Here is a 72089-nt window from a genome sequence, read left to right on the forward strand (position 1 = left end):
CCGTCTTGTTAAGCTACTGCGACCTCCACCGCTCTTACAAGGGGCATTTAAACCCTCTTGTTAAGTTACTGAAACCTGCACATCTCTTCCAAGGGGCATTTAAACCGTCTTTTTAAGCTACTGTGACCTGCGCGTCTCTTTCAAGGGGCATTTAAACTGACTTGTTAAGCTACTGCGACCTTCACCGCTCTTCCAGGGGGCATTTAAACCGTCTTTTTAAGCTACTGCGACCTGCATGTCTCTTCCAAGTGGCATTTAAACCATCTTTTTAAGCTACTGCGACCTGCACGTCTCTTCCAAGGGGCATTTAAACCGTCTTGTTAAGCTACTGCGACCTGCACATCTCTTCCTAGGGGCATTTAAACCATCTTGTTAAGCTACTGCGACCTCCACCGCTCTTACAAGGGGCATTTAAACCATCTTGTTAAGCTACTGCGACCTGCACATCTCTTCCAAGGGGCATTTAAACCGTCTTGTTAAGCTACTGTGACCTGCGCGTCTCTTTCAAGGGGCATTTAAACTGACTTGTTAAGCTACTGCGACCTTCACCGCTCTTCCAAGGGGCATTTAAACCATCTTTTTAAGCTACTGCGACCTGCACGTCTCTTCCAAGGGGCATTTAAACCGTCTTGTTAAGCTACTGCGACCTGCACATCTCTTCCTAGGGGCATTTAAACCGTCTTGTTAAGCTGCTGCGATCTGCATGTCTCTTCCAAGGGGCATTTAAACCGTCTTGTTAAGCTACTGCGACCTCCACCGCTCTTACAAGGGGCATTTAAACCATCTTGTTAAGCTACTGCGACCTGCACGTCTCTTCCAAGGGGCATTTAAACCCTCTTGTTAAGCTACTGCAACCTGCATGTCTCTTCCAAGGGGCATTTAAACCATCTTGTTAAGCTGCTGCGACCTGCATGTCTCAACCAAGGGCCATTTAAACCGTCTTCTTAAGCGACTGCGACCTCCACCGCTCTTCCAAGGGGCGTTTAAACCGTCTTTTTAAGCTACTGCGACCTGCATGTCTCTTCCAAGTGGCATTTAAACCATCTTTTTAAGCTACTGCGACCTGCACGTCTCTTCCAAGGGGCATTTAAACCGTCTTGTTAAGCTGCTGCGACCTGCATGTCTCAACCAAGGGCCATTTAAACCGTCTTCTTAAGCTACTGCGACCTCCTCCGCTCTTCCAAGGGGCATTTAAACCATCTTGTTAAGCTACTGCGACCTGCATGTCTCTTCCAAGGGGCATTTAAACCGTCTTGTTAAGCTACTGCTACTGCCACCGCTCTTCCAAGGGACATTTTAACCGTGTTGTTAAGCTACTGCGACCTGCACGTCTCTTTCAGCGGGCATTTAAACCGTCTTGTTAAGCTACTGCGCCTTGCACGTCTTTTCCAAGGGGCATTTAAACCGTCTTGTTAAGCTACTGCGACCTTTACCGCTCTTCCAAGGGGCATTTAAACCGTCTTGTTAAGCTACTGCGACCTGCACGTCTCTTCCAAGGGGCATTGAAACCATCTTGTTAAGCTACTGCTACCACCACCGCTCTTCCAAGGGGCATTTTAACCGTCTTGTTAAGCTACTGCGACCTGCACATCTCTTCCTAGGGGCATTTAAACCGTCTTGTTAAGCTGCTGCGATCTGCATGTCTCTTCCAAGGGGCATTTAAACCGTCTTGTTAATGTACTGCGACCTCCACCGCTCTTACAAGGGGCATTTAAACCCTCTTGTTAAGTTACTGAAACCTGCACATCTCTTCCAAGGGGCATTTAAACCGTCTTGTTAAGCTACTGTGACCTGCGCGTCTCTTTCAAGGGGCATTTAAACTGACTTGTTAAGCTACTGCGACCTTCACCGCTCTTCCAAGGGGCATTTAAACCGTCTTTTTAAGCTACTGCGACATGCATGTCTCTTCCAAGTGGCATTTAAACCATCTTTTTAAGCTACTGCGACCTGCACGTCTCTTCCAAGGGGCATTTAAACCGTCTTGTTAAGCTGCTGCGACCTGCATGTCTCAATCAAGGGCCATTTAAACCGTCTTCTTAAGCTACTGCGACCTCCACCGCTCTTCCAAAGTGCATTTAAACCATCTTCTTAAGCTACTGCGACCTGCACGTCTCTTCCAAGGGGCATTTAAACCGTCTTGTTAAGCTACTGCGACCTGCACGCCTCTTTCATCGGGCAATTAAACTGTCTTGTTAAGCTACTGCGACCTGCATGTCTCTTCCAAGGGGCATTTAAATCGTCTTGTTATGCTACTGCGACCTGCACGTTTCTTACAAGGGGCATTTAAACCGTCTTGTTAAGCTACTGCTACCGCCATCGCTCTTCCAAGGGGCATTTTAACCGTCTTGTTAAGCTACTGCGACCTGCACGTCTCTTTCAACGGGCATTTAAACTGTCTTGTTAAGCTACTGTAACCTCCACCTCTTTTCCAAGGGACATTTAAACCGTCATGTTAAGCTACTGCGCCTTGCACGTCTTTTTCAAGGGGCATTTAAACCGTCTTGTTAAGCTACTGCGACCTTTACCGCTCTTCCAAGGGGCATTTAAACCGTCTTGTTAAGCTACTGCGACCTGCACGTCTCTTCCAAGGGGCATTTAAACAATCTTGTTAAGCTACTGCTACCGCCACCGCTCTTCCAAGGGGCATTTAAACCATCTTGCTAAGCTACTGCAACCTGCACGTCTCTTCCAAGGGGCATTTAAACCCTCTTGTTAAGCTACTGCAACCTGCATGTCTCTTCCAAGGGGCATTTAAACCGTCTTGTTAAACTATTGCGAACTCCACGTCTCTTCCAAGGTGCATTTAAGCCGTCTTGTTAAGTTACTGAAACCTGCACATCTCTTCCAAGGGGCATTTAAACCTTCTTGTTAAGCTACTGCGACCTGCACGTCTCTTCCAAGGGGCATTTAAACAGTCTTGTTAAGCTACTGCGACCTCCACCGCTCTTTCAAGGGGCATTTAAACCGTCTTGTTAAGCTACTGCGACCTGCATGTCTCTTCCAAGGGGCATTTAAACTGTGTTGTTAACCTACTGCTACCTCCACCGCACTTCCAAGGGGCACTTTAACCGTTTTGTTAAGCTACTGCGACCTGCACGTCTCTTTCAGCGGGCATTTAAACTGTCTTGTTAAGCTACTGCGACCGCCACCGCTCTTCCAAGGGGCATTTAAACCGTCTTGTTAAGCTACTGCGACCTGCATGTCTCTTCCAAGGGGCATTTAAACCGTCTTGAAAGCTACTGCGACCTGCACGTCTCTTCCAAGGGGCAATTATTCCGTCTTGTTAAGCTACTGCGACTTGCACGTCTTTTCCAAGGGGCATTTAAACCGTTTTGTTAAGCTACTGCGACGTACACGTCTTTTCCAAGGGGCATTTTAACCATCTTGTTAAGCTACTGTGACCTGCGCGTCTCTTTCAAGGGGCATTTAAACTGACTTGTTAAGCTACTGCGACCTTCACCGCTCTTCCAAGGGGCATTTAAACCGTCTTTTTAAGTTACTGCGACCTGCATGTCTCTTCCAAGTGGCATTTAAACCATCTTTTTAAGCTACTGCGACCTGCACGTCTCTTCCAAGGGGCATTTAAACCGTCTTGTTAAGCTGCTGCGACCTGCATGTCTCAATCAAGGGCTATTTAAACCGTCTTCTTAAGCTACTGCGACCTCCACCGCTCTTCCAAGGGGCATTTAAACCGTCTTGTTAAGCTACTGCCACCTGCACGTCTCTTCCAAGGGGCATTTAAACCATCTTGTTAAGCTACTGCTACTGCCACCGCTCTTCCAAGGGACATTTTAACCGTGTTGTTAAGCTACTGCGACCTGCACGTCTCTTTCAGAGGGCATTTAAACCGTCTTGTTAAGCTATTGCGCCTTGCACGTCTTTTCCAAGGGGCATTTAAACCGTCTTGTTAAGCTACTGCGACCTTTACCGCTCTTTCAAAGGGCATTTAAACCATCTTGTTAAGCTACTGCGACCTGTATGTCTCTTCCAAGGGGCATTTAAACCGTCTTGTTAAGCTACTGCGACCTGCACGTCTCTTCCAAGGGGCATTTAAACCGTCTTGTTAAGCTACTACTACCGCCACCGCTCTTCCAAGGGGCATTTTAACCGTCTTGTTAAGCTACTGCGACCTGCACGTCTCTTTCAACGGGCATTTAAACCGTCTTGTTAAGCTACTGTAACCTCCACCTCTTTTCCAAGGGGCATTTAAAACATCTTGTTAAGCTACTGCAACCTGCACGTCTCTTCCAAGTGTCATTTAAACCGTCTTGTTAAGCTACTGCGACCTGCAAGTCTCTTCAAAGGGACATTTAAACAGTCTTGATAAGCTGATGCGACCTGCATGTCTCTTCCAAGGGGCATTTAAACCGTCTTGTTAAGCTACTGCGACCTCCAACGCTCTTCCAAGGGGCATATAAACCGTCTTGTTAAGCTACTACGACCTGCACGTCTCTTCCAAGGGGCATTTAAACCGTCTTGTTAAGCTACTGCGACTTGCACGTCTTTTCCAAGGGGCATTTTAACCGTCTTGTTAAGCTACTGCGACCTGCACGTCTCTTTCAAGAGGCATTTAAACCGTCTTGTTAAGCTACTGCGACTTGCACGTCTCTTCCAAGGGGCATTTAAACCATCTTGTTAAGCTACTGCGACCTCCTCCGCTCTTCCAAGGGGCATTTAAGCCGTCTAGTTAAGCTATTGCGACCTGTATGTCTCTTCCAAGGGGCATTTAAACCATCTTGTTAAGCTACTGTGATCTGCACGTCTCTTCCAAGGGGCATTTAAACCGTCTTGTTAAGTTGCTGCGACCTGCATGTCTCAACCAAGGGGCATTTAAACCGTTTTCTTAAGCTACTGCGACCTTCACCGCTCTTCCAAGGGGCATTTAAACCATCTTGTTAAGCTCCTGCGACCTGCACGTCTCTTCCAAGGGGCATTTAAACCGTCTTGTTAAGCTACTGCTACTGCCACCGCTCTTCCAAGGTACATTTTAACCGTGTTATTAAGCTACTGCGACCTGCACGTCTCTTTCAGCGGGCATTTAAACCGTCTTGTTAAGCTACTGCGCCTTGCACGTCTTTTCCAAGGGGCATTTAAACCGTCTTCTTAAGCTACTGCGACCTTTACCGCTCTTCCAAGGGGCATTTAAACCGTCTTGTTAAGCTACTGTGACCTGCACGTCTCTTCCAAGGGGCATTGAAACCATCTTGTTAAGCTACTGCTACCGCCACCGCTCTTCCAAGGGGCATTTTAACCGTCTTGTTAAGCTACTGCGACCTGCACATCTCTTCCTAGGGGCATTTAAACTGTCTTGTTAAGCTGCCGCGATCTGCATGTCTCTTCCAAGGGGCATTTAAACCGTCTTGTTAAGCTACTGCGACCTCCACCGCTCTTACAAGGGGCATTTAAACCCTCTTGTTAAGTTACTGAAACCTGCACATCTCTTCCAAGGGGCATTTAAACCGTCTTGTTAAGCTACTCTGACCTGCGCGACTCTTTCAAGGGGCATTTAAACTGACTTGTTAAGCTACTGCGACCTTCACCGCTCTTCCAAGGGGCATTTAAACCGTCTTTTTAAGCTACTGCGACCTGCATGTCTCTTCCAAGTGGCATTTAAACCATCTTTTTAAGCTACTGCGACCTGCACGTCTCTTCCAAGGGGCATTTAAACCGTCTTGTTAAGCTACTGCGACCTGCACATCTCTTCCTAGGGGCATTTAAACCGTCTTGTTAAGCTACTGCGACCTCCACCGCTCTTACAAGGGGCATTTAAACCATCTTGTTAAGCTACTGCGACCTGCACATCTCTTCCAAGGGGCATTTAAACCGTCTTGTTAAGCTACTGTGACCTGCGCGTCTCTTTCAAGGGGCATTTAAACCGTCTTTTTAAGCTACTGCGACCTGCACGTCTCTTCCAAGGGGCATTTAAACCGTCTTGTTAAGCTACTGCGACCTGCACATCTCTTCCTAGGGGCATTTAAACCGTCTTGTTAAGCTGCTGCGATCTGCATGTCTCTTCCAAGGGGCATTTAAACCGTCTTGTTAAGCTACTGCGACCTCCACCGCTCTTACAAGGGGCATTTAAACCATCTTGTTAAGCTACTGCGACCTGCACGTCTCTTCCAAGGGGCATTTAAACCCTCTTGATAAGCTACTGCAACCTGCATGTCTCTTCCAAGGGGCTGTTAAACCATCTTGTTAAGCTGCTGCGACCTGCATGTCTCAACCAAGGGCCATTTAAACCGTCTTCTTAAGCGACTGCGACCTCCACCGCTCTTCCAAGGGGCGTTTAAACCGTCTTTTTAAGCTACTGCGACCTGCATGTCTCTTCCAAGTGGCATTTAAACCGTCTTGTTAAGCTGCTGCGACCTGCATGTCTCAACCAAGGGCCATTTAAACCGTCTTCTTAAGCTACTGCGACCTCCACCGCTCTTCCAAGGGGCATTTAAACCATCTTGTTAAGCTACTGCGACCTGCACGTCTCTTCCAAGGGGCATTTAAACCGTCTTGTTAAGCTACTGCTACTGCCACCGCTCTTCCAAGGGACATTTTAACCGTGTTGTTAAGCTACTGCGACCTGCACGTCTCTTTCAGCGGGCATTTAAACCGTCTTGTTAAGCTACTGCGCCTTGCACGTCTTTTCCAAGGGGCATTTAAACCGTCTTGTTAAGCTACTGCGACCTTTACCGCTCTTCCAAGGGGCATTTAAACCGTCTTGTTAAGCTACTGCGACCTGCACGTCTCTTCCAAGGGGCATTGAAACCATCTTGTTAAGCTACTGCTACCGCCACCGCTCTTCCAAGGGGCATTTTAACCGTCTTGTTAAGCTACTGCGACCTGCACATCTCTTCCTAGGGGCATTTAAACCGTCTTGTTAAGCTGCTGCGATCTGCATGTCTCTTCCAAGGGGCATTTAAACCGTCTTGTTAAGCTACTGCGACCTCCACCGCTCTTACAAGGGGCATTTAAACCCTCTTCTTAAGTTACTGAAACCTGCATATCTCTTCCAAGGGGCATTTAAACAGTCTTGTTAAGCTACTGTGACCTGCGCGTCTCTTTCAAGGGGCATTTAAACTGACTTGTTAAGCTACTGCGACCTTCACCGCTCTTCCAAGGGGCATTGAAACCGTCTTTTTAAGCTACTGCGACCTGCATGTCTCTTCCAAGTGGCATGTAAACCATCTTTTTAAGCTACTGCGACCTGCACGTCTCTTCCAAGGGGCATTTAAACCGTCTTGTTAAGCTGCTGCGACCTGCATGTCTCAATCAAGGGCCATTTAAACCGTCTTCTTAAGCTACTGCGACCTCCACCGCTCTTCCAAAGGGCATTTAAACCATCTTGTTAAGCTACTGCGACCTGCACGTCTCTTCCAAGGGGCATTTAAACCGTCTTGTTAAGCTACTGCTACTGCCACCGCTCTTCCAAGGGACATTTTAACCGTGTTGTTAAGCTACTGCGACCTGCACGTCTCTTTCAGCGGGCATTTAAACCATCTTGTTAAGCTACTGCGACCTGCACGTCTCTTCCAAGGGGCATTTAAACCGTCTTGTCAAGCTACTGCTACTGCCACCGCTCTTCCAAGGGACATTTTAACCATGTTGTTAAGCTACTGCGACCTGCACGTCTCTTTCAGCGGGCATTTAAACCATCTTGTTAAGCTACTGCGACCTGCATGTCTCTTCCAAGGGGCATTTAAACCGTCTTCTTAAGTTACTGAAACCTGCACATCTCTTCCAAGGGGCATTTAAACCGTCTTGTTAAGCTACTGTGACCTGCGCGTCTCTTTCAAGGGGCATTTAAACTGACTTGTTAAGCTACTGCGACCTTCACCGCTCTTCCAAGGGGCATTGAAACCGTCTTTTTAAGCTACTGCGACCTGCATGTCTCTTCCAAGTGGCATGTAAACCATCTTTTTAAGCTACTGCGACCTGCACGTCTCTTCCAAGGGGCATTTAAACCGTCTTGTTAAGCTGCTGCGACCTGCATGTCTCAATCAAGGGCCATTTAAACCGTCTTCTTAAGCTACTGCGACCTCCACCGCTCTTCCAAAGGGCATTTAAACCATCTTGTTAAGCTACTGCGACCTGCACGTCTCTTCCAAGGGGCATTTAAACCGTCTTGTTAAGCTACTGCTACTGCCACCGCTCTTCCAAGGGACATTTTAACCGTGTTGTTAAGCTACTGCGACCTGCACGTCTCTTTCAGCGGGCATTTAAACCATCTTGTTAAGCTACTGCGACCTGCACGTCTCTTCCAAGGGGCATTTAAACCGTCTTGTCAAGCTACTGCTACTGCCACCGCTCTTCCAAGGGACATTTTAACCGTGTTGTTAAGCTACTGCGACCTGCACGTCTCTTTCAGCGGGCATTTAAACCATCTTGTTAAGCTACTGCGACCTGCATGTCTCTTCCAAGGGGCATTTAAACCGTCTTGTTATGCTACTGCGACCTGCACGTTTCTTACAAGGGCATTTAAACCATCTTGTTAAGCTACTGCGACCTGCACGTCTCTTCCAAGGGGCATTTAAACCGTCTTGTTAAGCTACTGCTACCGCCATCGCTCTTCCAAGGGGCATTTTAACCGTCTTGTTAAGCTACTGCGACCTGCACGTCTCTTTCAACGGGCATTTAAACTGTCTTGTTAAGCTACTGTAACCTCCACCTCTTTTCCAAGGGGCATTTAAAACGTCTTGTTAAGCTACTGCGACCTGCACGTCTCTTTCAACGGGCATTTAAATTGTCTTGTTAAGCTACTGTAACCTCCACCTCTTTTCCAAGGGGCATTTAAAACGTCTTGTTAAGCTACTGCGACCTCTACCGCTCTTCCAAGGGGCATTTAAACCGTCTTGTTAAGCTACTGCGACCTGCACGTCTCTTCCAAGGGGCATGTAAACCGTCTTGTTAAGCTACTGCTACAGCCACCGCTCTTCCAAGGGACATTTTAACCGTGTTGTTAAGCTACTGCGACCTACACGTCTCTTTCAGCGGGCATTTAAACCGTCATGTTAAGCTACTGCGCCTTGCACGTCTTTTTCAAGGGGCATTTAAACCGTCTTGTTAATCTACTGCGACCTTTACCGCTCTTCAAAGGGGCATTTAAACCGTCTTGTTAAGCTACTGCGACCTGCACGTCTCTTCCAAGGGGCATTTAAACAATCTTGTTAAGCTACTGCTACCGCCACCGCTCTTCCAAGGGGCATTTAAACCATCTTGTTAAGCTACTGCGACCTGCACGTCTCTTCCAATGGGCATTTAAACCCTCTTGTTAAGCTACTGCAACCTGCGTGTCTCTTCCAAGGGGCATTTAAACCGTCTTGTTAAACTATTGCGAACTCCACGTCTCTTCCAAGGTGCATTTAAGCCATCTTGTTAAGTTACTGAAACCTGCACATCTCTTCCAAGGGGCATTTAAACCTTCTTGTTAAGCTACTGCGACCTGCACGTCTCTTCCAAGGGGCATTTAAACAGTCTTGTTAAGCTACTGCGACCTCCACCGCTCTTTCAAGGGGCATTTAAACCGTCTTGTTAAGCTACTGCGACCTGCATGTCTCTTCCAAGGGGTATTTAAACTGTCTTGTTAACCTACTGCTACCGCCACCGCACTTCCAAGGGGCACTTTAACCGTTTTGTTAAGCTACTGCGACCTGCACGTCTCTTTCAGCGGGCATTTAAACTGTCTTGTTAAGCTACTGCGACCGCCACCGATCTTCCAAGGGGCATTTAAACCGTCTTGTTAAGCTACTGCGACCTGCATGTCTCTTCCAAGGGGCATTTAAACCGTCTTGAAAGCTACTGCGACCTGCACGTCTCTTCCAAGGGGCAATTATTCCGTCTTGTTAAGCTACTGCGACTTGCACGTCTTTTCCAAGGGGCATTTAAACCGTTTTGTTAAGCTACTGCGACGTGCACGTCTTTTCCAAGGGGCATTTTAACCGTCTTGTTAAGCTACTGTGACCTCCTCGTCTCTTTCAAGGGGCATTTAAACTGACTTGTTAAGCTACTGCGACCTTCACCGCTCTTTCAAGGGGCATTTAAACCGTCTTTTTAAGCTACTGCGACCTGCATGTCTCTTCCAAGTGGCATTTAAACCATCTTTTTAAGCTACTGCGACCTGCACGTCTCTTCCAAGGGGCATTTAAACCGTCTTGTTAAGCTGCTGCGACCTGCATGTCTCAATCAAGGGCCATTTAAACCGTCTTCTTAAGCTACTGCGACCTCCTCCGCTCTTCCAAGGGGCATTTAAACCGTCTTGTTAAGCTACTGCCACCTGCACGTCTCTTCCAAGGGGCATTTAAACCGTCTTGTTAAGCTACTGCTACTGCCACCGCTCTTCCAAGGGACATTTTAACCGTGTTGTTAAGCTACTGCGACCTGCACGTCTCTTTCAGCGGGCATTTAAACCGTCTTGTTAAGCTACTGCGCCTTGCACGTCTTTTCCAAGGGGCATTTAAACCGTCTTGTTAAGCTACTGCGACCTTTACCGCTCTTTCAAAGGGCATTTAAACCATCTTGTTAAGCTACTGCGACCTGCATGTCTCTTCCAAGGGGCATTTAAACCGTCTTGTTAAGCTACTGCGACCTGCACGTCTCTTCCAAGGGGCATTTAAACTGTCTTGTTAAGCTACTACTACCGCCACCGCTCTTCCAAGGGGCATTTTAACCGTCTTGTTAAGCTACTGCGACCTGCACGTCTCTTTCAACGGGCATTTAAACCGTCTTGTTAAGCTACTGTAACCTCCACCTCTTTTCCAAGGGGCATTTAAAACATCTTGTTAAGCTACTGCAACCTGCACGTCTCTTCCAAGTGGCATTTAAACCGTCTTGTTAAGCTACTGCGACCTGCAAGTCTCTTCAAAGGGACATTTAAACAGTCTTGATAAGCTGATGCGACCTGCATGTCTCTTCCAAGGGGCATTTAAACCGTCTTGTTAAGCTACTGCGACCTCCAACGCTCTTCCAAGGGGCATATAAACCGTCTTGTTAAGCTACTACGACCTGCACGTCTCTTCCAAGGGGCATTTAAACCGTCTCGTTAAGCTACTGCGACTTGCACGTCTTTTCCAAGGGGCATTTTAACCGTCTTGTTAAGATACTGCGACCTGCACGTCTCTTTCAAGAGGCATTTAAACCGTCTTTTTAAGCTACTGCGACTTGCACGTCTCTTCCAAGGGGCATTTAAACCATCTTGTTAAGCTACTGCGACCTCCTCCGCTCTTCCAATGGGCATTTAAGCCGTCTTGTTAAGCTATTGCGACCTGTATGTCTCTTCCAAGGGGCATTTAAACCATCTTGTTAAGCTACTGTGATCTGCACGTCTCTTCCAAGGGGCATTTAAACCGTCTTGTTAAGCTGCTGCGACCTGCATGTCTCAACCAAGGGGCATTTAAACCGTCTTGTTAAGCTACTGCGACCTCCACCGCTCTTCCAAGGGGCATTTAAACCGTCTTGTTAAGCTACTGCGACCTGCACGTCTCTTCCAAGAGGCATTTAAACCATCTTGTTAAGCTACTGCTACCGCCATGCTCTTCCAAGGGGCATATTAACCATCTTGTTAAGCTACTACGACCTGCACGTCTCTTTCAACGGGCATTTAAACCGTCTTGTTAAGGTACTGCGCCTTGCACGTGTTTTCCAAGGGGCATTTAAACCGTCTTGCTAAGTTGCTGCGACCTTTACCGCTCTTCCAAGTGGCATTTAAACCGTCTTATTAAGCTACTGCGACCTGCACGTCTCTTCCAAGGGGCATTTAAACCGTCTTGTTAAGCTACTGCTACCGCCACCGCTCTTCCAAGGGGCATTTTAGCCGTCTTGTTAAGCTACTGCGACCTCCACGTCTCTTTCAACGGGCATTTAAACCATCTTGTTAAGCTACTGTAACCTCCACCTCTTTTCCAAGGGGCATTTAAACCGTCTTGTTAAGCTACTGCAACCTGCACGTCTCTTCCAAGGTGCATTTAAACCGTCTTGTTAAGCTACTGCGACCTGCATGTCTCTTCCAAGGGTCATTTAAACCGTCTTGTTAAGCTACTGCGACCTGCACGTCTCTTCCAAGGGGCATTTAAACTGTCTTGTTAAGCTGCTGCGACCTCCAAGTCTCTTTCAAGGGGCATTTAAACCGCCTTGTTAAGCTACTGCGACCTGCACTTCTCTTCCAAGGCGCATTTAAACCGTCTTTTTAAGCTACTGCGACTTGCACGTCTCTTCCAAGGGGCATCTAAACCGTCTTGTTAAGCTACTGTAACCTCCATCAGTTTTCCAGGGGGCATTTAAACCGTCTTGTTAAGCTAATGCGACCTGCACCTCTCTTCAATGGGGCATTTAAACCGTCTTGTTAAGCTACTGCGGCCTGCATGTCTCTACCAAGGGGCATTTAAACCATCTTGTTAAGCTACTGCGACCTGCACGTCTCTTCCAAGGGGCATTTAAACAGTCTTGTTAAGCTGCTGCGACCTGCATATCTGTTCCAAAGGGCATTTAAACTGTCATGTTCAGCTACTGCGACCTCCTCCGCTCTTCCAAGGGGCATTTAAACCGTCTTGTTAAGCTACTGCAACCTGCACGTCTCTTCCAAGGGGCATTTAAACCGTCTTGTTAAGCTACTGCGACCTGCAAGTCTCTTCCAAGGGGTATTTAAACCGTCTTGATAAGCTGCTGCGACCTGCATTTCTCTTCCAAGTGGCATTTAAAATGTCTTGTTAAGCTACTGCGACCTCCATCGCTCTTCCAAGGGGCATTTAAACTGTCTTGTTAAGCTACTGCTACCGCCACCGCTTTTCCAAGGGGCATTTTATCCGTCTTGTTAAGCTACTGCTACCTGCACGTCTCTTTCAAGAGGCATTTAAACCGTCTTGTTAAGCTACTGCGACTTGCACGTCTTTTCCAAGGGGCATTTAAACCATCTTGTTAAGCTACTGCGACCTGCTCCGCTCTTCCAAGGGGCATTTAAGCCGTCTTGTTAAGCTAATGCGACCTGCAACTCTCTTCAATGGGGCATTTAAACCGTCTTGTTAAGCTACTGCGACCTGCACGTCTCTTCCAAGGGGCATTTAAACCGTCTTGTTAAGCTAATGCGACCTGCACGTCTCTTCAATGGGGCATTTAAACCGTCTTGTTAAGCTACTGCGACCTGCATGTCTCTTCCAAGGGGCATTTAAACCGTCTTGTTAAGCTACTGCGACCTGCACGTCTCTTCCAAGGGGCATTTAAACCGTCTTGTTAAGCTACTGCGACCTGCATGTCTCTTCCAAGTGGCATTTAAACCGTCTTGTTAAGCTACTGCGACCTGCACGTCTCTTCCAAGGGGCATTTAAACCATCTTGTTAAGCTACTGCTACCGCCACCGCTCTTCCAAGGGGCATTTTAACCGTCTTGTTAAGCTACTGCGACCTGCACATCTCTTCCTAGGGGCATTTAAACTGTCTTGTTAAGCTGCTGCGATCTGCATGTCTCTTCCAAGGGGCATTTAAACCGTCTTGTTAAGCTACTGCGACCTCCACCGCTCTTACAAGGGGCATTTAAACCATCTTGTTAAGCTACTGCGACCTGCACGTCTCTTCCAAGGGGCATTTAAACCCTCTTGTTAAGCTACTGCAACTAGTGTTGAGCCACCCCCGTAGTGTTCGAGTTCGGTTCGGTTCGTCGAACACCCGTGTGTTCGCCGAACTGTTTGTCGAACTGTTCGTCGAACACCTTCGAACACCGTTAAAACCAATGGCAGGCAAACAAAAACACATAGAAACACATAGAAAACACCTTCAAAGGTGTCCAAAAGCTGACAAACTGCTCAGAAGACATAACTAACACATGGAAAAGTGACAAGTACATATAGTCATGCGAAAATAAAAGAGGTGGAGGAGTAAAAGGAGGGGGAGACACAGATATAGGCATGTCATGCCCTTCTAAAATCCAAAAAGTGAGAAGCCGACACGGCCAGTCCGTTCCTGCCCGTGCCACCTCCGTGTCGCCAGGTTTGTGCCAGAGCCGCGGTGGACCCTGACGGCCAGTCCCCCTCTCCTAATACTGGTGCCTGTCCGCTGGTGGGTCGAGCCCCCCACGGTGGGGGGGGAGTAACATCTGCAGAAGAAAGACCATCTTCCAGCCAAACTAACATGTTGACTTCTTTTCGTGGACAATGTGATACGATCCCTTTGTTACGGACACGCCCATCGCTACAAATTCCAGATGAGGCACAAAAACAGCAGGTGCTTCAGCGGATATCAAGTGCTCCTTCAAGTGGGCTCTCCTCCACCTCAACTTCAACATCACAAATACTCCAGTCCTCAGAGGTGTCACCCCAATCGCACTTGCTTCCTCACAGCTCCCAAGTCTCCAGCTGCCCGTCTGAGTATGGGGTAACACAGATGGTTGAGTCTGCACAGCTGTTTACTCATACTATAGCCTGGGAAACGGAGGTCTGCTCCAGAGCTTCTGTTAATCCAGACGAGGAAATGATCTGCACTGATGCCCAGAATCTTTATAAGTCGGATCCAGGACCAGATGAAGAAGGTTCTGAGCATAATGTAGACCCTCGTTCCCAAACTGTAACTCCTGTTGGTGGAGACAATGATGAAGACGATGATGAGACTCAAATACCTGATTGGAGCGACAACTTGACTTTTCGGTCAGGGCAGGAAGAGGTTGGCTTTGAGGACGACGGGTGTGATAACACACAGGGTGATGATGACAAGGTTGGAGATCCCTCTTACTGTCAACCCACAGTCAGCCAGTCGATGAGGTCACCCGGGCCTTTGCCTGGCCTTTGGGATGTCGCGGTGGTCGGCTCCCTGGCCCGTACCCTGGGGTCACTCTTTAAAAGGGTGGATAATTGTTAATTTTATAAGAGTTTTTGACACCACCTGTGGTATCTGGTGAGAAGCACCAGCGCTGCAGCAGTCCACTGAGGCCAGTGATAAGGCAGCTCGATGGTATAGCTCCCCATAGGTGGAGCTAGGTCTCAGGGCAGCGTATGCAGGGGGAATGCAGGACAGGCGAGACCCAGCTGGGTCAGAGCAAGAACGGAAACGGACACAGTAGTCACTTCAGTACCTTTTACTGGAGGAAATTCAGGCACATCCTGGAGCACTGTAGGGTGAAGGGTGCATATCAGGATCCTCCCCAATGAGCGGGTGTAGGGCCTCCTGTTTCTTGCCTCTGCGCAGTAAGTTTCTGACCTGCCTGGAGCTAGGCCTAACTTTGTCTCTGTCCTGCGCTGGCTGACCTTGTGGTAGGGCCTTCTCTTGAAGTTCACGCTCCCAGTATGCGGGGCCTAAGTGTCTCCTGGCTCTGTTACGTATCAGCACCTTAGCGATCCTGGGACTTGTAGTTCTCCAGGGATTCCGGTTATGCCTTACTGGGTCGTAGAGATCCCGGTAAGCTCGGATCCGGTGTCCGGTAAATGCTTCGGGGTGAGCTGGTTAAGCTCCTCTGCCCCTTATGTACTAACTCGCCACTCGCCTTCGGCCTACTCGGGCCCTCAATAGGCTATACACACTAACGGCAGCTTGCCGCGCTTCACCGATCTTATGACGCCGGCACACCTTAAGCTCTATCTGGGCTCCCTGAATCTAGCTAGCAGGAGCCTCGTGCTCCACTGCTGAACTATTAACTGAGTTCTCTAGACTAGACTGAGCTCCACTGCAGACTGACCTCTCTTAGGCTTCTCTACTGCAGGAACTCTTCAGAGGAACTGAACTGCCTAGCTCCACCTTCCCTATTTATATCCCTAACGGGCTCCCTCTGCTGGTCTGAGGTGGAAGGTGGAGATGTGTGAATGTTTATGGGGGCCTCTTGTGGAGGATTCCATCAATACACTCTTCTAGGATCTGTGATACCAAGCGCAGCGGGGCGTCACAGATGCTATTGACGACGAGGTTAGGTTGCGCCTTCCTGGACAGAGACGGAGTACTGGAAGCACGTCAACAACTGCATCCTCAACCACAACTCCGCCTCTAACCACAAGTCGTAGTGGCTCTTCAGGTCGCATGGGCTCTAAGCCTTGCATAGCCTGGGCATTTATTCAGATCGATAAGGATGACCCAACTCGTGTTATCTGTAATATTTGTCACCAAAAGCTAAGTAGAGGCCAAAAAATCCATAGTTTGAGTACTTCATGCATGTACCGTCACATGGATATGAAGCATAAGTTGCAGTGGGAAGCTCACTGTGCTACAATGCGGCCTAGCAGGCTGGGCCAACCACCGTCTGCCCCATCTTGTGCATCCGCGGCCTCTTCATCCTCTGTGACTGGGGGGACAGCAGTCACACATGTTTTTGGACGCAGACCTGCCACCTCTTTACCTGCAACAGCCAGTGTGATTGGCAGGTCGTCAGTTCATTGGGAAGTGGAAACACCTGCTGGTGTTGAGAGCTCTCTTGCAAGGGGCATTGATATTGTCGTTTTATTCTACTGTTTCCTCCAGCACTAGTCCAAGGGGCATTGATATTTTCTTTTTATTCCACTACGACTTCCACCTCTCTTCCAAGGGGCATTAAAACCGTCTTGCTAAACTACTGTGACCTCAAAGTCTCTTCCACGGGCCATTGATATTGTCTTTTTATTCCACTGAAACCTCCACTACTCATCCAAGGGGCATTGATATTGTCTTTTTTTTCCAATGTAACCTCCACCACTCTTCCAAGGGCCATTGATATTGTCTTTTTATTCCACTGCGACCTCCACTACTCGTACAAGGGTCATTGATATTGTCTTTTTATTCCACTGTAGCCTCCACCATTCTTCCAAGGGGCATTGATATTGTCTTTTTAATCCACTGCGACCTCCACCACTCTTCCAAAGGGCATAAAAACCATCTGGTTAAACCACTCTGAACTCCACAGCTCTTCCAAAGGGCATTGATATTGTCTTTTTATTCCACTGCGACATCCACCACTCTTGCAAGGGGCATTAAAACCAACTTGTTAAGCTACTGTGACCTCCACATCTCTTCCACGGATCATTGATATTGTTTTTTTAATCCACTGTAACCTCCACCACTCTTTCAATGGGCATCGATATTGTCTTTTTATTCCAATTCGACCTCCACCATTGTTCCAAGGGTCATTGATATTGTCTTTTTAATCCACTGTGTCCTCCACCACTCTTCCAAGGGGCATTAAAACTATCTTTTTAAGCTATTGTGACCACCATATCTCTTCCACGGGGCATTGATATTCTCTTTTTATTCCACTGTAACCTCCAACACTCTTCCAAGGGGCATGGATATTGTCTTTTTATTCAACTGCGACCTCCACAACTCTTCCAAGGGGCATTGATATTGTCTTTTTAATGCACTGAAACCTCCACCACTCTTCCAAAGAGCATTAAAACCAACTTATTAAGCCACTGTGACCTCCACGTCTCTTCCAAGGAGCATTAAAACTTTATGGTTAAACCAAAGTGAACTCCACATCTCTTCCAATTGGCATTGATATTGTCTTTTTATTCCACTGTACCCTCCACCACTCTTCCAAAGGGCATTGAAATGGTCTTTTTATTCCACTGCGACCTCCACCACTCTTCCAAGGGGCATTGATATTGTCTTTTTATTCCACTGCGACCTCCACTACTCGTCCAAGGGTCATTGATATTGTCTTTTTATTCCACTGTAGCCTCCACCACTCTTCCAAGGGGCATTGATATAATCTTTTTAATCCACTGCGACCTCCACCACTCTTCCAAGGGGCATTAAAACCATCTGGTAAAACCACTCTGAACTCCACAGCTCTTCCAAAGGGCAATGATATTGTCTTTCTATTCCACTGCGACCTCCACCACTCTTCCAAGGGGCATTAAAACCAACTTGTTAAGCTACTGTAACCTCCACATCTCTTACACGGGGCATTGATATTGTCTTTTTATTCCACTGTAACCTCCACCACTCTTTCAATGGGCATTGATATTGTCTTTTCATTCCACTGTGACCTCCACCATTATTCCAAGGGACATTGATATTGTCTTTTTAGTCCACTGCGACCTTCACCAGTCTTCCAAGGGGCATTAAAACCGTCTTTTTAAGATATTGTGACCTCCACATCTCTTCCACGGGGCATTGATATTGTCTTTTTTTTCCACTGTAACCTCCAGCACTCTTCCATGGTGCATTGATATTGTCTTTTTTATTCCACTGCGACCTCTACCACTCTTCCAAGGGGCATTGATATTGTCTTTTTAATCCTATGCGACCTCCACCACTCTTCCAAGGGGCATTAAAACCATTTTGTTAAGGTAGTGTGACCTCCAAGTCTCTTCCTAAGGGCATTAAAACCGTTAATTTAAACCAATCTGAACTTCACAGCTCTTGCAAGGGGCATTGATATTGTCTTTTTATTCCACTGTAAGCTCCAACACTTTTCCAAGTGGCATTGATATTGTCTTTTTATTCCACTGCGACTTCCACCTCTCTTCCAAGGCGCATTAAATCCGTCTTGTTAAGCTACTGTGACCTCCACGTCTTGTTCACGGGGTATTGATATTGTCTTTTTATTCCAATGTAACCACCAACACTCTTCCAAGGGGCATTGATATTGTCTTTTTATTCCACTGCGACCTCCACCAATCTTCTAAGGGGCATTAAAACCATTTTGTTAAGGTAGTATGACCTCCAGGTCTCTTCCTAAGGGCATTAAAACCGTCAATTTAAACCACTCTGTACTCCACAGCTCTTGCAAGGGGCATTGATATTGTCTTTTTATTCCACTGTAGCCTCCACCACTCTTCCAAGGGGCATTGATATTGTCTTTTTAATCCACTGAGACCTCCACCACCCTTCCAAGGAGCATTAAAACCGTCTTGTTAAGATATTGTGATCTCCACATCTCTTCCACGGGGCATTGATATTGTCTTTTTATTTAACTGTATCCTCCACCACTATTCCAAGGGGCATTGATATTTTTTTTTTATTCCACTGTAAACTCCACCACTCTTCCAAGGGGCATTGATATTGTCATTTTATTCCACTGTAACCTCCACCACTCTTTCAAGGGGCATTGATATTGTCTTCTTATTCCACTGCAACCTCCACCACTCTTTTAAGGGGCATTGATATTGTCTTTTTAATCCACTGCAACCTCCACCACTCTTCCAAGGGTTATTAAAACCGTCTTGTTAAGCTACTGTGACCTCCAAGTCTTTTCCATGGGGCATTGATATTGTCTTTTTATTCCACTGCGACCTCCACCACTCTTACAACGGTCATTAAAACAGTCTTGTTAAGCCACTGTGACCTCCACGTCTCTTCCAAGGGGCATTAAAACCGTCAGGTTAAACCACTCTGAACTCCACAGCTCTTCCAAAGGGCATTGGTATTGTCTTTTTATTCCACTGCGACCTCCACCACTCTTCCAAGGGGCATTAATATTGTCTTTTTAACACATTGTGACCTCCACCACTCTTCTAAGGGGCATTAAAACCGTCTTGTTAAGCTATTGTGACCTCCACATCTCTTCCACGGGGCATTGAAATTGTCTTTTTATTCCACTGTAACCTCCACCACTAGTCCAAGGGTCACTGATATTGTCTTTTTTATTCCACTACGACTTCCACCTCTCTTCCACGGGGCATTTAAACCGTCTTGTTAAGCTACTGTGGCCTCCACGTCTCTTTCACTTGGCATTGATATTGTCATTTTTTTCCACTCTTACCTCCACCACTCTTCCAAGGGGCATTGATATTGTCTTTTTATTCCACTGGTACCTCCACCACTTTTCCAAGGGGCATAGATATTGTCTTTTTATTCCACTGCGACCTCCACCACTGTTCCAAGGGACACTAAAACTGTCTTGTTAAGCTACAGTGACCTCCAATTCTTTTCCACGTGGCATTGATATTGTCTTTTTATTCCACACAGACCTCCACCACTCTTCCAAGGGGCATTGATATTCTCTTTTTAATCCACTGTGACCTCCACCACTCCTCCAAGGGGCATTAAAACCGTCTTGTTAAGCTATTGTAACCTCCACATCTCTTCCACGGGGCATTGATATTGTCTTTTTATTCCACACCGACCTCCACCACTCTTCCAAGGGGCATTGATATTGTCTTTTTAATCCACTGTGACCTCCACCGCTCTTCCAAGGGGCATAAAAACCATCTTGTTAAGCTATTGTGACCTCCATATCTCTTCCACGGGGCAGTGATATTGTCTTTTTATTCCACTGTAACCACCACCACTCTTCCACGGGGCATTGATATTGTCTTTTTATTCCACTGCGACCTCCACCACTCTTCCAAGTGGCATTAATATTGTCTTTTTAATCCACTGCGACCTCCATCACACTACCAAGGGGCATTAAAACCATCTTGTTAAGCTACTGTGAACTCCACGTCTCTTCCAAGGGTCAATAAAATCGTCTGGTTAAACCTCTTTGAAATCCACAGTTCTTCCAAGTGGCATTGAAATTGTCTTTTTATTCCAATGTAACCTGCACCACTCTTCCAAGGGGCACTGATATTGTCTTTTTATTCCACTGAGACCTCCACCACTTTTCCAAGGGGCATTGATATTGTCTTTTTAATCCTCTGCGACCTCCACCACTCTACCAAAGGGCATCGAAACCATCGTGTTAAGCTTCTTTGACCTCCACGTCTCTTCCTAGGGGCATTAAAACCTTCAATTTAAACCACTTCGAACTCCACAGCTCTTGCAAGGGGCATTGATATTGTCGTTTTATTCCACTGTAACCTCCAGCACTAGTCCAAGGGGCATTGATATTTTCTTTTTATTCCACTACAACTTCCACCTCTCTTCCAAGGGGCATTTAAACCGTCTTGTTAATCTACTGTGACCTCCACGTCTCTTTCAAGGGGCATTAATATTGTCTTTCATTTCAACTGTAACCTCCACCACTCTTCCAACGGGCATTGATATTGTCTATTTATTCCACTGCGAACTCCACCACTGTTCCAAGAGACATTAAAACTGTCTTGTTAAGCTACAGTGACATCCAATTCTCTTCCTCGGGGCATTGATATTGTCTTTTTATTCCACTGCAACCTCCACCACTCTACCAAGGGGCATTGATATTGTCTTTTTAATCCACTGTGACCTCCACCACTCTTCCAAGGGGCATTAAAAGCGTCTTGTAAAGCTACTGTGACCTCCACGTCTCTTCAATGGGTATTAAAACCATCTGGTTTAACCTCTCTGAACTCCACAGCTCTTCCAAGGGGCATTGATATTGTCTTTTTATTCCACTGCGACCTCCACCACTCTTCCAAGGGGCATTAAAACTGTCTTGTTAAGTTACTGTGATCTCCACATCTCTTCCACGGGGCATTGATATTGTCTTTTTATTCCACTGTAACCTACACCACTCTTCCAAGGGGCATTGATTTTGTCTTTTTATTTCACTGCGACTTCCACCACTCTTCCAAGGGGCATTGATTTTGTCTTTTTAATCCATTGCGACCTCCATTACTTTTCCAAGGGGCATTAAAACTGTCTTGTTAAGATACTGTGACCTCCTCATCTCTTCCAAGGGGCATTGAATCCTTCTGGTTAAACCATTCTGAACTCCACAGATCTTCCAAGGGGTATTGATATTATCTTTTTATTCCACTGAGACCTCCACCACTCTTCCAAGGAGCATTGATATTGTATTTTTATTCCATTGCGTCTTCCACCACTCTCCCAAGGGGCATTAAAACTGTCTTGTTAAGCTGCTGTAACCTCCATGTATATTCCACAGGGCATTGATATTGTCTTTTTATTCCAATGTAACCTCCACCACTCTTCTAAGGGGCATTGATATTGTCTTTTTAAACCACTGCGACCTCCACCACTCTGCCAAGGGGCATTAAAACAGTCTTGATAAGCTACTGTGACCTCTACGTCTCTTCTAAGGGGCAATAAAACTGTCTGGTTAAACCATTCTGTACTCCACAGTTCTTCCAAGGAGCATTGGTATTGTCTTTTTATTCAACTGTATCTTCCTCCACTCTACCAAGGGGCATTGATATTGACTTTTTATTTAACTGCGACCGAGACCACTATTCCAAGGGGCATTGATATTGTCTTTTTAATCCACTGCGACCTCTACCACTCTTCCAAGTGGCATTAAAACCATCTTGTTTAGCTACTGAGACCTCCACGTCGCTTCCACGGGTCATTGATATTGTATTTTAATTCCACTGCGACCTCCACAACTCTTCCAAAGGGCATTGATATTGTCTTTTTAATCCACTGCGACCTCCACCACTTCTCCAAGGGGCATTAAAACAGTCTTGTTAAGCTACTGTGACCTCCACGTCTCTTCCAAGGGGCAATAAAACCGTCTGGTTAAAACACGCTGAACTCCGCAGCTCTTCCAAGGGGCATTGGTATTGTCTTTTTATTCCACTGTAACCTCCACCACTTTTCCAAGGGGCAATGACATTGTCTTTTTATTCCACTGTGAACTCCACAATTCTTCCAAGGGGCATTAAAACTGTCTTGTTAACCTGCAGTGACCTCCACATCTCTTCCACTGGGCATTGATATTGTCTTTTTATTCCATTGTAACCTCCACCACTCTACCAAGGGGCATTGATATTGTATTTTTATTCCACTACGACCTCCACCACTCTTCCAAGGGGCATTGATATTGTCTTTTTAATCCTCTGCGAACTCCACCACTTTTCCAAGGGGCATTAAAACCGTCTTGTTAAGCCACTGTGACCTTCACATCTCTTCCACGGTGCATTGATATTGCCTTTTTATTCCACTGTAGCTTCCACCACTCTTCCAAGGGGCATTGATTTGTCTTTTTATTCCACTGCGACCTCCACCACTCTTCCAAGGAGCATTGATATTGTATTCTTAATCTACTGCGACCATCACCACTCTTCCATGGGGCATTAAAACCGTCTTGTTAAGGAACGGTGACCTCCTTGTCTCTTCCAAGAGACATTAAAACCGTCTGGTTAAACCACGCTGAACTCCACAACTCTACCAAGGAGCATTGATATTGTCTTTTTATTCCACTCTAACCTCCACCACTCTTCCAAGGGGCATTGATATTGTCTTTTTATTCCACTGCGACCTCCACCACTCCTCCAAGGGGCATTGATATTGTCTTTTTATTCCACTGCGACCTACACCACTCTTTCAAAGGGCATTGATATTGTCTTTTTATTCCACTGTAACCTCCACCACTCTTCCAAGGGGCATTGATATTGTCTTTTTAATCCACTGCGACCTTGGCCATTCTTCCAAGGGGCATTAAAACCATCTGGTTAAACCACTGTGAACTCCACAGCTCTTCCAAAGGGCATTGATATTGTATTTTAATTCCATTGTAACCTGCACCTCTCTTCCAAGTAGCATTGATATTGTCATTTTATTCCACTGCGATCTCCACCACTCTTCCAAGGGGCATTAAAATCATCTTGTTAAGCTACTGTGACCTTCAAGTCTCTTCCAAGGGGCATTAAAACCGTCTGGTTAAACCACTCTGAGCTCCGCAGCTCTTCCAAGGAGCATTGATATTGTCTTTTTATTCCACTGTAACCTCCACCACTCTTCCAATGGGCATTCATACTGTATTTCTATTCCACTGTGACCTCCACCACTTTTCCAAGGGGCATTTAAACTTTCTTGTTAAGCTACTGTGACCTCCAAGGCTCTTCCACGGGGCATTGATATTGTCTTTTTATTCCTCTGCGACCGCCACCTCTTTTCCAAAGGGCATTGATATTGTCTTTTTAATCCACTGCGACCTCCACGTCTCTTCCAAGGGGCATTAAAACCGTCTGGTTGAACCACTCTAAACAACACAGCTCTTCCAAGGTGCATTGATATTGTCTTTTTATACCACTGTAATCTTCACCACTCTTCCAAGGGGCATTGATATTGTCTTTTTATTCCACTGCGACCTCCACCACTCTTCCAAAGGGCATTGATATTGTCTTTTTAATGCACTTCGACCTCCATCACTCTTCTAAGGGGCATTAAAACCGTCTTGTTAAGCTAATGTGACCTCAATGTCTCTTCCAAGGGGCATTAAAATCGTCTGGTTAAACTACTCTGAGCTAGACAGCTCTTCCAAGAAGCATTGATAAAGTCTTTTTATTCCTCTGTAACCTCCACCACTCTTCCAAGGGGCATTGATATTTTCTTTTTATTCCACTGTAACCTTCACCACTCTTCCAAAGGGCATTGATATTGTCTTTTTATACACTGTTACCTCCACCACTCTTCCAAGGGGCATTGATATTGTCTTTTTATTCCACTGTGACCTCCACCACTCTTCCTAGCGGCATTGATATTGTCTTTTTAATCCACTGCGACCTCCACCACTCTTCCAAGGGCATTACAACCATCATTTTAAGCTACTATGACCTCCACGTCTCTTCCAAGGGGCATTAAAACCGTCTGGTTAAACCACTCTGAGCTCCACAGCTCTTCCAAGGAGCATAGATATAGTCTTTTTATTCCTCCGTAACCTCCACCACTCTTCCAAGGGGCATTGATATTGTCTTTTTATTCCACTCCGACCTCCACCACTTTTCCAAGGGGCATTAAAACAGTCTTGTTAAGCTACTGTGACCTCCACATCTCTTCCACGGGGCATTGATGTTGTCTTTTTATTCCACTGTAAGCTCCACCACTCTTCCAAGGGGCATTGATATTGTCTTTTTATTCCACTGCGACCTCCACCACTCTTCCAAGGGGCATTAAAACCGTCTTGTTAAGCTAGTGTAACCTCCACGTCTCTTTCACGGGGCATTGATATTGTCTTTTTATTCCACTGTAACCTCCACCACTCTTCGAAGGGGCATTAAAACAGTCAATTTAAACCACTCTGAACTCCACAGCTCTTGCAAGGGGCATTGATATTGTCTTTTTATTCCACTGCGACCTCCACCACTCTTCCAAAGGGCATTAAAACCGTCTTGTTAAGCTATTGTGACCTAGACGTCTTTCCCAAGGGGCATTAAAACCGTCTGGTTAAACCACTCTGGCGTCCACGTCTCTTCCACTGGGCATTGATATTGTCTTTTTATTCCATTGAAACCTACACCACTCTTCCAAGGGGCATTTGTATTGTCTTTTTATTCCACTGCGACCTCCACCACTCTTCCAAGGGGCACTGATATTGTCTTTTTAATCCACTGCGACATCCACCACTCTTCCAAGGGGCATTAAAACCATCTTGTTAAGCTAATGTGACCTCCACGTCACTACCAAGGGGCATAAAACCGTCTGGTTAAACCACTCTGAACTCCACAGCTCTTCCAAGGGGCATTGACATTGTATTTTTTTTCCACTGGGACCTCCACAACTCTTCCAAGGGGCATTCATATTGTCATTTTATTCCACTGCAACCTCCGCCACTCTTTCAAGGGGCATTGATATTGTCTTTTTAATCCACTGCGACCTACACCACTCTTCCAAGGGGCATTAAACTGTGTTGTTAAGCTACTGTGACCTCAACGTCAATTCCATGGGGCATTGATATTGTCTTTTCATACTACTGCGACCTCCACCACTCTTCCAAGGGGCATTGATATTGTCTTTTTAATCCACTTCGACCTCCATCACTCTTCCAAGGGGAATTAAAACAGTGTGGCTAAACCACTCTGAACTCCACAGCTCTTCAAAGGGGCAGTGATATTGTCTTTTTTTTCCACTGTAACCTTCACCACTCTTCCAAGGGGCATTGATATTGTCTTTTTAATCCACTTCGACCTCCATCACTCTTCCAAGGGGCATTAAAACCGTCTGGTTAAACCACTCTGAACTCCACAGCTCTTCAAAGGGGCAGTGATATTGTCTTTTTTTTCCACTGTAACCTTCAGCACTCTTCCAAGGGGCATTGATATTGTCTTTTTATTCCACTGCGACCTACACCACTCTTTCAAAGGGCATTGATATTGTCTTTTTATTCCACTGTAACCTCCACCACTCTTCCAAGGGGCATTGATATTGTCTTTTTAATCCACTGCGACCTTGGCCATTCTTCCAAGGGGCATTAAAACCATCTGGTTAAACCACTGTGAACTCCACAGCTCTTCCAAAGGGCATTGATATTGTATTTTCATTCCATTGTAACCTGCACCTCTCTTCCAAGTAGCATTGATATTGTCATTTTATTCCACTGCGATCTCCACCACTCTTCCAAGGGGCATTAAAATCATCTTGTTAAGCTACTGTGACCTTCAAGTCTCTTCCAAGGGGCATTAAAACCGTCTGGTTAAACCACTCTGAGCTCCGCAGCTCTTCCAAGGAGCATTGATATTGTCTTTTTATTCCACTGTAACCTCCACCACTCTTCCAATGGGCATTCATACTGTATTTTTATTCCACTGCGACCTCCACCACTTTTCCAAGGAGCATTTAAACCGTCTTGTTAAGCTACTGTGACCTCCAAGGCTCTTCCACGGGGCATTGATATTGTCTTTTTATTCCACTGCGACCGCCACCTCTTTTACAAAGGGCATTGATATTGTCTTTTTAATCCACTGCGACCTCCACGTCTCTTCCAAGGGGCATTAAAACCGTCAATTTAAACCACTCTGAACTCCACTGTTTTTCCAAGGAGCACAGGTATTGTCTTTTTATTCCACTCTAACCTCCACCACTCTTCCAAGGGGCATTGACATCGTCTATTTATTCCACTGTGACCTCCACAACTCTTCCATGGGGCATTGATATTGTCTTTTTATTCCACTTTAACCTCCACCACTCTTCAATCGGGCATTGATTTTGTCTTTTTATTCAACTGCGACCTCCACCACTCTTCTAAGGGACATTGATATTGTATTTTTATTCCACAAGGACCTCCACAACTCTTCCAAGGGGCATTCATATTGTCATTTTATTCCACTGCAACCTCCGCCACTCTTTCAAGGGGCATTGATATTGTCTTTTTAATCCACTTCGACCTCCATCACTCTTCCAAGGGGCATTAAAACCGTCTGGTTAAACCACTCTGAACTCCACAGCTCTTCAAACGGGCAGTGATATTGTCTTTTTTTTCCACTGTAACCTTCACCACTCTTCCAAGGGGCATTGATATTGTCATTTTATCCACTGTAACCTCCACCACTCTTCCAAGGGGCATTGATATTGTCTTTTTATTCCACTGCGACCTCCACCACTCTTCCAAAGGGCATTGATATTGTCTTTTTAATTCACTGCAACCTCCACCACTCTTCCAAGTGCATTACAACCATCTTGTTAAGCTACTGTGACCTCCACATCTCTTCCAAGGGGCATTAAAACCGTCTGATTAAACCAATCTGAACTCCACAGCTCTTGCAAGGAGCATTGATATTGTCTTTTCATTCCAATTAAACCTCCACCACTCTTCCAAGGGGCATTGATATTGTCTTTTTATTCCACTGCGACTTCCACCACTCTTCCAAGGGGCATTAAACTGTCTTGTTAATCTACTTTGACCTCCACATCTCTTCCACGGGGCATTGATATTGTCTTTTTAATCCACTGCGACCTCCACCACTCTTCCAACGGGCGTTAAAATCATCTTGTTAAGCTACTGTGACCTCCATGTCTCTTCCACGGGGCAATGATATTGTCTTTTTATTCCACTGCGACCTCCACAAATCTTCCAAGGGGCATTGATATTGTCTTTTTATTCCACTGCGACCTCCAGCACTCTTCCCATGGGCATTGATATTGTCTATTTAATCCACTGCAACCTCCACTACTCTTCCAAGGGGCATTAAAACTGTGTTTTTAAGCTACTGTGACCTCATCGTCAATTCCATGGGGCATTGATATTGTCTTTTTATTCCACTGCGACCTCCACCACTCTTCCAAAGGGTATTGATATTGTCTTTTTAATGCACTTCGACCTCCATCACTCTTCCAAGGGGCATTAAAACCGTCTTGTTAAGCTAATGTGACCTCAATTTCTCTTCAAAGGGGCATTAAAACCGTCTGGTTAAACTACTCTGAGCTAGACAGCTCTTCCAAGGAGCATTGATATAGTCTTTTTATTCCTCTGTAACCTCCACCACTCTTCCAAGGGGTATTGATATTTTCTTTTTATTCCACTGTAACCTTCACCACTCTTCCAAAGGGCATTGATATTGTCTTTTTATGCACTGTTACCTCCACCACTCTTCCAAGGTGCATTGATATTGTCTTTTTATTCCACTGCGACCTCCACCACTCTTCCTAGCGACATTGATATTGTCTTTTTAATCCACTGCGACCTCCACAACTCTTCCAAGGGCATTACAACCATCATTTTAAGCTACTATGACCTCCACGTCTCTTCCAAGGGGCATTAAAACAGTCTGGGTAAACCACTCTGAGCTCCACAGCTCTTCCAAGGAGCATAGATATAGTCTTTTTATTCCTCTGTAACCTCCACCACTCTTCCAAGGGGCATTGATATTGTCTTTTTATTCCAGTGCGACCTACACCACTTTTCCAAAGGGCATTGATATTGTCTTTTTAATCCACTGCGACCTCGACGCCTCTACCACGGGGCAATGATATTGTCTTTTTATTCCACTGCGACCTCCACCCCTCTTCCAAGGGGCAATTATATTGTCTTTTTTTTCCACTGTAACCTCCCCCACTCTTCCAAGGGGCATTGATATTGTCTTTTTAATCCGCTGCGACCTTCGCCATTCTTCCAAGGGGCATTAAAACCATTTTGTTAAGCTACTGTGACCTCCACGTCTCTTCTAAGGGCATTAAAACCGTCTGGTTAAACCATGCTGAACTCCCCAGCTCTTTCAAAGGGCATTGATATTGTCTTTTTATTTCACTGTAACGTCCACCACTCTTCAAACGGGCATAAATATTGTATTTTTATTCCACTGCGACCTCCACCACTCTACCAAGGAGCATTAAAACTGTCTTGTTAAGCTACTGTGACCTCCACGTCTCTTCCTCGGGGCATTGATATTGTCTTTTTATTCCACTGCGACCTCCACCACTTTTCCAAAGGGCATTGATATTGTCTTTTTAATCCACTGCGACCTCCACCACTCTTCCAAGTGGCATTAAAACCGTCTTGTTAAGCTACTGTGGCCTCTATGTATCTTCCACCGGGCAATGATATAGACTTTTTATTCCACTGCGACCTCCACCATTCTTCCAAGGAGCATTGATATTGTCTTTTAAATCCACTGTGACCTCCACCATTTTTCCAAGTTGCATTAAACCCGTGTTGTTGAGCTACTGTGACCTCCACGTCTCTTCCACGGGGCATTGATATTGTCTTGTTATTCCACTGCGACCTCCCCAACTCTTCCAAGGGGATTTGATATTGTCTTTTTAATCCACTGCGATCTCCACCACTCTTCCAAGGGGCATTAAAACCGTCTTGTTAAACTACTGTGACCTCCACGTCTTTTCCAAGGGGCATTAAAACGATCTGGTTAAACCACACTGAACTCCACATCTCTTCCATGGGGCATTGAAATTGTTTTTTTGTTCCACTGTAACCTCCACCACTCTTCCAAGGGGCATTGATATTGTCTTTTTATTCCACTGCGAACTCCACCACTTTTCCAAGGGGCATTAAAACCGTCTTGTTAAGCCACTGTGACCTTCACATCTCTTCCACGGTGCATTGATATTGTCTTTTTATTCCACTGTAGCTTCCACCACTCTTCCAAGGGGCATTGATTTGTCTTTTTATTCCACTGCGACCTCCACCACTCTTCCAAGGAGCATTGATATTGTATTCTTAATCTACTGCGACCACCACCACTCTTCCATGGGGCATTAAAACCGTCTTGTTAAGGAACGGTGACCTCCATGTCTCTTCCAAGAGACATTAAAACCGTCTGGTTAAACCACGCTGAACTCCACAGCTCTACCAAGGAGCATTGATATTGTCGTTTTATTCCACTCTAACTTCCACCACTCTTCCAAGGGGCATTGATATTGTCTTTTTATTCCACTGCGACCTCCACCACTCCTCCAAGGGGCATTGATATTGTCTTTTTATTCCACTGCGACCTACACCACTCTTTCAAAGGGCATTGATATTGTCTTCTTATTCCACTGTAACCTCCACCACTCTTCCAAGGGGCATTGATATTGTCATTTTAATCGACTGCGACCTTGGCCATTCTTCCAAGGGGCATTAAAACCATCTGGTTAAACCACTGTGAACTCCACAGCTCTTCCAAAGGGCATTGATATTGTATTTTCATTCCATTGTAACCTGCACCTCTATTCCAAGTAGCATTGATATTGTCATTTTATTCCACTGCGATCTCCACCACTCTTCCAAGGGGCATTAAAATCATCGTGTTAAGCTACTGTGACCTTCAAGTCTCTTCCAAGGGGCATTAAAACCGTCTGGTTAAACCACTCTGAGCTCCGCAGCTCTTCCAAGGAGCATTGATATTGTCTTTTTATTCCACTGTAACCTCCACCACTCTTCCAATGGGCATCCATACTGTATTTTTATTCCACAGCGACCTCCACCACTTTTCCAAGGGGCATATAAACCATCTTGTTAAGCTACTGTGACCTCCAAGGCTCTTCCACGGGGCATTGATATTGTCTTTTTATTCCACTGCGACTGCCACCTCTTTTCCAAAGGGCATTGATATTGTCTTTTTAATCCACTGCGACCTCCACGTCTCTTCCAAGGGGCATTAAAACCGTCTGGTTGAACCACTCTAAACAACACAGCTCTTCCAAGGTGCATTGATATTGTCTTTTTATACCACTGTAATCTTCACCACTCTTCCAAGGGGCATTGATATTGTCTTTTTATTCCACTGTGACCTCCACCATGCTTCCAAGTGGCATTAAAACCGACTTGTTAAGCTACTGTGACCACCATGTCTTTTCCACAGGACACTGATATTGTCTTTTTATTCCACTGCGACCTCCACCACTCTTCCAAGGGGCATTGATATTGTCTTTTTAATCCACTGCAACCTCCACCACTCTTCCAAAGGGCATTAAAACCGTCTTGTTAAACCACTCTGACCTCCACGTCTCTTCCACTGGGCATTGATATTATCTTTTTATTCCATTGAAACCTCCACCACTCTTCCAAGGGGCAATGAAATTGTCTTTTTATTGCACTGTGACCTCCACCACTCTTCCAAGGGGCACTGATATTGTCTTTTTAATCCACTGCGACATCCACCACTCTTCCAAGGGGCATTAAAACCATCTTTTTAAGCTAATGTGACCTCCACGTCACTACCAAGGGGCATAAAACCGTCTGGTTAAACCACTCTGAACTCCACAGCTCATCCAAGGGGCATTGATATTGTATTTTTATTCCACTGGGACCTCCACAACTCTTCCAAGGGGCATTGATATTGTCATTTTATTCCGCTGCAACCTCCACCACTCTTTCAAGGGGCATTGATATTGTCTTTTTAATCCACTGCGACCTCCACCACTCTTCCAAGGGGCATTAAACTGTGTTGTTAAGCTACTGTGACCTCAACGTCAATTCCATGGGGTATTGATATTGTCTTTTTATACCACTGCGACCTCCACCACTCTTCCAAGGGACATTGATATTGTCTTTTTAATCCACTTTGACCTCCATCACTCTTCCAAGGGGCATTAAAACCATCTTGTTAAGCTAATGTGACCTCAACTTCTCTTCCAAGGGCCATTAAAACCATCTGGTTAAACCACTATGAACTCCAAAGCTCTTCAAAGGGGCAGTGATATTGTCTTTTTATTCCACTGTAACCTTCACCACTCTTCCAAGGCTCATTGATATTGTCATTTTATCCACTGTAACCTCCACCACTCTTCCAAGGTGCATTGATATTGTCTTTTTATTCCACTGCGACCTCCACCACTCTTCCAAGGGGCATTGATATTGTCTTTTCAATTCACTGCGACCTCCAACACTCTTCCAAGTGCATTACATCCATCCTTTTAAGCTACTGTGAACTCCACATCTCTTCCAAGGGGCATTAAAACCGTCTGATTAAACCACTTTGAACTCCACAGCTCTTCGAAGGAGCATTGATATTGTCTTTTCATTCCAATTAAACCTCCACCACTCTTCCAAGGGGCATTGATATTGTCTTTTTATTCCACTGCGACCTCCACTACTCTTCCAAGGGGCATTAAAGCCGTTTTGTTAATCTTCTTTGACCTCCACGTCTCTTCCACGGGGCATTAATATTGTCTTTTTATTCCCCTGCGATCTCCACCACTTTTCCAAAGGGCATTGATATTGTCTTTTTAATCCACTGCGACCTCCACCACTCTTCCAACGGGCATTAAAACCATCTTGTTAAGCTACTGTGACCTCCACGTCTCTTCCACGGGGCAATGATATTGTCTTTTTATTCCACTGCGACCTCCACAAACCTTCCAAGGGGCATTGATATTGTCTTTTTATTCCACTGCGACCTCCACCACTCTTCCAAGGGGCATTGATATTGTCTTTTTAATCCACTGCGACCTCCACCACTCTTCCAAGGGGCATTAAAACTATGTTGATAAGCTACTGTGACCTCAACGTCAATTCCAAGGGGCATTGATATTGTCTTTTAATTCCAATGCGACCTCCACCACTCTTCCAAGGTACATTGATATTGTCTTTTTAATGCACTTCGACCTCCATCAATCTTCCAAGGGGCATTAAAAGCGTCTTGTTAAGTTAATGTGACCTCAATGTCTCTTCCAAGGGGCATTAAAACGGTCTGGTTAAACCACTCTGAGATCCACAGCTCTTCCTAGGAGCATTGATATAGTCTTTTTATTCTTCTGTAACCTCCACCACTCTTCCAAGGGGTATTGATATTATCTTTTTATTCCACTGTAACCTTCACCACTCTTCCAAAGGGCATTGATATTGTCTTTTTATACACTGTTACCTCCACCACTCTTCCAAGGGGCATTGATATTGTCTTTTTATTCCACTGCGACCTCCACCACTCTTCCTAGGGGCATTGAATTTGTCTTTTTAATCCACTGCGACCTCCACCACTCTTCCAAGGGCATTACAACCATCATTTTAAGCTACTGTGACCTCTACGTCTCTTCAAAGGGGAATTAAAACCGTCTGGTTAAACCACTCTGAGATCCACAGCTCTTCCAAGGAGCATTGATATAGTCTTTTTATTCCTCTGTAACCTCCACAACTCTTCCAAGGGGCATTGATATTGTCTTTTTATTCCAGTGCGACCTACACCACTTTTCCAAAGGGCATTGATATTGTCTTTTTAATCCACTTCGACATCGACGTCTCTACCATAGGGCAATGATATTGTCTTTTTATTCCATTGCGACCTCCACCACTCTTCCAAGGGGCATTGATATTGTCTTTTTTTTCCACTGTAACCTCTCCCACTCTTCCAAGGGGCATTGATATTGTACTTTTAATCCACTACGACCTTCGCCATTCTTCCAAGGGGCATTAAAACCGTTTTGTTAAGCTACTGTGACCTCCACGTCTCTTCCAAGGGCATTAAAACCGTCTGGCTAAACCATGCTGAACTCCCCAGCTCTTTCAAATGGCATTGATATTGTCTTTTTATTTCACTGTAACGTCCACCACTCTCCAAACGGGCATTGATATTGTCTTTTTATTCCACTGCGACCTTCACCACTCTTCCAAGGAGCATTAAAACTGTCTGGTTCAGCTACTGTGACCTCCACGTCTCTTCCACGGGGCATTGATATTGTCTTTTTATTCCACTGCGACCTCCACCTCTTTTCCAAAGGGCATTGATATTGTCTTTTTAATCCACTGCGACCTCCACCACTCTTCCAAGGGGCATTGATATTGTCTTTTTATTCCACTGTGACCTCCACCACTGTTCCAAAGGGCATTGATATTGGAACAGAAGGAGAGAGTTGAAAGTGTTAAATAGCTGTTTAGGGTTGTGAGATAGGGAGGATATGAGAGATGAGAAGTAGGTTTGTTTTGCTGTAGTTAGTGCGGACTTGAAATTAGTGAGGGATTGCTTGAATGCGTTGAAGTGTTCGATGGAGTGAGACCTTTTCCATCTCCGCTCCGCAACCCTGCAGGCCCGGCGCAGTTCTTTAGTAAGTTTAGTGTGCCAGGGTTGCCTGTTGAATGTGCGAGATGTGGAGTGTGTGAGAGAGGCGATCGAGTCTAGAGCTGCAGCTATTGTGGTGTTATATGAAGCAGCAGTAATGTCTGCATCGTGTAAGGAATTTATGTCTGTAAGAGGGAGGAGGGATTCAGAGAGTGAGTGTAAGTCAAGATGTTTGAGATTTCTGCGAGGGTATGCAAGTTTGTGGAGTGGGGATTGTTGCCCCGGGGAGGAGAGAGAAGAGAATGTAAGTAGGCTGTGATCAGAGAGAGGGATGGGTGAGTTAGAGAGGTTAGATAGGGAACAGAGGCGGGTGAAGATGAGGTCCAGTGTGTGGCCATCCTTGTGGGTGGGTGTGGAAGACCATTGAGTGAGTCCGAAGGAGGAAGTGAGAGATAGGAACTTAGAGACAGACGAGTGGGAAGTGTTAATGGGGATGTTGAAGTCACCCATTATGATAGTGGGGATGTCAGTGGAGAGGAAGTGAAGCAACCAGGTGGTGAAGTGGTCTAAGAAGGTGGTGGCTTGCCCTGGGGGTCGGTAAACGACGGCCAGTTGGAGGTTGGAGGGGGAATAGATGCGCACACAGTGCACCTCAAAAGAGGGGAGTGTAACGGAGGGTGGCAGTGGGATTTGGGTGAAAGCGCAGTGTTCTGATAGGAGAAAACCTACGCCTCCGCCATGTTTGCCGTTGGGGCGGGGTGTGTGGGAAAGGTGGAATCCGCCATATGAGAGTGCAGCTGGGGAGGCTGTGTCAGAGGGGGTGAGCCAGGTTTCAGTGATGGCGAGGAAGGAAAGTTTGTTTGCAATGAAAAGATCGTGGATGAAGGAAAGTTTGTTGCAGACAGAGCGAGCGTTCCATAGAGCTCCTGTTAGAGCAACTAAGGGAGTGGGGATTGGTTGGATGGGTATGAGGTTAGAAGGGTTGCGACAGTTTGTGGAAGGTCGTGGATAGGAGGAAGAAGTAACTGTGGGGATATGGCGAGGAGGACCAGGATTTGGAGAGATATCTCCAGCAATGAGGAGGAGCAGAGAAAGTGTTAGCAGGTGGGAGCAAGAGAGAGCATGAGGTGGCTGTCTGTGTTTGGAGATCTAGGATTGAATGTTTAGGAATAATTTGGAGGAGGAGGTGAGATGAATGGGGAGGATGGAGGGAGATATGAAGAGTTTCTTACTAGATGTAGGGATTTGAGTGGTTACTAGAAAGTGGAGGACTATAGAGGAAAAAGTGAGAGCTAACAGAAACATAGTTAAAAGAGAGTAAGTGGTCAAAGTGTTGGTTACCTGACTCCTGCCCTGACTAACTGCCTCTGAAATAACTGCCACTTATCTCCGAAGCCACTTTGCACAAGAAGACGCGTGCACACCCCAGCACAGGTGCACCCGTTACAGAGCTTCTAAATATATAGGGCACATTAAACTATCTGGTGAAGGGCATTGTGGGAGCTGCATATGGCTAAATTAGCAGCGGGTCGTCTCACCAGGAGATGGTTGGGTAATCAAACACAGAGCTAGGACTCTAGTCTCTGCAGTTAACACCTCTAAAAATCAGATAAGATCTATAGTGGGGAAGGGACAGACATATGTGAGTATTGAATGGAGTCGGACAGATAATGCAGAGAAGTTATGCAGAGCATGTACCAGTGAGGTGAATCAGCAAAGCAGAGCATTAGATTACAGCAGACACAGCAAGCAGAGAAGTTATGCAGAGCATGTACCAGTGAGGTGAATCAGCAAAGCAGAGCATTAGATTACAGCAGACACAGCAAGCAGAGAAGTTATGCAGAGCATGTACCAGTGAGGTTATTCCACTGCGACCTCCACCACTCTTCCAAGAGGCATTAAAACCGTCTTGTTAAGCTACTATGACCTCCACGTCCCTTCCACGGGGCATGGATATTGTCTTTTTATTCCACTGCGACCTCCACCACTCTTCCTAGGGGCATTGATATTGTCTTTTTAATCCACTGCGACCTCCACCACTCTTCCATGGGACATTGATATTGTCTTTTTATCCCACTGCGACCTTCACCACTCTTCCAAGGAACATTGATATTGTCTTTTTTTTCCACTGTAACCTCCACCACTCTTCAAAGGAGCATTGATATTTTCTTTTAATCCACTGCGACCTCCACCACTCTTCCAAGGGGCATTGATATTGTCTTTTTATTCCACTGCGACCTCCACCACTCTTCCAAGGGGCATTGATATTGTCTTTTTAATCCACTGCGACCTCCACCACTCTTCCATGGGGCATTGATATTGTCTTTTTAATCCACTGTGACCTCCACGTCTCTTCCAAGGGGCATTAAAACCGTAAATTTAAACCACTATGAACTCCACAGCTCTTCCAAGGAGCACTGGAATTGTCTTTTTATTCCACTCTAACCTCCACCACTCTTCCAAGGGGCATTGACATTGTCTATTTATTCAACTGCGACCTCCACCACTCTTCCAAGTGGCATGAAGACCATCTTGCTAAGCCACAGTGACCTCCACAACTCTTCCATGGGGTATTGATATTGTCTTTTTATTCCACTGTATCCTCCACAACTCTTTCAAGGGGCATTGATTTGTCTTTTTATTCCACTGCGACCTCTACCACTCTTCCAATGGGCATTGATATTGTCTTTTTAATCCACTGCAACCTCCACCACTCTTCCAAGGGGCATTAAAGCCGTCTTGTTAAGCTACTGTCAAGTCCTTGTCTATTCCACTGGGCATTGATATTGTCTTTTTATTCCAATGTAACCTCCACCACTCTTCCAAGTGGCATTGACATTGTCTTTTTATTCCACTGCGACTTGCACCTCTCTTCTAAGGGGCATTGATATTGTCTTTTTAATCCACTGCGACCTCCACCACTCTTCCAAGGGGCATTAAAACCGTCTTGTTAAGCTACTGTGACCTCCACGTCCCTTCAACGGTGCACTGTTATTGTCTTTTTATTCCACTGCGACCTCCACCACTCTTCCAAGGGGCATTGATATTGTCTTTTTAATCCACTGCGACCTCCACCACTCTTCCAATGGGCATTAAAACATTATTGTTAAGCTGCTGTGACCTCCACGTCTCTTCCAATGTGCATTAAAATCGTAAATTTAAACCACTTTGAACTCCACAGCTCTTGCAAGAGGCATTGATATTATCTTTTTACTCCACTGTAACCTACAGCACTGTTTCAAGGGGCATTGATATTGTCTTTTTATTTCACTACGACTTCCACCACTCTCCCAAGGTGCATTAAAAACATCTTGTTTAGCTACTTTAACGTCCATGTCTAATCCACGGAGCATTGATATTGTCTTTTTATTCCACTGTATCCTCCACCACTCTACCAAGGGGTATTGATATTGTCTTTTTATTCCACTGCGACTTCCACCTCTCTTCTAGGGGGCATTGATATTGTCTTTTTAATCCACTGCGACCTCCACCACTCTTCCAAGGGGCATTAAAACAGTCTTGTTAATCTACTGTGACCTCCACGTCTCTTCAAAGGGGCATTAAAACCATCTTGTTAATCTACTGTGACCTCCACGTCTCTTCCAAGGGGCAATAAAACCATCTGGTTAAACCACTCTGAACTCCACAGCTCTTCCAAGGGGCATTGGTATTGTCTTTTTATTACACTCTAACCTCCACCACTCTTCCAAGGGGCATTGACATTGTCTTTTTATTCCACTTCGACCTGCATCATTCTTCCAAGGGGCATTGATATTGTCTTTTTATTCCACTGCTACCTCCACCAGTCTTCCAAGGGGCATTGATATTGTCTTTTTAATCCACTGCGACCTCCACCCCTTTCCAAGAGGCATTAAAAACGTCTTTTTAAGCTACAGTGACCTCCACATCTCTTCCAATGGGCATGGATATTGTGTTTAAATTCCACTGTAACCTCCACCACTCTACCAAGGGGCATTGATATTGTATTTTTATTCCACTGCGACCTCCACCACTCTTTCAAAGGGCATTAAAACCATCTTGTTAAGCTACTGTGAACTCCACGTCTCTTCCACGGGGCATTGATATTGTCTTTTTATTCCACTGCGACCTCCACCACTCTTCCTCGGGGCATTGATATTGTCTTTTTAATCCACTGCAACCTCCACCACTCTTCCATGTGGCATTAAAACCGTCTTGTTAAGTTGCTGTGACCTCCACGTCTCTTCCAAGAGGTATTAAAACCGTATGGTTAAGCCATGTGAACTACACAGAACTTCCAAGGGGCATTTATATTGTCTTTTTATTCCACTGCGACCTCCACCACTCTTCCAAGGGGCATTGATATTATCTTTTTATTCCACTGAGATTTCAACCACTCCTTCAAGGAGCATTGACATTGTCTTTTTAATCCACTTCGACCTCCACCACTCTTCCAAGGGGCATTAAAACAGTTTGTTAATCTACTGTGACCTCCACATCTCTTCCAAGGGGCATTAAAACGGTCCATTTAAACCACTCTCAACTCCACAGCTCTTGCAAGGGGCTTTCATATTGTTTTTTATTCCACTGTAACCTCCAGCACTCTTACAAAGGGCATTGATATTGTCTTTTTATTCCACTGCGACTTTCACCTCTCTTCCAAGGGACATTAAAACCGTCTTGTTAAGTTACTGTGACATCCACGTCTCTTTCACGGGGCATTGATATTGTCTTTTTATTCCACTGTAAACTCCACCACTCTTCCAAGGGGCATTGATATTGTCCTTTTTTCTACTGCCACCTCCACCACTCTTCCAAGGGGCATTGATATTGTATTTTTAATCCACTGCGACCTCCACCACATTTCCAAGGGGCATTAAAAATGTCTTTTTAAGCTACTGTGACCTCCACGTCACTTGCAATGGGCAATAAAAACGTCTGGTTTAACTACTCTGAAATCCACTGCTCTTCCAAGGGGAATTGATATTGTCTTTTTAATCCACTGTTACCTCCACCACTCTTTCATGGGGCATTGATATTGTTTTTTTATTCCACTGCGACCTCCACTACTCTTGCAAGGGGCATTGATATTGTCTTTTTATAACAATGTAACCTCCAGTACTCGTCCAAGGGGCATTGATATTGTCTTTTTATTCCACTGCAACTTCCACCTCTCTTCCAAGGGGCATTAAAACCGTCTTGTTAAGCTACTGTGACCTCCACGTCTCTTTCACGGGGCATTGATATTGTCTTTTTATTCCACTGTAACCTCCACCACTCTTCCAAGGGGCATTGATATTGTATTTTTATTCCACTGGGACCTTCACCACTCTTCCAAGTGGCATTGATATTGTCTTTTTAATCCACTGCGACCTCCACCACTCTTCCAAGGGGCATTAAAACCGTATTGTTAAGCTACTGTGACTTCCACGTCTCTTTCAAGGTGCATTAAAAGCGTCAAATTAAACCACTCTGAACTCGACAGCTCTTGCAAGAGGCATTGATATTGTCTTTATATTCCACTGTAACCTACAGCACTCTTTCAAGGGGCATTGATAATGTCTTTTTATTCCACTACGACTTCCACCACTCTCCCAAGGTGCATTAAAAATATCTTGTTTAGCTACTGTAACGTCCATGTCTATTCCACGGGGCATTGATATTGCCTTTTTATTCCACTGTATCCTCCACCACTCTTCCAAGGGGTATTGATATTGTCTTTTTATTCCACTGTGACTTCCACCTCTCTTCTAAGGGGCATTGATATTGTCTTTTTAATCCACTGCGACCTCCACCACTCTTCCAAGAAGCATTAAAACAGTCTTGTTAAGCTACTCTGACCCCCACATCTCTTCCAAGGGGCATTAAAACCGTCCGGTTAAACCACTCTGATCTCCACAGCTCTTCCAAGGGGCATTGATATTGTCTTTTTATTCCACTGTAACCTCCACCATTCTTCCAAGGGGTATTGATATTGTCTTTTTAATGCACTGCGACCTCTACCACTCTTCCAAGGGGCATTATTACCATCTGGTTAAACCACTCTGAACTCCATAGCTCTTTCAAGAGACATTGATATTGTCTTTTTATTTCACTGTAACCTACACCACTCTTTCAAGGGGCATTGATATTGTTTTTTTATTCCACTGCGACCTCCACCACTCTTCCAAGGGCCATTAAAACTGTCTTGTTAAACTACTGTGACCTCCACGTGTCTCCCACGGGCATTGATATTGTCTTTTTAATCCACTGTGACCTCCACCACTTTTCCAAGGGGCATTAAAACTGTCTTGTTAATCTACTGTGATCTCCACTTCTCTTCCAAGGGGCAATAAAACCATCTGGTTAAACCACTCTGAACTCCACAGCTCTTCCAAGGGGCATTGGTATTGTCTTTTTATTCCACTCTAACCTCCACAACTCTTCCAAGGGGCATTGACTTTGTCTTTTTATTCCACTGCGACCTCCATCATTCTTCCAAGGGTCATTGATATTGTCTTTTTATTCCACTGCCACCTCCACCACTCTTCTAAGGGGCATTGATATTGTCTTTTTAATCAACTGCGACCTCCACCACTTTTCAAAGGGGCATTAAAAACATCTTTTTAAGCTACTGTGACCTCCACGTCACTTCCAATGGGCATTAAAACAGTCTGGTTAAACCACTCTGAACTCCACAGCTCTTCCAAGGGACATTGGTATTGTCTTTTTATTCCACTCTAACCTCCACCACTCTTCCACGGGGCATTGAAATTGTCTTTTTATTCCACTGCGACCTCCACCATTCTTCCAAGGGGCATTAAAACTGTCTTGTTAAGCTACAGTGACCTCCACATCTCTTCCACGGGGCACTGATATTGTCTTTAAATTCCACTGTAACCTCCACCACTCTACCAAGGGGCATTGATAATGTATTTTTATTCCACTGCTACCTCCACCATTCTTCCAAAGGGAATTGATATTGTCTTTTTAATCCACTGCAACCTCCACCAGTCTTCCAAAGGGCATTAAAACCATCTTGTTAAGCACTGTGACCTCCACGTCTCTTCCACGGTGCATTGATATTGCCTTTTTATTCCACTGCAACCTCCACCACTCTTCCATGTGGCATGAAAAAACCGTCTTGTTAAGCTACTGTGACCTCCACATCTCTTCCAATGGGCATTAAAACCGTATGGTTAAACCAATCTGAACTCCACAGATCTTCCAAGGGGCATTGATATTGTCTTTTTATTCCACTGTATCCTCCACCACTCTTCCAAGGGGCATTTATATTGTCTTTTTATTCCACAGCGACCTCCACCACTCTTTCAATGGGCATTAAAACCATCTTGTTAAGCTACTGTGACCTCTACGTCTCTTCCACGGGGCATTGAAATTGTCTTTTTATTCCACTGCAACCTCCACCACTCTTCCACGGGGCTTTGATATTTTCTTTTTATTCCACTGCGACCTCCACCACTCTTTCAAGGGGCATTAAAACCGTCTTGTTAAGCTATTGTGAACCTCCACGTCTCTTCTACCGGGTATTGATATTGTCTTTTTATTCCACTGTAACCTCCACAACTCTTCCAAGGGGCATTGATATTGTCTTTTTCTTCCACCGTAACTTCCACCACTCTTCCAAGGGGCATTGATATTGCCTTTTTATTAAAATGTTACCTCCACCACTCTTCCACGGGTGCAATAAAACCGTCTTGTTAAGCTACTGTGACCTCCACGTCTCTTCAAGCGGCATTAAAACTGTCTAGCAAAACCACTCTGAACTCCACAGCTCTTCCAAGGGGCATTGATATTGTCTTTTTATTCCACTGTAACCTCCACCACTGTTCCAAGGGGCATTGATATTGTCTTTTTATTCCACTGTAACCTCCACCACTCTTCCAAGGGGCAATGATATTGTCTTTTTACACCACTGTAACCTCCACTACTGGTGTTGAGAGATACCTTCCGATATCAGGAAATATCGGATCGGATTGGATCGGGCCGATACCCAAAAAGTATCGGATATCGCCGATTCCGATACCGGAAACCAATGCAAGTCAATGGGACACAAATATCGGTATGAAAATAAACCCTTTCTTTCCCTGTAGGTTAATTCTACATGAAGGAAAACAACTAACAATAAAGTAGAATGTATTGGTGGAGGTGGTTGCCCCAATCGATGGGAACAGTGCTCACAGTGAAACATGAAAAGCCGGCAATGCACCAGCGGCATACACCGGTACCCGACAATTTAGAACAGAAAGAATAGAGCTTCACACATAGATTAGATAGATAGAAACATGTCAGTCACATATATATGAAGTACAGTGACAATGTTGCTTACTGTACTTGTCATTTAGTGTAAAGGATTTATTTAAAAAAATAACAGTGTTTTCATGCACCGTCTCTTTAAAAAAGCCGGCCGGCAATTCAGCAGCGGTACCCGATAATTTATAACAGAAAGAATAGAGCATCACACATAGATTAGATAGATAGAAACATGTCAGTAACATATATATGAAGTACAGTGACAGTGTTGCTTACTGTACTTGTTATTTAGTGTTAAAATAAAGGATTTATTAAAAAAAAAATTGGCGTGGGGTTCCCCATAATTTTAGGCTCTAGCGGCGGTTAAGCAGACTGCTGGGGCAGGTGTTTGAAGCCTGGGAAGGGGGTAATACCCACGGAGCTTCCCAGGCTACTAATATCAGCCCCCAGCTGAATACCTAGCCTTTACTAGCTATTAAAATGGGGGACCCCCGCAAAAAAATGACTTGGGGTCCCCCCTATTTTAATAGCTAGCAAAGGCTAGTCAGACATCTGGGGGCTGATATTAATAGCCCAGGAAGGGTGCCATGAATATTGGCCCCCTCCCAGTCTAGAAACACCAGCCATCAGCTGCCCCAGAAATGGCGCATCCATAGGATGCGCCAATTCTGGCACTTAGCCTCGCTCTTCCCATTGCCCTGTAGCAGTGGCAGTGGGGTAATAGGCCTGGGGTTGATGTCAGCTTATAATGCCAGCTGACATCAAGCCCAGGTTAGTAATGGAGAGGCGTCTATAAGACACCCCCATTACTAACCCCATAGTCAAAGTTAAAAAAAAAACACAAACACCCAGAATAAAGTCCTTTAATTGAAATAAAGACACAATTCTTTATTGTTCTAAATTAAACCATACTTACCATCACGCCCATTCCAGCTGAAGCCAACGATCTCCTGCAATAAAAGAAAAATAATAAAGCAACCTCATCCTTACCTTTCCATGGTTCCCAGGACAGCTTCAGCTCTGCTACATCGAGATGACAGGCTGGACCGCAGCAGAAAGCTGCCATCCAGCCTGTCATCCCGCAGACACTGCGAAGCGCAGGCATGCTTGCGCTCCTCAGTGTCTGGCTTTGACGGCATCCAGATAAGCCGACAATGAACTCAGCTCACCTCATGCACGTCACTGACAGCGTGGGAGAATTCTCCTGCGCATGAGGTGAGCGTGAGAGACTCGGCTCATCTGGATGCCGTGACAGCCTGACACTGAGGAGCGCAAGCATGCCTGCGCTTCTCAGTGTCTGCGGGATGACAGGCTGGATGGCAGCTTTCTGCTGCGATCCAGCCTGTCATCTCGATGTAGCAGAGCTGGAGCTGTCCTGGAAACCATCGAAAGGTAAGGATGATATTGCTTTATTATTTTTCTTTTATTGCAGGAGATCGTTGGCTTCAGCTGGAATGGGCGTGATGGTAAGTATGGTTTAATTTATAACAATAAAGAATTGTGTGTTTATTTCAATTAAAGGACTTTATTCTGGGTGTTGTGTTTTTTTTTAAATACTTTACTATAAATTTATGGCGGTCATGTCTAATATTGGCGTGACCCCATGAATTTCGGACTTAGGGCCAGCTGATAATGCCAAGCTGGCCCTAACCCCTTTGTTACCCAGTGAGCCACCGCACCAGGGCCCTGGATGAGTTGGGTACAGCGCCAGAAGATGGCGCTTCTATGAATGCGCCATTTTCTGGGGTGGCTGCGGACTGCAATTTGTAGCGGGTGGAGCTCAGAAAGCTTGGGCCTCCCTGCGCTGCAGATTCCAGCCCCCAGCTGCCTAGTTGTACCTGGCTGGACACAAAAATAGGGCGAAGCCCCACGTTTTTTTTTTTTTTTTATTATTTCATGAAATAATTAAGAAAAAAAAGGGCTTCCCTATATTGTTGTGTCCAACCAGGTACAAATAGGCAGCTGGTGGTTGGGTGCAGCCCGTTGCTGCCTGCTGTACCTGGCTGGACACAAATATAGTGCGAAGCCCCAAGTCAATTTTTTTTAATTATTTCATGAATTACCTGAAATAATTAAAAAAAAATTGAAGTGCACCCAACCACCAGCTGCCTATTTGTACCTGGCCGGACACAACAATATAGGGAAGCCCTTTTTTTCTTTATTATTTCATGAATTTCATGAAATAATTTAAAAAAAAAATACTTGGGGCTTCGCCCTATTTTTGTGTCCAGCCAGGTACAACTAGGCAGCTGGGGGCTGGAATCCGCAGCGCTGGGAGGCCCAAGCTTTCTGCCCCCCCCCCCTGCTGCAAATTGCAGTCCGCAGCCACCCTGGAAAATGGCGCGTTCATAGAAGCGCCATCTTCTGGCGCTGTACCCAACTCATCCAGGGACCTGGTGCGGTGGCTCACTGGGTAATAAAGGGGATAGGGCCAGCTTGGTATTATATGCTGGCCCTAAGCCCGAAATTCATGGGGTCACGCCAATATTAGACATGACCGCCATGAATTTATAGTAAAGTATTTAAAAAAAACACAACACCCAGAATAAAGTCCTTTAATTGAAATAAACACACAATTCTTTATTGTTCTAAATTAAACCATACTTACCATCACGCCCATTCCAGTTGAAGCCAACGATCTCCTGGAATAAAAGAAAAATAATAAATAAACATCATCCTTACCTTTCCATGGTTCCCAGGACAGCTCCAGCTCTGCTACATCGAGATGACAGGCTGGATCGCAGCAGAAAGCTGCCATATAGCCTGTCATCCCGCAGACACTGAGAAGCGCAGGCATGCTTGCGCTCCTCAGTGTCAGGCTGTGACGGCATCCAGATGATCCGAGTCTCTCACGCTCACCGCATGCACTGGAGAATTCTCCCACGCTGTCAGTGACATGCATGAGGTGAGCTGAGTTCATTGTCAGCTCATCTGGATGCCGTCACAGCCAGACACTGAGGAGTATAAGCATGCCTGCGCTTCTCAGTGTCTGTGGGATGACAGGCTGGATGGCAGCTTTCTGCTGCGATCAAGCCTGTCATCTCGATGTAGCAGAGCTGAAGCTGTCCTGGGGACCATGGAAAGGTAAGGATGATGTTGCTTTATTATTTTACTTTTATTGCAGGAGATCGTTGGCTTCAGCTGGAATGGGCGTGATGGTAAGTAGAGTTTAATTTAGAACAATAAAGAATTGTGTGTTTATTTCGATTAATGGACTTTATTGTGGGTGTTTGTGTTTTTTTTAAATACTTTACTATAAATTCATGGCGGTCATGTCTAATATTAACGTGACCCCATGAATTTCGGGCTTAGGGCCAGCTGATAATACAAAGCTGGCCCTAACCCCTTTATTACCCAGTGAGCCACCGCACCAGGGCCCTGGATGAGCTGGATACAGCGCCAGAAGATGGCGCTTCTATGAACGCAACATTTTCTGGGGTGGCTGCGGACTGCAGTTCGCAGCAGGGGGGGGCCCACAAAGCTTGGGCCACCCTGCACTGTGGATTCCAGCCCCCAGCTGCTTAGTTGTACCTGGCTGGACACAAAAATAGGGTGAAGCCCCACGTATTTTTTTTTACTAATTTCATGAAATTCATGAAATAATTAAAAAAAAGGGCTTCCCTATATTGTTGTGTTCGGCCAGGTACAAATAGGCAGCTGGGAGTTGGGGGCAGCCCGTTCCTGGATGCTGTACCTGTCTGGCATACAAAAATATGGCAAAGCCCACGTCAAAATTTTTGGGAAAAATTAATTAAAAAATAAATAATAATTTAGGGACTGCATCTTTATTAACCCCTCAAGTGTCACTTAGTGTTAAAATAAAGGATTTATTAAAAAAAAATTGGCGTGGGATCCCCCATAATTTTAGTCTCTAGCGGAGGTTAAGCAGACGGCTGGGGCAGATGTTTGAAGCCTGGGAAGGGGGTAATACCCACGGAGCTTCCCAGGCTACTAATATCAGCCCCCAGCTGAATACCTAGCCTTTACTAGCTATTAAAATGGGGAGACAGCCCAAAAAAATTGACGTGGGGTCCCCCCTATTTTAATAGCTAGCAAAGGCTAGGCAGACAGCTGGGGGCTGATATTAATAGCCCAGGAAGGGTGCCATGAATATTGGCCCCCTCCCAGGCTAGAAACACCAGCCCTCAGCCGCCCCAGAAAAGGCGCATCCATAGGATGCGCCAATTCTGGCACTTAGCCTCGCTCTTCCACGCTGCCCTGGTGCGGTGGCAGGGGGTAATAGTGGTGGGGTTCATGTCAGCGCCAGCTGCCGTGAAGTCCAGGTTAGTAATGATGGGCGTCTATAAGACACCCCCATTACTAACCTAAAAAGTGTTAAAAAGAAAAAACACACACTACACCCAGAAAAAAATAATTTATTTGAAATAAAACACACCATTTTATTTAATTCTTAGTTTACTAAAAAAAAATAGTTACCTGTCCACGTTCCTGCGCTGATCTCCCATGCACAGCTGTCACATCTGGAGATGGTGACAGCTGTGCATGGCTGCTGTAAGCTCACACTGGCGGGAACACGTCCGCTCCCGGCAGCGGGAGCCACTGACTGAGGTCACCGGAGTGCATTCAGTCAGCGCAGCTCCGGAGACCTCCTTTACGGCACTGCTGTACCGTGGGAATTTCTCATGGTACAGCAGGGCCGTAAAGGAGCTGACCGGAGCAGCGCTGCCTGAACTCCGGCGAACCCGCTTATGCAATGACGGGGCTGCTTTAAGGCCCCGTTATTGTAGCGGCGGCAGCGGTTTAGAGCGGTCACATTTTATGTGGCTGCTCTAAACTGGAGATCTTCGTGGGACACTTGTGGACTACTACGGAGGGGTAAGGATAAGGTTGTGGTTTATCATTTTATATTTTATTACAGGAGATCAATGGCTTCGGGGAATTAGGTGTCTAGGTGAGTATAGGTGTAGTTTTTTATTTTTTACTTTATTTTAGGTGGCGATCGGCGGGGACAGGTAATGTATAAACTAATTTATTTTAGGTAACCACTGGCCACCAATGAAATGTATTTAAAATTTATTGGGGACCAACAACCCCCCCAAAAAAATATGGGGGCCTAAATAAAACATGTATAGGGGCAAAAATAGAAAACTATGGGGGACAAAATAACATATGGGCCAGTTTAAAGGGCAATTTAAATAGCAGGATCAGGCTGATGGGAACTACTGCTCCCATCAAGCTGATCCTGCTGGCACGAGTGGACGGGGGACAGACATAGGCCGATGGGAGTAGTAGTGTCACATCGACCTATGTCTGCCTGCGCACACAAATCGCGCACACATCACGCACACATCGCGCACTCATCGCGCACACATCGTGCAGACACCGCGCAGACACCAATCATGACCGGTCTGATGGTCTGGGAGGTGAGGCTGACCTGTGCGGCCGTGGGAAAGTTCATGTGAGTTCATGCAATGCAGTCAAGGATGAACTCACACGAACACTCTGAGGGCACCGCGGCTACTTCAAATGAACAGCCGATCAGCATCACCTGATACCTCAGCTGTTCACTTGAAATAACCGGCGGGAGAGCGCTGCACAGAACGGGACAGCCGGCGGTGAAGTCTTTTCACTGCCGACTTCCCGGCCCGGATCCTTCGCTCCCCGCTCCCTGGTGCTGCGCTCCCCGCCCGGTCCTAACTTACGATCGGGATGGGAGGTGGCGAGGGGAGCGGAGGATCGGGGTGGTAGGCTGCGGGGAAGCAGTATGGGGCTGTGTGATTGTTTAAAAGCCGGCGGCTATTTACCGCCCGCCGGCTTTTAAACAATCAGGAGAAATCTGGGATGGCATTCTGATGACAGGCTGGATCGCAGCTGAGCGCTGATATCCAGCTTGTCATCCTTCAGAGACAATGCAGAGCGCAGGCATTATGGATACTTCCGATTCTGGTATTCGATATTGTAAAAATATTGGAACTCAGTATCGGAACTCCGATACCACGAATATCGGCCGATAACCGATATTACAGTATCGGAAAGCTCAACACTATCCACAATTCTTCCAAGGGACATTGATATTGTCTTTTTATTCCACTGTAACCTTCACCACTTTTCCAACAGGCATTAAAACCGTCTTGTTAAGCTACTGTGACCTCCACGTCTCTTCCACGGGGCATTGATATTGACTTTTCATTCCACTGCGACCTCCACCACTCTTCCAAGGGGAGTTAAAACGTCTTGATAACCTACTGTGACCTCGACGGCTCTTCCACGGGGCATTGATATTATGTTTTTATTCCACTGCGACCTCCACCACTCTTCCAAAGGGCATGGATATTATCTTTTTTAATCCACTGCGACCTCCACCACTCTACCAAGGGGCATCAAAACCATCTTGTTAAGCTGCTGTGACCTCCACGTCTCTTCCAAGGGACATTAAAACCGTCTGGTTAAACCACTCTAAACTCCACTGCTCTTCCAAGGGGCATTGATATTGTCTTTTTATTCCACTATAACCTCCACCACTCTTCCAAGGGGCATTGATATTGTCTTTTTATTCCACTGCAACCTCCACCACTCTACCAAGGGGCATTAAAACAGTCTTGTTAAGCTACTGTGACCACCACGTCTCTTCAACGGGGCATTGATATTGTCTTTTTAATTCACTGTAACCTCCACCACTCTTCCACGGGGCATTGATATTGTCTTTGTAATCCACTGCGACCTCCACCACTCTTCCAAGGGGCATTAAAACCATCTTGTTAAGCTATTGTGACCTCCACGTCTCTTCTACAGGGCATTGATATTGTCTTTTTATTCCACTGTAACCTCCACCACTCTTCCAAGGGGCATTGATATTGCCTTTTTATTAAAATGTAACCTCCACCACTCTTCCAAGGGGCAATAAAACCATCTTGTTAAGCTACTATGACCTCCACGTCTCTTCCAAGCGGCATTAAAACTGTCTGGTAAAACCACTCTGAACTTCACAGCTCTTCCAAGGGGCATTGATATTGTCTTTTTATTCCACAGCGAACTCCACCACTCTTCCAAGGGGCATTGATATTGTCTTTTTATTTCACTGTAACTTCCACCACTCTTTCAAGGGGAATTGATAGTATCTTTTTTAATCCACTGCGACCTCCACCTCTCTTCCAAGGGGTATTAAAACCATCTTGTTAAGCTACTGTGACCTCCAAGTCTCTTCCACGAGGCACTGATATTGTCTTTTTATTCCACTGCGACCTCCACATCTCTTTCAAGTGGAATTGATATTGTCTTTTTATTCCACTGCGACCTCCACCACTCTTCTAAGGGGCATTGATAATGTCTTTTTAATCCACTGCGACCTCCACCACTCTTCCAAGGGGCATTAAAACAGTCTTGTTAAGCTACTGTGACCTCCTCGTCTCTTACAAGGGGCATTAAAACAGTCTGGTTAAACACTCTGAACTCCACAGCTCTTATAAGAGGCATTGATATTGTCTTTTTATTCGACTGTAACATCCACCACTCTTCCAAGCGGCATTGATATTGTCTTTTTATTCCACAGCGACCTCCACCACTCTTCCAAGGGGCATTGATATTGTCTTTTTAATCAACTGCGACATCCACCTCTCCTCCAAGGGTCATTAAAACTGTCTTGTGAAGCTACTGTGACCTCCACGTCCCTTCCACGGGGCATTGATATTGTCTTTTTATTCCACTGCGACCTCCACCACTCTTATAAGGGGCATTGATATTGTCTTTTGAATCCACTGCGTCCTCCACCACTCTTCCAAGGGGCATTGATATTGTCTTTTTAATCCACTGTGACCTCCACGTCTCTTGCAAAGGGCATTAAAACCGTCAATTTAAACCACTCTGAAATCCACAGATCTTCCAAGGAGCACTGGCATTTTCTTTTTATTCCACTCTAACCTCCACCACTCTTCCAAGGGGCATTGACATTGACTATTTATTCCACTGCGACCTCCACCACTCTTCCAAGGGGCGTTAAGACCACCTTGTTAAACTACAGTGACCTCCACAACTCTTCATTGGTGCATTAATATTGTCTTTTTATTCCACTGTAACCTCCACCACTCTTCCAAGGGGCATTGATTTTGTGTTTTAGTTCCACTGCGACCTCTACCACTCTTCCAATGGGCATTGATATTGTCTTTTTAATCCACTGAAACCTCCACCACTCTTCCAAGGGGCATTAAAGCGGTCTTGTTAAGCTACTGTCACGTTCATGTCTTTTCCACGGGGCATTGATATTGTATTTTTATTCCACTGTAACCTCCACCACTCTTCCAAGTGGCATTGACAATGTCTTTTTATTCCACTGCGACTTCCACCTCTCTTCTAAGGGGCATTGATATTGTCTATTTAATAGAGATGAGCATTGTTCGACTCGAACTGTTCGCCAATCTCAAATTCGAGCTGTTTTGGGCGATGTTCGAGCCGTTCGGCGAACACGAACGATTTGAGAAAAATTCGGCTGTTCGAGGGTATGTTCGATAACTGTTCGTGCACCAAAATCATAACTGGATTTTTTCTCAGTAATGATGAAAATTAAAGTTAATACGCAGTTTGAGTGTACAGCGGGGTGGGGGGAGGGGCAGGGGATAGATCTCTGCAGGAATAATGAAGATCTCCATTTTTTTTTCTCTTTCCCGCATTTGCAGTGGGGAGGTGCAGTCTGTCAGCCTATCAGCAGCGCACACACGGAGCGAACTGCTGTTTTTCACAAAAGCAAGGGCATGTGTCATTGGCAGTGTATGTCACATGTCCTTGCCCTATAAGACCAAGCCATTTTCCCCGTCGCCACCATTTTCTCACTGCTGCAGCTGCGTGTTAGACGGCACCGCTGTTGCTGTGTGCGCTATACCTTGTTAATTTCAAGCCAATTTTCGCACAAATCTACAGATAGCTTGGGAGTAGGGAATAGTTGTGATTGCAGTCCTTTTAAGGATGAGGTTACAGCATTTCCTATGACTTTTATCAGGCAGGTCTGTGCTCTTAAATAGATAGGTTGTGGGAGTAAAGACTAATTGTAATTGCAGTCTTTTTCTGGACTAGGTTACATCAGTTCCTATCAGTTTTTGCCAGGCAGGTCTGTGCCAGTGCTGTGCAAGTTTTTTTCACAGCATTTGGCTGAATCTAGCAAAGCTAATCCTTTTTGGCCTATTGCAGAGTGTGTTAGTCAGTGGAGTAGCCTATCTGTGTTGCAAGATATACCACCTGTGTGTAGAATACCAATTTTTTTACTGCAGCTAGTGAAGTAAAATCTTTTGGGCATAGCATCATTCTATTAGTCCATCTATACTGACCTCCATCAGGTTGCAAATTGAATATAATTTTTTTCTGCATCTAGCTCTGAAAAAATATTTGGCCTTCTAGAAGTGTGTGGGACTTTCTCTATTAGTCCACCTATACTGACCTCCATCAGGTTGCAAATTCAAAATAATTTTTTGTCTGCATCTAGCTCTGAAAAAATATTTGGCCTTCTAGCAGTGTGTGGGACTTTCTCTATTAGTCCATCTATACTGACCTCCATCAGGTTGCAAATTAAAAATAATTTATATCTGCATCTAGCTCTGAAAAAATATTTGGCCTTCTAGCAGTGTGTGGGACTTTCTCTATTAGTCCATCTATACTGACCTCCATCAGGTTGCAAATTAAAAATAATTTATATCTGCATCTAGCTCTGAAAAAATATTGGCCTTCTAGCTGTGTGTGGGACTTTCTCTATTAGTCCATCTATACTGACCTCCATCAGGTTGCAAACTGAATATATATTTTTTCTGCATCTACCTCTGAAAAAATATTGGGCTTCTAGCTGTGTGTGGGTCTTGTTCTATTAATCCATCTATACTGACCTCCATCAGGTTGCAAACTGAATATAATTTTTTTCTGCATCTACCTCTGAAAAAATATTTGGGCTTCTAGATGTGTGTGGGACTTGTTATATTAGTCCATCTATACTGACCTCCATCAGGTTGCAAACTGAATATAATTTTTTTCTGCATCTAGCTCTGAAAAAATATTTGGCCTTCTAGCTGTGTGTGGGACTTTCTCTATTAGTCCATCTATACTGACCTCCATCAGGTTGCAAATTCAAAATAATTTTTTGTCTGCATCTAGCTCTGAAAAAATATTTGGCCTTCTAGCAGTGTGTGGGACTTTCTCTATTAGTCCATCTATACTGACCTCCATCAGGCTGCAAATTAAAAATAATTTTTATCTGCATCTACCTCTGAAAAAATATTTGGCCTTCTAGCTGTGTGTGGGACTTGGTCTATTAGTCCATCTATACTGACCTCCATCAGGTTGCAAACTGAATATAATTTTTTTCTGCATCTAGCTCTGAATCGCTACAAATTCCAGATGAGGCACAAAAACAGCAGGTGCTTCAACGGATATCAAGTGCTCCTTTAAGTGGGCTCTCCTCCACATCAACTTCAACATCACAAATACTCCAGTCCTCAAAGGTGTCACCCCAATCGCACTTGCTTCCTCACAGCTCCCAAATCTCCAGCTGCCTGTCTGAGTATGAGGTAGAACAGATGGTTGAGTCTGCAGAGCTGTTTACTCATACTATAGCCTGGGAATCAGAGGTCGACTCCAGCGCTTCTGTGAATCCAGACGAGGAAATGATCTGCACTGATGCCCAGAATCTTTATGAGTCGGATCCAGGACCAGACTCAGAAGGTTCTGACCATAATGTAGACCCTCATTCCCAAACTGTAACTCCTGTTGGTGGAGACAATGAGGAAGACGATGATGAGACTCAAATACCTGATTGGAGCGACAACTTTAGTTTTTTGTCAGGGCAGGAACAGGTTGGCTCTGAGGACGACGGGTGTGATAACGCACAGGGTGATGATGATGAGGTTGGAGATCCCACTTACTGTCAACCCACAGTCAGCCAAGAGATGAGGTCAGCAGAGGAGGTGGAGGAAGATGCTAGTGACGACGAGGTCAGGTTGCGCCTTCCTGGACAGAGACGTAGTACTGGAAGCACGTCAACAACTGCATCCTCAAACACAACTCTGCCTCTCACCACAAGTCGTGGTGGCTCTTCAGGTCGCATGGGTGCTAAGCCTTGCATAGCCTGGGAATTTTTTCAGATCGATAAAGATGACCCAACTCGTGTTATCTGTAACATTTGTCAGCAAAAGCTAAGTAGAGGCCAAAAAATACATAGTTTGAGTACTTCATGCATGAACGGACACATGGACATGAAGCATAAGTTGCAGTGGGAAGCTCAGTGTGCTACAATGCGGCCTAGCCGGCCGGGCCAACCGCTGTCTGCCATATCTTGTGCATCCGCGGCCTCTTCATCTTCTGTGACTGGGGGGACAGCAGTCACACCTGTTTTGGGGCGCAGACCTGCCACCTCTTTACCCGCAACAGCCAGCGTGATTGGCAGGTCATCATTTTCTTTGGAGGTGGTAACACCAGCTGGTGTTGAGCGCTGTCCGACATCGATAGCACCATCTTTGGATCAAGGCAACCTAACATGTCCGCCTGCATCTTCCTCACAGACCGGCAGTTTGCCGGGGACACCCTTATCAACCCCGTCTAAGCACAACAGCCAGCCCTCGGTCCCTCAGATGTGGACAAGTAAAAGACCATTTCCTCCTAGCCATGAGAAAGCTTGGAGGTTGAATTTCACCATCTGCAAGCTCTTGGCTACAGAAATACTGCCTTTCCGCCTGGTGGACACAGAGGATTTTCGAGACCTTATGTCCGTCGCAGTGCCCCAGTACCAGATGCCCAGTCGTCACTACTTCTCAAAGAAAGGTGTGCCTGCGCTCCACCAGCATGTCGCACACAACATCACCGCTTCTTTGAGAAACTCTGTGTGTGACAGGGTGCATTTCACTACAGACACTTGGACGAGTAGGCATGGACAGGGGCGTTACATGTCGCTGACTGGGCACTGGGTAACTATGGTGACAGCAGGACAAGGGGCTGCTGTCCAAGTCTTGCCGTCCCCACGAGTTTTGCGTCAATCCTCTTTATGTCAAAGTTCCTCCACTGCTTCTGCCTCCTCAACCTCCTCTCGGTCTTCCACCTGCACCCAAAGCCTGTCTGGTCATGCCACAAGCTTTCTAACTGTGCAGAAGGGATCCTGCACACCTCCTTACTATGCTGGCAGTAGGGCTCAACGTCATCAGGCGGTTTTTACTTTGAAATGTCTGGGAAATGTGAGTCACACAGCTGAGGAGTTGTGGTCAGCTCTGGGGAACCAATTTCATGAATGGTTGTCTCCACTGGACCTGAAACCAGGGAAGGCCGTGTGCGACAATGCTGCAAACCTGGGTGCGGCCCTTCGCCGGGGCAATGTCACACACGTGCCTTGTATGGCTCACGTGTTGAACCTGGTTGTCCAGCAATTTTTAGCCCACTATCCCAGACTAGATGGCCTTCTGCAGAGGGCACGGTCGCTGTGTGCTCACTTCCGCCGTTCGCATCCCGCAGCTCAGCGACTTACATCTCTACAGAAGTCGTTGGGCCTGCCACTTCACCGGCTAAAATGCGACGTGCCTACCCGGTGGAATTCAACTCTGCACATGTTGCAGCGACTGTGGCAGCACCGAAAAGCCCTGGTGCAATACGTTCTGACGTATAGCCTGGGCCAACGAGATCCAGAGGTGGGGCAAATCACGCTGGAGGAGTGGTCTCAGATCAGGGACCTATGCACCCTTCTGCATAGTTTTGAAATGGCGACGAAGATGTTTAGTGCTGACGATGCCATTATCAGCATGACTATTCCGGTGATTTACATGCTGGAGCACATGTTAAACAGAATTCGGAGTCAGGTGGTGGCACCAGAGGAGGTGGAGGAAGTAGAGGAGGAGGAGTTGTATGCGGAAGGGCTAACATCTGCAAGGTCCAGACGGTCGGCAGCACCAAGGAGGCAGGCATGTGAGGGTGGGGGAGATGGTTTTACCAGGGCGCATGGTAGCAGCCAAACTAGTGAGGAAGGTGCAGGAGCCCAGGAAGGAGTGGAGGACGAACTGATGGAAGACTCATCAGACGAGGGAGACCTTGATCACATTTCTGTTGTGCGAGGTTGGGGGGAGAGGACAGAGGAAGGAAGCATGATTGTTACCTCGCCACCAACACAACAGGGACTTGGTGCTCCTGGATGCGCAACACACTTGAGTGCCTTCTTGCTGCACTACCTGCAACATGACCCTCGAATTGTGAGAATTAGAAATAATCCTGACTACTGGGTTGCCACACTGTTAGATCCCCGGTACAAAAGTAAATTTGCAGAAATTATTCCTGCCATAGAAAGGGATGCACGCATGCAGGAGTATCAGCAGAGACTGTTGCAGAATCTTACATGTGCTTTTCCACAAAACACCAGTGGTGCACGTAGTGAATCTCACAGTTCCAACTTGCCAACCGTGGGACCGTCAAGTGTTCAGCACTCAAACCGTAACAGAACCACAGTATCTGCTGGTAACATCAATTTTGCGGAATCATTTCACCACTTTTTTAGCCCATCCTTTGCAAGGCCACAGGAGACAAGAAGTCTGACACATAGTCAACGCCTAGAGACGATGGTACAGGAGTATCTCCAAGTAAACATTGAAGCCATGACTGTGTCACTGGACCCTTGCTCTTTTTGGGCTTCCAATCTGGATAAATGGCCGGAGCTAGCCACTTACGCCTTGGAGATCTTGTCATGCCCCGCAGCCAGCGTTCTGTCTGAACGTGTGTTCAGCGCTGCTGGTGGTGTGCTGACAGATAAGCGCACGCGGCTCTCCACTGATAATGTAGACAGACTCACGTTCATAAAATTGAACAAATCATGGATCCGAAATGACTTTTCTACCCCTGTGTCATCCTGGGGAGAGTAAAAGCTTGATGATTGGTTAAAATCACCCTACCAACCGTTTTAAGCTTTCAAATTACTAATCATGTTTATCTGTATCTTGGCTGGAAAATAATTTGGGCTTTGTAGCAGTGTGCAGCACTGATTCTATTAGGCCATCTATAATAAGCTCCACCAGATTTAAAATTACTAATCATGTTTATCTGTATCTTGACTGGAAAATAATTTGGGCTTTGTAGCAGTGTGCAGCACTGATCCTATTAGGCCATCTATACTAAGCTCCACCAGATTTAAAATTAATAATAATTTTTAGCTGCATCTAGCCCGGAAAATAATTTTGGGGCTCCGAGATGCGCAAGACACATAAGTGCCTTCTTGCTGCACTACCTGCAACATGACCCTCATATTGTCAGAATTTGAAGTAATCATGACTACTGGGTTGCCACACTCTTAGATCCCCCAAACTTTTCGATCAACCTTTTCATTTTAATAAAGACCAAAAAAATGGTCATTTTTGAAATTATAAGCATTAGCAGGTTATTAGAAACTGAAATCAAACAGTTTTCAACTCAAAACTTTATTCTAGGTGATGTTACATTTTCACATAGGACCCCTTGTTCAAAAGGAGCTTCTGAACTCTCTCGTCCATTGAATTTGTCAGGTTTTGGATGGTTTCTGCTTCAATTGTTTTGCATGAGGACAGAATACCCTCCCAGAGCTGTTGCTTAGATGTGAACTGCCTCCCGTCATCATAGACACTCCTTTTGATGATGCTCCAGAGGTTCTGAATGGGGTAGAGGTCAGGGGAGCATGGGGGTCACACCATAAGTTTGTCCCCTTTTATGCCCATATCAGCCAGAGATGCAGATGTTTTATGTGCAGCATGAGATGGTGCATTATCATGCAAAAAAATGATCTTGCTGTGAAATACACGGTTCTTCTTCTTGAACCATGGCAGGAAGTGCTGTTTGAGAAAATCCACATACATTATGGAGTTCATCTTTAGCGCCTTCAGGGATCCTAAAGGGGCCGACAATCTCTCTCCCCATGATTCCAGCCCAAAACATTACTCCACCTCCTCCTTGTTGGCGCTGTAGCCGTGTTTGCGTGGGGTGTCCATCAACCAGCCATCCTCCTCCACTCCATCCATCTGGACCATCGAGCGCTGCACGGCACTCATCCGTGAACAAAACAGTTTTGAAATCAGTCTTCATGTAATGTTTGGCCCACTGGAGCCGTTTCTGCTTGTGTGAAGTGGATAGAGGAGGTCGACAGGATGGCGTATGCACAGCTGCAAACCTCTGAAGGACCCTGCATCTTGTTGTTCGGGGGACGTTGGAGGCACCAGCAGCTTCAAAAACTTGTCTGCTGCTATGACAAGGCTTTTTTGCCGCTGCTCTTTTAACCTGACGTAATTGCCTGTAGGAAAGAGTCCTCAATTTGCCCTTATCAGCACGCACACGTGTGTACTGTGAATCAGCTACATACTTCTTGATTGCCAAGACACTTCATCCTGATCATCGCACAATGTTGATTGTAGTCATGCCTTGACCTAAACACTCCACAATTTGTTGCTTCTCAGCAGCCGACACATCCTTTTTCTTTCCCATTTTGGCAGAAAATGTAGGCTGCTTAATAATGTGAGACAGCCTTCTTAAGTAGTCTTGCCTTTCATTGGACACACCTGCCAAACTAATTAGCCCAGGTGTCTGCAATTGCTTACAGTGATATAAAGAGCCCTGACACACATCACCATCAATGAGTTTAACTGACAAACAAACAAATTCTTCCCTTATCACTCCTAAACACTTTTTGCATAATAATTTGGAACACAGTGTACATGTGCTTTTCCACAAAACACCAGTGGTTCACGTAGTGAATCTTACAGTTCTAACTTGCCAACCGTGGTCTGTATGGAGTTGTTCAATAAAGGGCCCAAAATTAAGATAACATAGATGGGAGAGGTCTCTATGAATAGGAATTCCTAAGTATTTGATACCCTGTGAGGGCCAGGCAAAGGGAAAGTTAGACTGGATGGAATCCTATATGGATTTGGGGAGGGAGACATCGAGGGCCTCAGACTTGATTGATTTTAAAATTTGACCATGTAACAAAGTGATCTATTTCAGCCATAACAGCATGGATGGATATATGTGATTGAGTGATATATACTAGGACATCATCAGCAAATAGAGAGCACTTGTACTCGGTGCCTCCCACCTCAATCCACCTAATATTGGGGTTATGGCGAATTGATGAGAGCAGGTGCTCCGTCACTAGGATGTATAAGTGAGGGGACAGAGGACATCCCTGCCTTGTCCCATTGGTGATTGTGAAAGGTGATGAAAATGTTCTGACACACCCCCTGGGCCTTGGGACACCCGGAGCCGGACCCTTTTTGGTGGATGCTGGTGGTTGTAGTCTTCGTGGCGGCGACCCGGTTCCGTGGCTCAGGGTGGTCAAACCAGTGGCGGAACTATTTATGTGGTTTTGATGTTTAAATGTCCGACTACGCCACCCGTGGATTGCGGTCAGAGTGAACCGCCACTGCAGGGCAGACCGCTGAGGCTGGTGTTGTGGGTGCAGCAGAGCGTAGCATAACTCCCCACGGGAGGAGTATAGCCTCAGGGCAGTGTATGCGGAGGATGGGGGTGATGGTGCAGGGCAGCAGCAGTAACGACACGGAGTCAGTGATGCAGTCCAGGGCCTTTACTCACAGTTCTTATTATCCAGACCACGTCTGCAGGTAATGGCTGCCCACGTCGTACTGTGCTCACCAGGTGAGGGGCTCAGACAACTCCCAGATAACTTTGGAGCGCTTCACAGGACCCCCTTTGTGTGTCCTTTGTCTGGCCTTTCTTACCAACGCTTCTGTCCGGCTGCCTTGGGCCTCCTCTTGGTAAACTTGGCACCAGTTTCCCTGACCCTATGTGGTGCCTTCCTAGCGGGTGTAAATGTCACAGCCTCCGGTTTCTAGCTGAGGGTCGTTTCCCGCCTCCACTAGTTTCAGGGACCGGTCTCCCCCTTTGGCCTGACCCCTCTACGCAGGTGGATTCGGGTGTGCGGTGGCGACTCGCCCGTCCGCACCCCTGAGATCCCTTCGTTCCTCGTTCCTGGAGCCTTCTCCGCTCCTCTTCCTTCCTTCTCCCTCTTCCAGGCCTGGGCCTGTGTTACTAGGCCCGCCTCCGGAGCAGAGCTCATGCAGAGCCCCTGCTCCCTGTCACTTCTGCTCAGACTTCTCTGCTCTGAACTAATATGGTGCCCACCTTTTATACTCCCTTATCAATGCACCCAGGAACTGCTTCCTCCCTGCTCCTGCACTACAGGGTTCCCCTTCCTCAGTGTTCCCTCCCCCCACTCCAGCCAGGGTCAGTGACTGTCGTGCCCATCTCAGGGGCATATTGGTCTCCCTGCCCCACGGCAATGTGGTGTAATGCATGCAGGTGTCGGGGTCCTGATCCACACTCCATCCTTACCTGAGAGTGAGATATCACACCTCTGGGTGAGGTGCAATACCTCTGTAGCAAACGAGCCCTCATTTATCTTCAGCCTAGGTGACGTATTGTGATACAGGGCCGTGATTTTGGCTATAAAAGGGTCCCCTAGACCCCTACCCCAAGCTTTTTAAGAGAATCATATATGGCGTGCCAGGAGACTCTATGGAATGCTTTCTCAGCATCCAACGAGAGTATATAATTACAAATTTTTAACTGCATCTAGCCCAGGAAATACTTTGTGCCTAGTAGCAGTGTCTGCTAGTCAGCGGATTATCCCGGCTGTTAAGCAAGCTACACCACCTGTAGTTTGGACACTTAATTTTTTCAAAGGAAATGCTTCGGGACCACGGGATACTCAGTGAAGAGCATCAGGAGGCACCCCAAGGCATAGGGGCTGGGACTGGCAGTAGGATGTCTTGCGGTGGACAGCCGAGCTCGATCCTTATAAAAGCTTTTTAACTGCAGCAGCTTTAGTGGACGCTACTGGAGCTGGAATTACGCGGCTGCTGGCATGAGACTTGCCCTCCAATAGATCCTTGTAAATGGATTTAAAGTGTATTCATTCAAATTAGAGAGACAATTTAAATTAAAAAGCTTAGAGCTGCCTCCACCACAGGGGGGCTCGCTCGACCCACCAGCGGACAGGCACCAGTATTGGGAGAGGGGGGCTGGCCGTGAGGGTTCACCACGGCTCTGGCACAAACCCGGCGACACGGAGGTGGCACGGGCAGGAGCGGACTGAACGTGTCGGCTTCTCACTTTTTGGATTTTAGAAGCGCATGACATGCCTATATCTGTGTCTCCCCCTCCTTTTACTCCTCCACCTCTTTTCTTTTCGCATGACTATATGTACTTGTCACTTTTCCATGTGTTAGTTGTGTCTTCTGAGCAGTTTGTCAGCTTTTGGACACCTTTGAAGGTGTTTTCTATGTGTTTCTATGTGTTTTTGTTTTCCTGCCATTGGTTTTAACGGTGTTCGAAGGTGTTCGACGAACAGTTCGATGAACAGTTCGGCGAACCGAACCGAACTCGAACACTAGGGGGTGGCTCAACACTACTATTTAATCCACTGCGACCTCCACCACTCTTCCAAGGGGCTTTAAAACAGTCTTGTTAAGCTACTGTGACCTCCACTTCTCTTCCAAGGGGTATTAAAACCGTCTGGTTAAACCACTCTGAACTCCACAGCTCTTCCAAGGGGCATTGATATTGTCTTTTTATTCCACTACGACCTTCACCACTCTGCCAAGGGGCATTAAACCGTCTTGTTAAGCTACTGTGATGTCCACGTCTCTTACACGGGGCATTGATATTGTCTTTTTATTCCAATGTAACCTCCACCACTCATCCAAGAGGCATTGATATTGTCTTTTAATTCCACTGTAACCTCCACACTCTACCAAGGGGCATTGATATTGTCTTTTTATTCCACTGCGACCTCCACCACTCTTCCAAGGTTCATTGTTATTGTCTTTTTATTCAACTGTAACCTCCACCTCTCTTCCAAGAAGCATTTATACCGTCTTGTTAAGCTACTGTGACCTCCACGTCTATTCCACGATGCATTAAAAACTTTCTGGTTAAACCACTGTGAACTCCACAGCTCTTCCAAGAGGCATTGATATTGTCTTTTTATTCGACTGTAACCTCCACCAGTCTTCCAAGGGGCATTGATTTTGTCTTTTTAATCCACTGCGACCTCCATTACTCTTCCAAGAAGCATTAATACCATCTTGTTTAGCTACTGTAAACTCCACATCTATTCCACGGTGCCTTAAAACCTTCTGGTTAAACCACTGTGAACTCCACAGATCTTCCAAGGGGCATTGATATTGTCTTTTTATTCCACTGTAACCTCCACCACTCTTCCAAGGGGCATTGATATTGTCTTTTTATTTTACTGCGACCTCCACCACTCTTCCAAGGGGCATTAATATTGTCTTTTTATTCCACTGCGACCTCCACCACTCTTCCAAGGGTCATTGATATTGTCTTTTTATTCCACTGTAAACTCCACCACTCTTCCAAGGGGCATTGATATTGTCTTTTTATTCCACTGCAACCTCCACCTCTCTTCCAAGGGTCATTAAAACCATCTTGTTAAGCTACTGTGACCTCCAAGTCTGTTCCACGAGGCATTGATATGGTCTTTTTATTCCACTGCGACCTCCACATCTCTTTCAAGGGGAATTTATATTGTCTTTTTATTCCACTGCGACCTCCACCACTCTTCTAAGGGGCATTGATATTGTCTTTTAATCCACTGCGACCTCCACAACTCTTTCAATGGGCATTAAAACAGTCTTGATAAGCTACTGTGACCTCCACGTCTCTACCAAGGGGCATTAAACCATCTGATTAAACCACTCTGTACTCCACAGCTCTTCCAAGAGACATTGATATTGTCTTTTTATTCGAGTGTAACCTCTACCACTCTTCCATGTGCATTGATATTGTCTCTGTTTTCCACTGCGACCTCCACCACTCTTGCAAGGGGCTTTGATATTGTCTTTTTTATCCACTGCGACCTCAACCACTCTTCCAAGGGGCATTAAAACCATCTTGTTAAGCCACTGTGACCTTCAAGTCTCTTCCAAGGGGCATTAAAACAGTCTGGTTAAACCACTCTGAGCTCCACAGCTCTTCCAAGGGGCATTGACAATGTCTTTTTATTCCATTGTAACCTTCTGCACTCTTCCAAGTGCATTGTTATTGTCTTTTTATTCCTCTGCGACGTCCACGACTCTTCCAAGGTGCATTAAAACCGTCTTGTTAAGCTACTGTGACCTCCAAGTTTCTTACACAGGGCATTGATATTGTCTTTTTATTCCAGTGTAACCTCCACCCCTCTTACAAGGGGCATTGATATTGTCTTTTTATTCCACTGTAACCTCCACCAATCTTCCAAGTGGCATTGATATTGTCTTTTTATTCCACTGCGACGTCCACCACTTTTCTAAGGGGCATTGATATTGTCTTTTAAATCCACAACTATCTCCACCACTCGTTAAGCTACTGTGACCTCCTCGTCTCTTCCAAGGGGCATTAAAACAGTCTGGTTAAACACTCTGAACTCCACAGCTCTTACAAGAGGCATTGATATTGTCTTTTTATTCAACTGTAACATCCACCACTCTTCCAAGCGGCATTGGTATTGTCTTTTTATTCCACTGCGACCTCCACCACTCTTCCAAGGGGCATTGATATTGTCTTTTTAATCAACTGCAACCTTCACCTTTCTTCCAAGGGGCATTAAAACCGTCTTGTGAAGCTACTGTGACCTCCACGTCCCTTCCACGGGGCATTGATATTGTCTTTTTATTCCACTGCGACCTCCACCACTCTTCCAAGGGGCATTGATATTGTCTTTTTAATCCACTGCGACCTCCACCACTCTTTCAAGGGGCATTGATATTGTCTTTTTAATCCACTGTGACCTCCACGTCTCTTCCAAGGGGCATTATAAACGTCAATTTAAACCACTCTGAACTCCACAGCTCTTCCAAGGAGCACTGGTATTGTCTTTTTATTCCACTCTAACCTCCACCAATCTTCCAAGGGGCATTGACATTGTATATTTATTCCACTGCGACCTCCACCACTCTTCCAAGGGGCATTAAGACAATCTTGTTAAGCTACAGTGACCTCCACAACTCTTCCATGGGGCATTGATATTGTCTTTTTATTCCACTGTAACCTCCACCACTCTTCCAAGGGGCATTGATTTTGTCTTTTTATTCCACTGTGACCTCTCCCACTCTTCCAATGGGCATTGATACTGTCTTTTTAATCCACTGCAACCTCCACCACTCTTCCAAGGGGCATTAAAGCCGTCTTGTTAAGCTACTGTCACGTCCATGTCTATTCCACGTGGCATTGATATTGTCTTTTTATTCCACTGTAACCTACACCACTCTTCCAAGTGGCATTGACATTGCCTTTTTATTCCACTGCGACTTCCACCTCTCTTCTAAGGGGCATTGATATTGTCTTTTAAATCCACAACTATCTCCACCACTCTTCCAAGGGGCATTAAAACAGTTTCGTTAAGCTACTGTGACCTCCTCGTCTCTTCCAAGGGGCATTAAAACCGTTTGGTTAAACACTCTGAGCTCCACAGCTCTTACAAGAGGCATTGATATTGTCTTTTTATTCGACTGTAACATCCACCACTCTTCCAAGCGGCATTGATATTGTCTTTTTATTCCCTGCGACCTCCGACACTCTTCCAAGGGGCATTGATATTGTCTTTTTAATCAACTGCGACCTCCACCTCTCTTCCAAGGGGCATTAAAACCGTCTTGTGAAGCTACTGTGACCTACACGTCCCTTCCTTGGGGCATTGATATTGTCTTTTTATTCCACTGCGACCTCCACCACTCTTCCAAGGGGCATTGATATTGTCTTTTTAATCCACTGCGACCTCCACCACTCTTCCAAGGCTCATTAAAACAGTCTTGTTAAGCTATTGTGACCTCCAAGTCTCTTCCAAGGGGCATTGATATTTTCTTTTTATTCCACTGTAACCTCCACCACTCTTCCAAGGGGCATTGATTTTGTCTTTTTATTCCACTGCGACCTCCACCACTCTTCCAATGGGCATTGTTATTGTCTTTTTAATCCCCTGCAACCTCCACCACTTTTCCAAGGGGCATTAAAACCGTCTTGATAAGCTACTGTGACCTCCACGTCCCTTCCACGGGGCATTGATATTGTCTTTTTATTCCACTGCGACCTCCACCACTCTTCCAAGGGTCATTGATATTGTCTTTTTAATCCACTGCGAACTCCACCACTCTTCCAAGGGTCATTAAAACCGTCTTGTTATGCTACTGTGACGTCGACATATCTTCCAAGGGGCAATAAAACGATCTGTTTAAACCACTCTGAACTCCACAGCTCTTCCAAGGGGCATTTGTTTTGTCTTTTTATTCCACTCTAACATCCAACACTCTTGCAAGGGGCATTGCCATTGTCTTTTTATTCCACTGCAACTTCCACCTCTCTTCCAAGAGGAATTAAAAGCTACTGTGACCTCCACGTCTCTTTCACGGGGCATTGATATTGTCTTTTAATTCCACTGTAACCTCCACCACTCTTCCAAGGGGCATTAATATTGTCTTTTTATTCCACTGGGACCTTCACCACTCTTCCAAGTGGCATTGATATTGTCTTTTTAATCCACTGCGACCTCCACCACTCTTCCAAGGGGCATTAATACTGTATTGTTAAGCTACTGTGACCTCCACGTCTCTTCCAAGGTGCATTAAAACCGTCAATTTAAACTACTCTGAACTCCACAGCTCTTGCAAGAGGCATTGATATTTTCTTTTTACTCCACTGTAACCTTCATGACTCTTCCAAGAAGCATTAAAACCGTCTTGTTTAGCTACTGTGACCTCCATGTCTATTCCTCGGTGCCTTTAAACCTTCTGGTTAAACCACTGTGAACTCCACAGCTCTTCCAAGGGGCATTGATGTTGTCTTTTTATTCCACTGTAACCTCCACCACTCTTCCAATGGGCATTGATATTGTCTTTTTATTTTACTGCGACCTCCACCACTCTACCAAGGGGCATTAAAATTGTCTTTTTATTCCACTGCGACCTCCACCACTCTTCCAAGGGTCATTGATATTGTCTTTTTATTCCACTGTAACCTCCACCACTCTTCCAAGGGGCATTGATATTGTCTTTTTATTCCACTGCGACCTCCACCTCAATTCCAAGGGGCATTGATATTGTCTCTGTTTTCCACTGCGACCTCCACCACTCTTCCAAGGGGCTTTGATATTGTCTTTTTATTCCACTGCGACCTCCACATCTCTTCCAAGTAGAATTGATATTGTCTTTTTATTCCACTGCGACCTCCACCACTCTTCTAAGGGGCATTGATATTGTCTTTTTAATACACTGCGACCTCCACCACTCTTCCAAGTGGCATTAAAACAGTCTTGATAAGCTACTGTGACCTCCACGTCTCTTCCAAGGGGCATTAAACTGTCTGATAAGACCACTCTGTACACCACAGCTCATCAAAGGGGCATTGATATTGTATTTTTGTTCCACTGTAACCTCCACCACTTTTCCTATGGGAATTGATATTGTCTTTTTATTTTTATTATTATTATTTATTATTATAGCGCCATTTATTCCATGACGCTTTACATGTGATAGGGATATACATAACAAAAGCATTTACATAATCTTAACAAAACGAGTCAGCGACTGGTACAGGAGGAGTGAGGACCCTGCCCGCGAGGGCTCACATTCTAAAAGGGATGGGTGAGGATACATTAGGTGAGGGTAGAGCTGGTCGTGCAGCGGTGGTTACAGCAGGTTGTAGGCTTGTCGGAAGAGGTTGGTCTTCAGGTTTCTTTTGAAGGTTTCCACTGTCGGCGAGAGTCTGATATGTTGGGGTAGAGAGTTCCAGAGTAGGGGTGATGCACGGGAGAAATCTTGTATACGATTGTGGGAGCAGGAGATAAGAGGGGAGTAGAGAAGGAGATCTTGTGAGGATCGGAGGTTGCGTGCAGGTTATTACCGGGAGACTTGGTCACAGATGTATGGGGGAGACAGGTTGTGGATGGTTTTGTATGCCATGGTTAGAGTTTTGAACTGGATTCTCTGGTCAATGGGGAGCCAGTGAAGAGATTGACAGAGAGGAGAGGCCGGGGAATAGCGGGGGGACAGGTGAATTAGTCGAGCAGCAGAGTTTAGGATAGATTGGAGAGGCGCAAGAGTGTTGTAAGGGAGGCCACGGAGCAGGAGGTTGCAGTAGTCGAGGCGGGATATGATGAGGTCATGCACTAGTGTTTTTGCAGAGTCTTTGCTGAGGAATGCACGGATCCGGGAGATGTTTTTGAGTTGGAGTCAGCAGGAAGTGGAAAGGGCTTTTGATATGTGGCTTGAAGGAGAGATCAGAGTCCAGGGTTACTCCAAGGCAGCGAGCTTGTGGGACTGGGGAGAGTGAACAGCCATTGACGTTGATGGCTAGGTCAGATGGAGGATGTGAATGAGAGGGTGGAAATATGATGAACTCTGTTTTATCCATGTTGAGTTTTAGAAATCTGTCAGAGAAGAAGGATGACATGGCGGACAGACATTGTGGGATTTGGGTTAGTAGGGAGGAGATATCGGGTCCAGAGAGGTAGATCTGTGTGTCGTCAGCATAGAGGTGATACTGAAAACCGTGAGACTCTATGAGCTGTCCCAGGCCAAAGGTGTAGATGGAGAAGAGCAGAGGTCCTACAACTGAACCTTGGGGACACCGACAGATAGGGGGCGATATGAGGAGGTGGTGCGTGAGTGGGAGACGCTGAATGTCCTATCTGTTAAGTATGAAGAGATCCAAGATAGAGCCAAGTCCGTGATGCCAAGAGATGAGAGAATCTGGAGTAAGAGGGAATGGTCCACTGTGTCAAAAGCAGATGACAGGTCCAGAAGGAGGAGGATGGAGTAGTGTCGCTTGGATTTGGCATTTAGTAGGTCGTTGGTGACTTTGGTCAGGGCAGTTTCAGTCGAGTGATGCGGTCGGAAGCCAGATTGCAGGCGGTCGAAGAGGGAGCAGGAGGAGAGGTGGGAGGACAGTTCAAGGTGGACATGTTGTTCTAGTAGTTTTGAGGCAAAGGGGAGGAGTGATATGGGACGGTAGCTAGTCAGAGAGGAAGGGTCAAGGGAGGGCTTTTTGAGGATGGGTGTGATTGCGGCATGTTTGAAACATGAGGGGAAGACACTGGTTGTTAGTGACAGATTGAAGAGGTGGGTAAGGGTTGGGATGAAGACTGTGGTGAGGTTAGTGATGAGGTGGGATGGGATTGGGTCAAGTGCGCAGGTGGTGAGGTGTGATTTGGAGAGTAAAGAGGAGACTTGACCTTTTGTAATGGTGGAGAAGTGGGGTTTGGAGGATGAGGGTTGAATAGATATGAGGAGGGGTTGTGTGGACTTTAGGCAAAAGTTTTTTCTGATGGTGTCAATCTTCTGTTTGAAGAATGAGGTAAAGTCGTCGGCTGAGATGAGAGAAGAGGGAGGAGGTGCTGGGGGACGAAGGAGAGAGTTGAAAGTGTTAAATAGCTGTTTAGGGTTGTGAGATAGGGAGGATATGAGAGATGAGAAGTTGGTTTGTTTTGCTGTAGTGAGTGCGGACTTGAAATTAGTGAGGGATTGCTTGAATGCGATGAAGTGCTCGATGGAGTGAGACCTTTTCCATCTCCGCTCCACAACCCTGGAGGCCCGGCGCAGTTCTTTAGTAAGTTTAGTGTGCCAGGGTTGCCTGTTGAATGTGCGAGATGTGGTGTGTGTGAGAGGGGCGATTGAGTCTAGAGCTGCAGCTATTGTGGTGTTATATGAAGCAGCAGTAACGTCTGCATCGTGTAAGGAATTTATGTCTGTAATAGGGAGGAGGGATTCAGAGAGTGATTGTAAGTCAAGGTATTTGAGATTTCTGTGAGGGTACGCAAGTTTGTGGAGTGGGGATTGTTGCCCCAGGGAGGAGAGAGAAGAGAATGTAAGTAGGCTGTGATCAGAGAGAGGGAGAGGTGAGTTAGAGAGGTTAGATAGGGAACAGAGGCGGGTGAAGATGAGGTCCAGTGTGTGGCCATCTTTGTGGGTGGGTGTGGAAGACCATTGAGTGAGTCCGAAGGAGGAAGTGAGAGATAGAAACTTAGAGACAGACGAGTGGGAAGTGTTAATGGGGATGTTGAAGTCACCCATTATGATAGTGGGGATGTCAGTGGAGAGGAAGTGAAGCAGCCAGGTGGTGAAGTGGTCTAAGAAGGTGGTGGCTTGCCCTGGGGGTCGGTAAACGACGGCGAGTTGGAGGTTGGAGGGGGAATAGATGCGCACACAGTGCACCTCAAAAGATGGGAGTGTAACGGAGGGTGGCAGTAGGATTTGGGTGAAAGCACAGTGTTCTGATTGGAGAAAACCTACGCCTCCGCCATGTTTGCCGTTGGGGGGGCGGTGTGGGAAAGGTGGAATCCGCCATATGAAAGTGCAGCTGGGGAGGCTGTGTCAGAGGGGGTGAGCCAGGTTTCAATGATGGCGAGGTAGGAAAGTTTGTTTGTAATGAAAAGATCGTGGATGAAGGAAAGTTTGTTGCAGAAAGAGCAAGCGTTAACATAGTTAAAAGAGAGTAAGTGGTCAAAGTGTTGGTTACCTGACTCCTGCCCTGACTTACTGCCTCTGAAATAATTGCCACTTATCTCAGAAGCCACTTTGCACAAGAAGACGCGTGCACACCCCAGCACAAGTGCACCCCTTACAGAGCTTCTAAATATATAGGGCACATTAAACTATCAGGTGAAGGGCATTGTGGGAGCTGCATATGGCTAAATTAGCAGTGGGTCGTCTCACCAGGAGATGGCTGGGTGATCAAACACAGAGCTAGGACTCTAGTCTCTGCAGTTTAGCACCTCTAAAAATCAGATAAGATCTATAGTGGGGAAGGGACAGACATATGTGGGTATTGAATGGATTGGGACAGATAAAGCAGAAAAGTTATGCAGAGAATGTACCAATGAGGTGAATCAGCAAAGCAGAGCATTAGATTGCAGCAGACACAGCAAGCAGAGAAGTTATGCAGAGCATGTACCAGTGAGGTGAATCAGCAAAGCAGAGCATTAGATTGCAGCAGACACAGCAAGCAGAGAAGTTATGCAGAGCATGTACCAATGAGGTGAATCAGCAAAGCAGAGCATTAGATTGCAGCAGACACAGCAAGCAGAGAAGTTATGCAGAGCATGTACCAGTGAGGTGAATCAGCAAAGCAGTGCATTAGATTACAGCAGACACAGCAAGCAGAGAAGTTATGCAGAGCATGTACCAGTGAGGTGAATCAGCCAAGCAGAGCATTAGATTACAGCAGACAAGGCAAGCAGATAAGTTATGCAGAGCATGTACCAGTGAGGTTATTCCACTGCGACCTCTACCACTCTTCCAAAGGTATTGATATTGTCTTTTATTCCACTGTAACCTCCACCATAGTTCTAAGAGGCATTAAAACCGTCTTGTTAAGCTACTGTGACCTCCACGTCTCTTCCACAGGGCATTGTTATTGTCTTTTTATTCCACTGTGACCTCCACCACTCTGCCAAGGGGCATTAAAACCGTCTTGTTAAGCTACTGTGATGTCCACGTCTCTTCCACGGGGCATTGATATTGTCTTTTTATTCCACTGTAACCTCCATCACTCTTGCAAGAGGCATTGATATTGTCTTTTTGTTCCACTGTAACCTCCACCACTCTTCCAAGGGGCATTGATATTGTCTTTTTATTCCACTGCGACCTCCATCACTCTTCCAAGGTTCATTGATATTGTCTTTTTAATTCACTGCGACCTCCACCACTCTTCCAAGGGGCATTAAAACCGTCTTGCTAAGCTACTGTGACCTCCACGTCTCTTCCCAGGGGGCTCTAAAACCGTTTGGTTAAACCGCTCTGAGCTCCACAGTTCTTCCAAGGGGCATTGACAATGTCTTTTTATTCCATTGTAACCTTCTACACTCTTCCAAGTGCATTGATATTGTCTTTTTATTCCTCTGCGACGTTCACGACTCTACCAAGGGGCATTAAAACCGTGTTGTTAAGCCACTGTGACCTCCAAGTTTCTTACACAGGGCATTGATATTGTCTTTTTATTCCACTGTAACCTCCGCAACTCTTCCAAGGGGCATTGATATTGTCTTTTAAATACACTGCGACCTCCAACACTCTTTCAAGAAGCATTGAAACCGTCTTGTTAAGCTACTGTGACCTCCACGTCTATTCCATGGTGCATTAAAACTTTCTGGTTAAACCACTGTGAACACCACAACTCTTCCAAGGGGCATTGATATTGTCTTTTTATTCAACTCTAACCTCCACAACTCTTCCAAGGGGCATAGATATTGTCTTTTTATTTTACTGCGACCTCCACCGCTCTTCCAAGTGGCATTACTATTGTCTTTTTATTCCACTGTGATCTCCACGTCTCTTCCAAGGGGTATTGACATTGTCTTTTTATTTAATTGGAAACTCCACCACTCTTACAAGGGGCATTGATATTGTCTTTTTATTCCACTGTAACCTCCACCATTCTTCCAAGGGACATTGATATTGTCTTTTAATTCCACTGTAACCTCCACCACTCTTCCAAGGGGCATTGATATTGTCTTTTTATTCCACTGCGACCTCTACCACTCCTCCAAGGGGCTTTAAAACAGTCTTGATAAGCTTCTGTGACCTCCACGTCTCCAAGGGGCATTAAAACCGCATGGTTAAACCACTCTGAACTCCACAGCTCTTCCAAGAGGCATTGATATTGTCTTTTTATTCAACTGTAACCTCCACCGCTCTTCCAAGGGGCATTAAAACCGTCTTGTTAAGTTGCTGTGACCTCCACGTCCCTTCCACGGGGCATTGATATTGTCTTTTTATTCCACTGCGACCTCCACCACTCTTCCAAGGGGCATTGATATTGTCTTTTTAATCCACTGCAACCTCCACCACTCTTCCAAGGGACATTGATATTGTCTTTTTATTCCACTGCGACCTTCACCCCTCTTCCAAGGAAGATTGATATTGTCTTTTTTTTCCACTGTAACCTCCATAAACTCTTCTAAGGGGCATTGATATTTTCTTTTTATTCCACTGCGACCTCCACCACTCTTCCAAGGGGCAACGATAATGTCTTTTTAATCTACTGCGACCTCCACCACTCTTCCAAGGGGCATTAAAACCGTGTGGTTAAGCTACTGTGACCTCCACGTCTCTTCCAAGGGGTATTAAAACAGTGAATTTAAACCATTGTGAACTCTACAGCTCTTCCAAGGGGCATTGATATTGTTTTTTTTTCCACTGCTAACTCCACCACTCTTCCAAGGGGCATTAAGACAGTCTTGATAAGCTACTGTGACCTCCACGTCTCTTCCAAGGGGCATTAAACCGTCTGGTTAAACCACTCTGTACTGCACAGCTCTTCCAAGGTGCATTGATATTGTCTCTGTTTTCCCCTGCGACCTCCACCACTCTTCCAAGGGGCTTTGATATTGTCTTTTTTATCCACTGCGACCTCCACCACTCTTCCAATGGGCATTAAAACCGTCTTGTTATGCTACTGTGACCTCCACGTCCCTTGCACACGGCATTGATGTTGTCTTTTTATTCCATTGTGACCTCCACCACTCTTCCAAAGGGCATTAAAACCATCTTGTTAAGCTACTGTGACCTCCAAGTCTCTACCAAGGTGCATTAAAACCGTCTGGTTAAACCGCTCTGAGCTCCACAGCTTTTCCAAGGGGCATTGACAATGTCTTTTTATTCCATTGTAACCTTCTGCACTCTTCCAAGTGCATTGATATTGTCTTTTTATTCCTCTGTGACATCCTCGACTCTTCCAAGGGGCATTAAAACCATCTTGTTAAGCTACTGTGACCTCCAAGTTTCTTACACAGGGCATTGATATTGTCTTTTTATTCCACTGTAACCTCCACAACTCTTCCAAGGGGGATTGATATTGTCTTTTTATTCCACTCTAACCTCCACCAATCTTCCAAGAGGCATGGATATTGTCTTTTTATTCCATTGCGACCTCCACCAGTCTTCTAAGGGGCATTGATATTGTCTTTTAAATCCACAACGATCTCCACCACTCTTCCAAGGGGTATTAAAACAGTGTTGTTAAG

The sequence above is a fragment of the Phyllobates terribilis genome, unplaced genomic scaffold (genome assembly GCF_046119375.1).
Source record: "Phyllobates terribilis strain yellow unplaced genomic scaffold, ASM4611937v1 Scaffold_68__1_contigs__length_7421828, whole genome shotgun sequence".
NCBI classification, from domain to species: Eukaryota; Metazoa; Chordata; class Amphibia; order Anura; family Dendrobatidae; genus Phyllobates; species Phyllobates terribilis.